This window comes from Chelon labrosus (assembly GCF_963514085.1).
Source record: "Chelon labrosus genome assembly, chromosome: 8".
NCBI classification, from domain to species: Eukaryota; Metazoa; Chordata; class Actinopteri; order Mugiliformes; family Mugilidae; genus Chelon; species Chelon labrosus.
Window position 1 is genome coordinate 26759619 of NC_140358.1, and position 72089 is coordinate 26831707.

The 72089-nt window shown below is 41.1% G+C and overlaps 3 protein-coding genes across 4 annotated transcripts; 2 read left to right on the forward strand and 1 right to left on the reverse strand.

The window, feature by feature from the left end:
• Nucleotides 1-260: 260 nt before the first annotated feature.
• On the forward strand, nt 261-29082 carry pcgf3 (polycomb group ring finger 3). Of its 2 annotated transcripts, XM_084549851.1 has the most exons (9): nt 261-421; nt 4939-5056; nt 9540-9636; nt 13078-13133; nt 14096-14203; nt 18379-18467; nt 24905-25042; nt 27998-28078; nt 28890-29082. In XM_084549851.1, exons 1-9 carry the CDS (start codon nt 407-409, stop codon nt 28935-28937), a joined length of 750 nt encoding a protein of 249 aa, XP_084405977.1. In that variant the 5' UTR covers nt 261-406; the 3' UTR covers nt 28938-29082. The 2 variants fall into 2 exon arrangements, with proteins under 2 accessions (XP_084405977.1, XP_084405978.1); XM_084549852.1 differs by lacking the exons at nt 27998-28078; nt 28890-29082 and adding an exon at nt 25673-25755.
• Nucleotides 29083-43989: 14907 nt separating this feature from the next.
• LOC311491714 (uncharacterized protein) lies at nt 43990-46859 on the forward strand. The gene is made up of 5 exons (XM_084549726.1): nt 43990-43999; nt 44245-44323; nt 44499-44657; nt 44904-44999; nt 46056-46859. Exons 2-5 carry the CDS (start codon nt 44249-44251, stop codon nt 46353-46355), a joined length of 630 nt encoding a protein of 209 aa, XP_084405852.1. The 5' UTR covers nt 43990-43999; nt 44245-44248; the 3' UTR covers nt 46356-46859.
• A 7437-nt stretch (nt 46860-54296) lies between these two features.
• Nucleotides 54297-62025, reverse strand: LOC311491402 (stonustoxin subunit beta-like). Its single transcript, XM_084549306.1, has 4 exons — nt 61982-62025; nt 61680-61776; nt 56548-58020; nt 54297-56373 (listed from the first exon to the last, which is right to left on the reverse strand). The coding sequence occupies exons 2-4, from the start codon at nt 61765-61767 to the stop codon at nt 55832-55834; spliced, it is 2103 nt and encodes a 700-aa protein (XP_084405432.1). The 5' UTR covers nt 61768-61776; nt 61982-62025; the 3' UTR covers nt 54297-55831.
• Nucleotides 62026-72089: the final 10064 nt, after the last annotated feature.

Here is a 72089-nt window from a genome sequence, read left to right on the forward strand (position 1 = left end):
AAACGTTGGAGGAGATTCTTTTCTTTTTGTTCGCTGCTTCTCATCGAGCAGACATTGCTGTGGTGTCCGCCTTGTCACTCAAGCAGCGTGGGTGGTGCTGTGGCCTCCAGTGAATTCATGCTCTCTGTCGGTGGCAATTTGTTTTCTTCAGTTGTTCTTACTTTATCAACAAAAGGAAGCAATTATTCACCTTTAGTTGCTGTTTAGATGCAATAAAAGTATTATCTCGCCCCAAGGCATACTAGTTTTGGATGCTTTAAACCAGTTATTATTATTATATACTTATTATTTGCTCTTTTCTTTGTTTACAGGCTTCGATGAGAGGCTCTCCATGATGAGCAGCTAACACTATCGGCCGCACAACCACAGGAAGAGACGTGGCTGCTGCACCATCCACAGTCGACGCATGGCGGTATTAGGGGTAAGAGCCACAATGACTGGTTTATCATTCACCCTTTTTGCATGCTATTGTCCCAGAGGTAAAAGCTTCAGTGATAAATAAATCACGGTCAATTGGGTGGTTTGGGATTTTTTACACGAAAAAATTACAAAAATAAACTTTTAGCTGGCGAGCTGAGAACAGATTTGTACAAAGTAATGTCAATTAATTAAAAATAAATATTTTAGAATAAGCGACTGCATAAATATTCATTTAAAGTGGCCGACCTAATTTAACAAAGTTCCCAGCAAGTTTTGTCACAATTATTGTAGTAAATGTGTCAAAAGTGTCTGTAGTATAAAGACAAGAGTGAAACAGAAAGACAGAAGACACGACAGTTTTAAATTTCTGACTTTATACTCAAACTTAATTCCATTAATTTTGAAACTACTGGCTCTCGTCTGTCTCTCCTCTGTGTGTCTAACGACTTCAAAACAAGCTGTAGCCTCTCAATAATGGATGCTGGCTGTCTCGGCGTCCCATTTTCTGGACTCAACCAGCTATTATCTCAGTGCTCACTGCTGGTTATTTCATATCTGATCGTTTGACTGCATCTGTCCGCTGGTAGTCATCCAGCTTTCACTCCAAAAGAAACCCGCTTTATGTGTTTGTCTGTGCTTGTGCATGAATTTCATTTTAATCTTTTTGATAAAAGTGGACAAACGGTTAGGATCGGTTGGATTAGAGTGGATTTGAGGGGTAGGAAACTCCCATAAAATTAAGTTACGGTCTGGGACAAAGACATCTTTAAAGTAAATCTGACTCAGGGAAGCCCAGCGGACTCTCCTCAGGGTGTTTCTATCAAAGGAAGACTTCTTTTAAAAACAGAGCTCAGACATTCTCTTTGACTTTGTTCTTGTTTTAAAAGTTATCTGTGCAAGTGATGAACAGAAAATCTCAGTGGGAAACTTTAAAGGGCCTATCAGCTAATCCCTCAGCAGAAGTTTGGTTTTGATATACAAGAGCCTTGATAAGCATTTTAGGGTTTCTATTCCCCGATCCCGTGAGTCCAGTGTTGTTGAGTTGTCCGGTCTGCAATCAACTTTTGGCTTAGATTCACACTCACCACTCTCATAGCAGATGGTTGTTAGCTAAAGAAATGATGCAGTTATGTGGTGAACATAGTGGAGCCTAAAGCAAGAAATTTGTTCTCGCTCCTAGGGCTGCAAGAACAAGAACTAAGTTTGTTTATACTTCACGAGAAGCTCAAGCATGTATGAATCCATTGGCTTCCTTCTCCCTCTCTCCTCCCTTCTTTCTGTCCCACCTCCTTCTATTTTCTGTCTCTACCCCGCCAGCCACAAGCACACAGGCCTTAGGCTTAGGAGCTTGGTGAGCTTAAGGTTCTGCTTGAGGTTTCTTCCTGTTAAAAGGGAGTTTTCTTCCTACTTAGGCCTTAGTGCTCGCTCCAGGGGGGTTTTGAGCTTCTGGGTTCGGTAAAGCATCCTGAGAGGAGCTATTTAAATAAATCTGAATTGAATTCCAACTTAAGAGGCTATAATACAATACGTTCTTGCAGCCTTAAGCAGGGATGTCCCGATCAAGTTTGTTTGCCGCTGATTTTTCTGTCTCTACCCTGCCGGCCTCAAGCACGCGGGCCTTAGGCTTAGGAGCTTGGTGAGCTTAAGGTTCTGCTTGAGGTTTCTTCCTGCTAAAATGGATTTTTTTTTCCTACTTAGGTTTTAGTGCTCGCTCCAGGGGTTGTTTTGAGGGCCTTAGGCTAATGATCTAGGTGAGCTTAAGGTTCTGCTTGAGGTTTCGTCCTGCTAAAAGGGAGTTTTTCTTCCTACTTAGGCTTTAGTGCTCGCAGGGGGGTTTTGAGCTTCTGGGTTCGGTAAAGCGTTTTGAGACGAGCTATTTAAATAATCTGAACTGAATTCCAACTTGAGAGGCTATAATACAATATGCTCTTGCAGCCTTAAGCAGGGATGTACCAATCAAGTTTGTTTGCCACTGATACGAGTCCCGATCCAAGTCCCTAGGGTAGGTTAACCCTAACCCTAGATGCGACTGTATTAAGTCCAATAAATAGGACATGGATTCTGTTTAGTGATTTTTTTTTTTGTGTTGAATCAAGTTAGAAGTATGGAATGATGATCTCCTATTACCATCTCTCACCAAACATCAACATTTCCCACTTCACAAATTTCTGTCTGACTGACTTAATTTTCCTCCACACAGCAGTCCACGGTTAGCCTCCATTAAAACTGATCCTCCTACCGTCACACTGTCAACTGTAAATCCAATTACGGATTTTTTTTTTCCCCCAAAAACCAACAAAGAATTGTTTCTGTTTCAACCCTGAGTACTGGGACGGAGGGAAAGGTTGGCCTGTACGTAACCTGAGAGGCAAACCTCAGGGCATAGCTTGCGATTCTGTATGATTACAAATGAATGTGGTGACTGTATGTGCTCATCTGAATTACAGTTGCTGATTTGCTGATCAGATTATGCCGTTTATAGAGATTTATACAAAATTAGCTCAAACTGCTACTAGGAATTATGTCATTTTGTCCAGTCTCATTTTAATTAGTTCCTTGTCTTTTGATGGATGTCCGGAGCCCAGTGACTTGAGTATACAATCACGCACAGTGGTAGAAGGTTAATTAAAGTATGAGCTTTGTTGTGTTTCATTGCTACCAGTCAAAGTAAAGATGAACAGAAACTGCCTTTGAAGACCATTGACAAAACATTCTGGGCCGAGTTTCTCCATGATCACTCCCACGACTTGTTAACAATCCTGCTTGTGGAGGGAAGCCTCATTTAGTCATCCACCTACACAAACTTCTGTATCATCATTCTTCTGGTGCGCGTCCTTTATAGATGAATCACCCGCAGGGCTCTCTGTTGCAGCATGTTTTCTGCTGCAGCCGGTACTTGTCGGACCGGAGACACGGTGTAGTCCAGCTGATCCTAATTCTGTGATTTAAAATTAGTCATGAGCTGCTACTGACGGCAGTAAATGACTCACCTGACTTATCAGTGATGGTGTTTGAAGTGGAAGTTGGATTATAGTGAAGAGTAGTGTTAAAATAGCAGCATCAAACTGCATCAGGTGCTGCAGTAGGGTCTTAAAAAAGTCTCAGTCCTCAGGTCATGGTAGATACGAAAAACAAGGACAATATTTTGGTTTTACTCTTGTACAGTGGGAGAAAGTGATGATCCACCCTCTGTGGTTACAGTCACTTGACAAAACATTAGGTACGCTTGAAAAAACGAATGCATTATACCTATGTAAAGGCTGTTACATACTCTGTGAGAAGCGAGAAACTTGTTCTTGCACCGAGAACAAAATTACGTCATGACACATCAACCGGGCAGAACTTTTGATCCGCGATCCAACGGACACGGCCGTCAAAACAACTGGACGACATCTAAAAGTAATAAGAAAATAGCCTCCTGTCGTCCATCTGCCACAAAGCTTAATGCGTGTGACGTACGCTGCAGTTGGAGGGTCCTATGAGGACTTCTTGTGAAATATAAATTGCTTGGCCAAAACAAACCTTTTTCTTGTTCTCACAGCCCTAGAAACGAAAACAAATTTATCGCTTCTTGTGGAGTATGGAACAAGCTTAGCTGTCCTGTATTTAATCTTAGCTTAATGGCTGCCCTTATGTTCAGTGGTAGTGATAAATTTACCATGCAGGGGGCAGTAATTCATCCTGTAGCGACAAAATGCAACAAAGGAAACGGAAAAAAGCGGAAGCTGAAACAAACGAGCAGAAATGGATAAAGAAACGCGTCTTTTGAACGACAAGTTCGACTTCAGAGTCCTGCCAAATGCTTCTCTACACAAGAACAAAGTTATCGGCATTTACTGTCAAGGTGAACTGGGTTATAAACTGAACAAGAAGCTTAAAACATAAGAAAAACAGCCCTTTCAGATACATTGAAAACAGATATTTTCTCTAAAAAAATTGAGTTTACCCTTTCCATTGACGCACATTAACTTTGGAAATTATGAGATTAATCGTGGTTGAATAGTTTAATCAGACATTTTGACGTATCACCATAGAAAAATAGTTAGTGCAAATGAAAAGTTTCACTTGCTTGAGGTATTTTATTTAAACTTTTTTGAAAAAGAATTAATGCATGTAAATGGAAATTTGTTTTCTGAATTAGTGCTGACGTAGTGAGCCTCTGCTTCTTCCTGTCTAGTGGCTCTTGCATTTCTTTATCTCTGGACGCCATGAAGACATGATAAGTGCTTCCTGACATGAAAGAATGCTCATTACTCAAATTAATAGAAAATGGTCCTGTCAACCATCAAAAGAAAAAGATCAGATCTGAGTTAAATTTGAGAATTAAAGTCTGTAATGTGAAGGGAGACGTATCACAGCCGTGTGTTGTCTCAACGTACACATTACGTCCTTGTGTGTTAACGTGTAACTTAAATAGTGGAAAAACTATGATTCTCATTAGAGGGTCTTTGGGTCTGCAGCAGCATCACGGTTTGTGATTAACTTTTCTCTCCTCCTTCTTTCCTCTTCTTCCCCCAGAACCCCGACATGCTGACGAGGAAGATAAAGCTGTGTCACATCAACGCCCACATCACATGTCGTCTGTGTGAGGGCTACCTGATCGACGCCACCACCGTCACCGAGTGCTTACACACCTGTAGGTCCCTCGCTTTTATTTGTCTCTGTTTCTCTTTGTTTGGACGTCGTCTGTCTCTGAGGAGTTTTCTCAGCTCTTGCCATCAGAGACGAATCCTGGAGGCAGAGCGATTCTTCCGACATCCGTGTAGCTCTGTTTGTCATTTCGTCTTTCATTTAACATCGCCTGAATTCAGGCTGCGGTGTCTTGTTTTATGCACCTCTGCTCTGATCACCCGTTTCCTAATTCCCATTCCTATTTCTGTATAAGATAAACCCAGCAATGTCGACTCTAATGGTTTATATCAGACTCACAGGATCAGGTAATCTCCACATTTATTAGTCCCGTAAGAAGGTGAGACGCTGACACAGAGGTACATCATTATCTGAGTATTTTCAATAAGGTAGGATAATACCGCCTGTCTCTCCCTGCAGTTAGACTCATTATATAGTCTGGTCAGAGCCCTGCTCGTCACACAAAAGACTGAAAACTGGGTCTACGAAGCGTTGTTAGAGAAAATAATTCGCCTTTTCTCTTTAGTATACTTGGACATATCGATATTGCTATTTAGGGTACGTCTTTGTCGGCTATTTATCGACTGTAATAACTTTACTTTCTTCATGTTAATTCGAGTCTATGTTCACGTTGCCGCTAATAAATGTTGAAAATGAGAACAAATATAAATAAACTAATTTTGTAATTTTCAACTTGATAAAAAAGGAAAAAATATAACAATAATAATAAATAAATAAACTCACAAGATGGCACCGCCTGTATCCCTGGGAAACTAGCATCAGTTTGGCCAGTGTAAGAAAATGGAGTCCATATTTATATACAGTCTATGCTCATAATGCACCAAGTCGACCGTCGAGCCGTTCTTCAGTGTCTGGGACTGTTTGCACTAGATAGACATGTTAAATTAGTGTTTGAGCAGATAGACGGCTCTTTACTCTTTACATCTTCATCTCATCTGACCATACAAATACACAAATATTTCCACACAACAACATCTAGAATGAATAAACTGTAGACAAACTGATCAGCATGATTCTGGATAGCCTCCCAGCTAATTAGCTCTTCCTGTTTCCCCTTTTTAAATGATGAATACAGACTAATGCCGCCTGCTGCTGCTGCTGCAAAGAGTTATTTCCTCTCAGGTGAAGAACATATGTACTAGAGAATTTGTGGTGCATTCAAGTGCAACTTTTTGGCCCAGACGCAGATGACGTCACGGTCAGCCTTCGGTGCGCTTCAATACCAGTTTGCCGCGTCCGCACATTTAGTATTTAATCATCCTCAAAAACAAAGAAGTTGTTCAGCTGAGACAAGAAAAAGAGGAAATAGAAGACACAGATGTGACGACAGAAGGAATTCAAACCACAAAACTATGTAATCCATCGTAGAGGCTTTAACATATCTTTAAATGTTTGTATCTTAGCTCTTTAAATTAAAGGAAAGGTCACATCTGAGGTGAAAAATACGCAGGACTGAATATGGGATTTTACAGTGACGACACTCATAGTTAAATTCTCTGTAAGGAGTAAACTATTTGCTCATTATTGCTCTTGTGAAATAACTCTTGAGGACGCGCTTCCTCTTAGATTCCTCAACCTCCTAGCCAGATACTTCCTCTGTATTCGTCTCTCTCTCAGTTTTTTAAAGAAATGAAACCGTTTCAGATGAAGCCCGCTGTGGAGGAAAGAAAAGAAAAGAAAGCAGCAGCGTCAGAGCCTTGAATTAGCACGTTTTGTAATCCCTCACCGAGTTGACGAGGCCTCGGCCTGTTTACCTCCTCTGCAACCTTAAGAGACCTTTAATGCTCACATGAGATCTGGCCGGGTCGTTGCTGGTACATCGAGGCAGTGGTTGTTAACAACAGCACGTTGGGAACTTGGGGTTCGGTGGGAAATAATCTAATCAACCTGGAGTGCAGACCAATCAGTCGCTCCCTGGCTCTTCTGAAGAAGATTTAACTGAAACCTAGAAAAAAAAATAGAAAATCCTAATTCTGGGCATCGAAACAGATTAAGATTAAGATTAAGATTAAGTGTCTATCGGCCAAGTATACTTGTGTATACAAGGAATTTGGTCTCTGCATTTATCCCATCCGTGAATTAGTGAACACAAAGCACACAGTGAGGTGAAGCACACACTAACCCGGAGCAGTGAGCTGCCATGCTACAGCGGCGCTCGGGGAGCAGTGAGGGGTTAGGTGCCTTGCTCAAGGGCACTTCAGACAATCTTAACAAAGAAGGAAATGTCAGGAAATACGAAAAATTAAAGAGACTATGGAAAATTAGTCTAATTCAGTAAACCCAAAAAATAACAAATAAAAATAATTAAATAAAAACAGATAAAATCGTATTTAAAAAAAAAAAAATCAATTAATATACTACAATAAAATAAAATAATAATTATATTAAGGAAATAAAACAAATAAAGAGACAAGGGGAAAATTGTATGATTCAGTAAACCCATAAAATAACTAAATAACTAAATAAATAAATAAAATGGATATAATCATATTTGATTTTTGTTAAATATGTTTAAAAAAAGAAAAACAGAGAAAAACTATTTATATAAAAATATTTATATAAATTGTATAATTCAGTAAACCCATAAACAAATAATTACAATTAAATAAAAAATAAAATAAAATGTTTTTATAGATTTTTTTTATTATTATTTTCAACAACAAAAAAAGAAGAAAAATAATAAAATAAAAAAGTCATCATGGAGGTGTTTCTAATACTCTTTAAATGGGAAAGACAAACCAATTAGAAGCACTTCATTATTACACAGCCTCCTTTTACTCAGCCACACTGTAAATTGTGCACAGAGCTGTTTTATTAAACTGAATTAGATAGCCCTGGTGTACCTAATGAAGTGGCCACTTAGTGTAAAGACTCTGCGCTAATGTGTGCAGCATAAAACGACCTGAACCTGGATCAGACGCCGTTCAGTACCTCGTCTGTCCACCAGAGGACGCTCTCCTACCACAGACCAGAGCCGTCTCCTCAGACGTCTCGGCCCAGGCTCTTTGTGAAGGGGTCTCCACTGTAGCAGAGCGGAGACAGAACACATTCACATCACGTCACCATTGCAGATGCTGCGATAGACGGAGATTTACTGCAACAGAATAATGTCAAGTAGAGACGGATTCAGGGGCAAACCTGGGCCAGTAAATTACACCTCTGGGTTATATTTTAATCACGAGATGAGAATAAGACATCATTAACAGGATCAGTATATTTTACAGAGGTACAGCAGAGGATACGTCTGTGCATCCTCTGATTTATTTATTTTTCTTCTGCAGTAAAGAGACAAATAGTTGATTAACTGATCAGGCAGTAAACATTTATTTTTTCTAATTTTTCAAACCGAATCCCAGTTTCCCCTGCTTCTCGCTGCGTCTTACTTCTTAAGCAATTTAAAGATATTTATTTACGCATTTCTTGCCATTTTAAAGCTAAAATGTTTGATTCATTTATGAAAAACAGATTTAACAGATCGGTTTTTCAGCAGCGACGCTTGTGTTTACAACAAACGAATCAAACCAGAAACAGGAAGTGATCAAAACAATAAAGTTAAAAGGACACACGGAAGCCTCTTCTCGTTTTTTATTTCCATCTCGTCCGATGATTCAAATCCACAAATATTTTCACAACTACGTGAATCATCATCATCATCCAGCGTGAATAAACTGTAGACTGACTGATCAACATGATTCAGGAGAGGTCATCTCTGTACGAAGGTCTTCCCAGCTCTCCTGAGCTTCCTAGCTTTCTGGTGCATATTAAAGACATATTCTTTTCAAAAGCACGTTTATTATTTCTGCCGGTTACTCATCGGCTGCAAGCGTACGCCGATGTATCACCTTGATAATGTAATATCTACTCTGAAATGCATCTAACTACAAGAAAGTGACTGTAGAATTTCACGTCTTTGCAGCTGAGGTGAGACTTGGTGAGGTGAAACACGCTACCGCCAAGCGGACCAATCACAGCTCTTGTGGTCTGCGTCGCCTTGTAAAATAGCAGTTACGTTTCTGGGGAGGTGCACGTCAGGCTACGGCGTTAGAGGCGGTTTCGGCTTCTGGGGGAGGAAGAGATACGAATGCTTGTACGACTCGACTTCTGCGAAATTTCATCTGACGTTTCAGTCGCCGTTGTTGAAAGTGAAGCAGGAAGTAGAAACAAAAATGAGAAACAAAAGCGTAATTATGCTGCAACCAAGCGGCCCAATCACAGCTCTTACGTTTCTGGGGAGGTGCACGTCAGGCTACGACGTTAGGGTCTGCGCTGTCGCCGTAGCTACGGGGTCAAAGCGACGCAGAAGCCTAAACCGCATATGAGTTAACATTTAAATCAACAAAAGAGTCGTGATTGCCGTCTAATAAACACGCTGCCAAAAGAGCAAACCCGAACAAAGAGGCTGAATGGTCTTTACACTCTCTGTGCGTTTGTCCACTGACCACGTTTGTCTCCTCTGTGTGTGTCTCCAGTCTGCAGAAGCTGCCTAGTGAAGTATCTGGAGGAGAACAACACGTGCCCCACGTGTAGGATTGTTATTCATCAGAGCCATCCACTGCAGTATATTGGGTGAGTGAGGGACTGCTGCAGAGCTACACACACACACACACACACACACACACACACACACACACACACACACACACACACACTGACTGCCATCAGTGATACACCACCAGCAGATAATAAACTACCAAAGGACCAGAGGGCCGCCGACCTTTACCCATTTTATTTCTACAAACAGTCTCTGAACCGCTGAGGGAGGTCTGAGTAGAACCCTTAAAAGTAAATACTTTAATATAAATATATCTAATTAATGTGTTTTAAGCTGTTAGTTTTGTCTGTACGTGGCACCGGGAATCACAATTAGCTCAGTGTTGAAGCTGCATGATAACTCCACCCTAACCTCCTGGTGAAATTCAGCTTGTTTTTGTTAGTAAATGATCGATAACAATCAGTCAGAGGCTTTCCTTCTTTCTTCAGACTGTTAAAGAGTTCTGCTTTGCTTTCCTTAAATTGTCGAGACTCTAGATGGAATTAAAAACACATCAGAAGCCAGACCGCCTTCAACGTTTAATTTTTTTTGTGGAGAAAGTTGGTCTGCAGTCTCTCCGTTGGGAACTGGTTAAATCATTTGGACTGGCTTTGTGCAGTGACAGCGTCGTGGTCGTACATGTCATCTGAGCTGTCGGATAAGCATGATTCTCCCTGGCCTTAGCCTACATTACCCAGAATACAGCGGAACTGCAGATGGTTGAGTCAGTCCAGGTGTGACTGGTCTGTGGGTGGTGCACACCTGAAACTTGCACAACTTAGGCTGGCTGTTGCTACATATGCTAAATATCTATCCATTTAGAGATATTTCAGTTTGAAACATTCGGTTATAAAAGAGATTTTTACAAAACTAATCATTTGTTCCAGAGATTTGTGGTATTTCCACAATATTTTCCCTCTAGTTTCACGTGTTTCATACGTCTTTGCTTTTGTGCAGCTCTTCTGTCGTACGTAAATATACCTGGCGGTGTTCTTAGGATTGTGGCTTCATGTTTTGGATCTCTTTAACACTAATCTCCGACTTTTTCTCATATAGAAGCCGTAGACACTTCACATCCTGACAGACTTTGACGTGTGTTTCTCTTTAACGTCTTAAAGCCAGTCATATACATGAGCTCGCTCACAGTTTACACCCCGTCAGAAGCACGATCCAGGAACGTCAGCCCTCATCCTCATGTTTAAATCAGAGGAAACAACCATGCACGAACTTAAGCTTAATATTTATGCGACAGCAGTGATCTGCATGTTGCCACAAATCCCGTTTGGTTTCATGCACTTGTGTAAAAGTCACAGTTAAAATACAGTTTGGGGTTTTCATTTACATGGATAGAAAAATAGAAGATCTATTACACAATAAAACCTGACACGATAAAACATTTTACTAATGCTTGTTTTCAAGGGAAACATTGATTGCATTCATTTCCCTCACAGAATGAGGGATTATACTGTTGGTGTCCCTCTGCACGCTCATGCATTAACGTCTGATTAATGCGTCACACACAACTACGAGCAATTTACTCATTACCGTCTGCACACTCATTGTTTTGCCCGGAAAGGCTCCATTTCAAACACATTAGCGCCTCGCGCAGCTGTTTTCTTTTTTTTTTTTGGCCTCATTGTTTGCAGGAAACTGGAGTTGATGGGAAACATCACCAGTGATGAGCAGACAAACTACTGTCTGCTCATCAGGAAGATTGATTAAAGCTTTGAGAATGAACTCTAAACGACTGACAAATGTGGCTGTCCTTGATCATTAAATATCACAAATTTAAATTGATTCTTTCTTCAAATGGTACTCCTGAGCTCGCGATTACAAAAAAAACTTGATGTTCAAATCAACTGTTGGCGTCTAGAAGCCACCAAGTTTAACAGTTCTAGCTTAATGTGAGAAGTCGTAATGAAAGGACGGGGCTCAGACATATTATTTATTATCTCCATGTCTGAAAACGTCAACAGATTTACAATTACGAAGTCGTGAACACCACTAGGGGGCGCCATTCTCAAAGAGGCAGCATTATTCTGGTTACCTGCATGTAGAGAGCAGATTTTGTCGCTCTAGGAAGAAGATGAGTTGTTGTCTGTTATTAATTTACTTTCTTCCAAAACATAGTTTGCAAAAAACGTTGAAATTATACACATTGGAACTAGAAATGCTGGCTGTAGAGTTTGTCATCTCTTACAGCTTTTCTCAGATTTAATTTTGAGTTCCGTTTATTTCATTTATCTTTCAATTTGTGAAGTCGTGGCTGCTTTACCATTAGTTTTTCATAGTTAAACAATCAAACGCATAAGTTAAAACATTTCTACCTTTCAAATCAATTATTTTTCCTTAGATTTATTCTTTTACTCAGAGTTGAAAATAGCTGAACATCAACAACTACTTTATTTAAAGTTTTATCTTGGTACTGTCTGAGGCTGCAGATTGAAATGATCTCCAGAGTCCATGCATTTTAATTGAAAAATAACAAGGAAGTAAATTGTAAATATTTGATTTCGTGCTGATTTGCGCAGCTCTGCTTGATAATTGTCTTACCAATGACTATATTTTATTGTGCAAATTTACATTCGACATCAATTTAACCAGAATCAAAACATAAAATCTTAAAAAAATACTGTGATGTCAGTATAAATAATATAGAAACTAAAAAGATTGTTAAGGTTATTCAGATTAAACACGTGAATATTCAGGACATTGAATATATTTTAGGCATGTCACTTGGGTGTGATACTTCCCGTTCTGTCCAGCAGGGGCCAGTGTTTCCCTGCTTTTAAGTCACCAGTCCTCGGCAGCTGATTTTGGCCCCCAGATACAGCAGCTCCTCAGCGGACGTCACCGGAGAAAAACATGCCCTCCATAACCATGCAACAAACTCAACATGTCATGTCCGTTAGATGACTGTCAGCGCTGGTTGTAAAAACGCACCGTCACGCTGGTGGCAGACCTGAACCCAAGCTGTGCTGCAGGTCGCCAGCACAGGAAAGTCTATTTAACACTCTGACGGACAGAGCATACGCTGCACGCCAGCATCTCTGAGTGTTAATTGGATTTTTTTGTTGTAGCCCATTTGCCCATTTTTCCAAATATATGTCATCTTGAGATCTTTTTTATTAAGCTTTTGCACAGAGTGGTGGAGTGCCCTGAATTGTTTTTGGTTTTTTGGCTGAGTGTATCTGCAGCTCGTCATCACAGGTTGCATAAGCTGTTACTTCCTCTTGTACAGTTGCATGTAGAGGGTGATTTGGTGCGTTTAAGTACTGGAATAAAAGGTAGTGATGCAAGTATTTCCCCCCTTTCCTGTCTTGTTAATCATCTCAAGATCCTCCCAATTAATCTTGTGGCCCTTTGTTGGGGTCTGGACTCCTAGGTTGGAAAACCACTTCTCTGATGATTACATCTTTGAGTTTAAAATTCAGATGTTAATCTAATTAATGTAATTATTTCCTTGTTCTTTGCAGCCATGACAGAACAATGCAAGACATTGTCTACAAATTGGTGCCGGGACTTCAAGAGGGTAAGTGTCACATGTTGCCTTTCATTAAAAGATCTATTCAAACCTTAAAACTTTAGTTTATACCCATACTGGTGTCCTTTATCACAATGTTTTTTCCTCTTGACTCAAAGCAGATGTGCAGTTATGCTTTGGTATTTGTTTATTCAGGAAAATGAGACAATATGACATATCTGTGAGCTGCAAAAGTACCTCTAGGATTACAAGTTAATTTCAAGGCCATCTGTTCAGGAGCGTTTCCATCAATGTAATGAGACTCAGGTGTCGTTTGGTGCTCTGTTGTGTTTCAAAGAAATCAGGGATTTGTCACAGTCTGATCTTCATAACACATGTTTGTGGAGGAGGAGTTGTTGCTCATTAGGCTGAAAAAGGTCACAAAACCATCTCTAAAGAGTTCGGAATCCACAAATAATCCACCGTCAGACAGGTTGAGAACAAATGGAGGAGATTTAAGACGACTGACCTTAATCCAATATAAATGTTGTAGAAGGACCTGAAGCAAACAGTTCATGTGAGGAAACCCACCAACATCTCAGATCTGAGGCGGTTCTGTACAAAGCAATTGGCTAAAATTCCTCCGAGTGGCTGTAGACGACAGATCAGCAGTTAACGAAAATGTTTAGTTGCCGTTATTGCTGAAAACAAGTGTTCACATACTTTTGCAACTCACAAATATGTGCAAATGATTGATTCTCTTGAGCAGGCAAATATACAAGTATAATGGTTCTGTTTCATTTTGGTCGATAGGGTTCCTCTTTGTCTCTTCTCAGGGCTTGTTTTGAGTCAAGTTAAGCTGCACTGTGTTTTAATACCACTTTCTAGCTGTCAAAGATTGGACTTAGAAAGCTTAATGCAGCATAATCACCCGCTTCACTGAATTTAAAATAATGTGTTGATGGCCTTGACCTTGAGAAGCAAAAAAGAAATTGTGTTATTTATTTATATTTTCTTTCCTCCTTGTGCAGCGGAGATAAAGAAGCAGAGGGAGTTCTATCAGAAGTTGGGGATGGAGGTTCCTGGTGACATTAAAGGAGAACTCTGCAACATGAAGACTCATCTAGATCAGCGCAACGGTACGAATGCACCTCTGTCCCTCACCGACTCTAGAGCAGCACTGAGGAACATGTTTATCAGACCTGCAGGTCGCAGCTCTGATAGAGGCCTTGAACTGAGATGTTTCTGGATGCGTAGCACTATTGTGAACAAACCAATATACAGAGAATGAAGCCCCCCAATCTGTACAATTAGGAGCTCAGCCACGAGTAACAGTGGAAGCCACCAAGCAGCACAGATGAAGACAATTTAGCCAGTCTGAATGTGTCTCTGCCCAACTTTTTTATTTTTTTTTTTTGCTTGTGCACGACAGCCTTTTCCAAACCAGCTTGCCTTCCATTGGGTTGGTGTAAATGTGTGCCCAGAGGGCTGTCGTGCTGGCAGGCCTAATCGCTCTCTTAATCCCCTCTTCACCTCTCTGATTTTGGTAATTAAGGCTCAAATGAAAGCGGAGTTGCTCTCTGGTTTCGTGCCTCCTTCGTTTGAAATCGGGTCCAGCTGAAGCATGCATGCAGGCCGATCAGCCACAACATTAAACACACAGACAGGAGACGTAAATAACATTGACCATCTTGTGACAATTCAATGTTTTGCTGGGAAACTTTTGGACCTGGCATTCATTGGTGTGGATGTTACTTAGACATGTAGCACCCACCTAGACCAGACCAGGCACCCCCACCCCATAGCAATGACACTCCTTGATGGCAGCAGCCATCCCCAGCAGGATGCAGCCTGACACAGACACACACACAAAAACACTTTAGGAACAACTAAAAAAAAACATGAAGAACAGCACAAGGTGTTGACCTGGCCTCCAAATTCACTAGATCCCAAACTGATCAAGTATCTGTGGGATGATCCACAGAGGCCCCTCCCCTCAAAGGCCCCCCCACTAACAACATTCTGTTCCCAGACACCACAGGACACCCTCAGAAGGCCCATGTCCATTCTCTAATGAGCCACCTACACAATATTAGGAAGGTAGTCATAATGTTATGCCTGATGGGTCTGTGATCTGAGTCTCAAAACGCTCTCAGATACTAGGATGGAAAATCGAAGGGTTCCTTGTGTTGTAATAATGTCCCTGAAGTGTCGCAGGGACGCCCTCGCCTTTGAGCCGTCACTCTTAAATGCGATCTCTGTTTATTTTGCTTTTTAAGTGCATTAGTTTTCTCCCGAGCGTTACTTGACACCGTCAAAGTAAAAACATAGCATCCACCAGCCACGCAACCGTCTCATTTCTCTGAATTACCTACTTTTCTGAGCACTTAACGCAAGAAAACGGAGGGACGCGGGGCCACAATGAGTCTGCTGAGTGCACTTTCATGACAATAAAAACTCCCACACCAGTAAACAGACGGTTTGCTCCGTCTCGTTCCTGGCGTACAGTCGCCTCGCTCGAAAATGTCATCACACATGCCTTCGGGATCCGACTGTCATTAATAAACCTGTCAGAAAGTAGAGGGTTTTCTACCCATGTGACATTATTAAACCGAGTCAGACTAAAAGAAACTTTGTAAGACACCGACTGCTCAGTCTTTAAAATCCCCAGACCCAAGCAATGATTGTATTACCTGATGCCGTCACCTCGAACACAAGCCTTGACATCGTGTCTGCCGAGAGTCGCTGATGTGCTCGGAGGGGTTGTTTGAAGGTGAGGCACAACAATAAGAGCAAGGCCCCTCTTGATAAGCAATCACCGAGGCCGACTCTGGAGACAATCACCGCTGAGACGCCAGAGCAAGCTCGGCAATGCTCCGTGGAACTGGTGACACTTAGCCCAGATGGAAAATGGTCACAGAGGGCAGAACACATCCACAGCCAGAGCCTGAGCCTGAGCCGGAGTTAACTGTCCACACACAAGTTATTACATCCACCGAATCCAGCAAGAGCAGACTGAATTTCTTCTGTTTTTTAAAGCTTACAGTAAACCAATACCCATCTGAGCTGCAATTTTGTCACGGCAACACAATTTTGACTTTGATAACTAAGTTCCATAACTAAAAATTCAATACTGCTACAATATCGCAGCCATCGAGAAAATCCATAAAGAAATATATGGTCTGGGACAACCTTAGAGACGCTGTTTCAAGGGTTTTATAAGTCGGTGAGGTGTCTTAGTCTGTGTTTGTTTGTTCCTGAGGGAGTATCTCTAGAATCTCTGCAGTGAAACGGCATAACTTTACAATTAGGTTGTTCCTAGAGCGACACATGTCATAAATGAAGGGTTGGATGGAGTCCAGAGTGATTGCATTTGCACGTTTGTCAGTGTGCATCAAAAAGAAATCAGTTTTCCGATTCAGATTGATCTACATTTGAAAGATCTGATAACAATTCATAAAATCCGCTAATAGAGTTTTTAAATTTCCTGCATCCTCTCGTTAGAAACGAGATTAGTTGACTTGTTAGATCCAAAACACCAAATACCATAAATCCCTGGAACCAATGACGAGATCAGTTTTAGTTTTAAGTAAAATTGAGATGTCTGAAATATCTCTTAACCCAGCCCTAGTTCATCAGAAACAACAATTTAATAATATGTTAAATATTTGTTCAGTTAGTCAAGTAGCTGATGAATCTTTTCGTTAACTTCCATCTAAATCATAATCATTTCTGCCGTTAAACTTCCAACTTTTCATTGAAACGTTTTCTCATGTTAACGTATTTTAGCTGTGAACGAAGAAACTTTTACCTCGTGAGACTGTTCATTACATAGATTTATTACTAAACAGGAACGTTGCTGTTTACTATATCCTGTCATTAATTAACATAGACAGTGTTGAATAGGATTTAACTTCAGTGACTTGTGTTGGTGTTAACTGGAAACTAATTATTTCTTATTTCTTAGTTGTACAGGTCTGTGTGTGCTAAAACAAACTACTTGCAACTTGTAAATTCACTGTGAATAAAAGCCTAGCTATAATTAAAGATGAATTTTTAATGAACACTGCGACACTTTCTACGCAAGGAGACATATTTAAATAGTAGTGTTGCACATACATAGCCTGGTGATGAAAAATTAAACAAATTATATAGGACTGTAACTGATTTGTGTCACTGAGAGAATTTAATGTTTGAATCGTAGACTGTATATAAATATGGACAAAAAAAATAAAAAATAAAAAATTGACACTTGGACATTGATCAACATTATATTAACTACCTAAAATGACAGAAACTATCCTTGAAAAAAAATTATTTGACATGTATTTTAGTGTTTTAGTTTGGTCCAAGTCCCGCCCACTAACATGGAGGAGGCGGGGCTTGTACTGCAGCCAGCCACCAGGGGGAGCTCTACTTGCTTTGGCTTCACTTTGGAGCAGCAGTTCTGTCATCCATCTTTATACTGTCTATATGGTTTGAATATTCTTGGCTTTATCGCATAAAACAAATAAATGTCATCGAGCGAATGCCTCTTCTAAGTCTGAGTACATTCCTCATCTCTCGCCCAACGCTCTGTGAATTGTGTCTTCATCATAAGAATAGGAATATGTGGGTGGTGTGTGCTTGTGTGATGGATAATTGAAGGTTTGATTGATTTTTTTATATTTTCACCTGCAAAACCATCGGAAATGAAGGCAAACTAGCAAATCTACCCTGAAGATTTTAACATAAACTCTTTTCATGTAGCTGGCTGAGGGTGTTCTGCAGCATTCAGGCTCCTACCAGAGTCTGACCAAAGGCACTTTGTGGTGTATTATTAAACAGCACCTTAGCTTCCTTGTAGCGCGCTGAACATATTATCCTCAGCAGCTCAGAGTGTGAGAAATCCCCCTTTTTCTCTTCCTGTTTCACCTTTATGTTCAGCAGAGAGTGCTGCACTCTCTGAAACCTGCCTCACACAAGGCGCAAACTCAATTAAGGTGGAAGCTGAGAGGTCCCCTCAGGTAGGCTAATCTGTATGGAGAATAACTGCGGCTGGAAGTTTCCCTGCATTAGAGACGTGCCTCGACGGTGGATAAGTCACATAAAGGATGCTTTGACACTCTCAGACATGTAATTGCCCTATAAGTGGACCTCTGCAGGAGGTGTTGCTACGCTCCAGCAGGCACAGGCTGTTTAAATAGTGCAGATATCGAGCATAATGGGGAAAAACTTGGACGGTTAAAAAAACACTGTTACGGTCTTTTATTATGTACGCATGTTTGCATAACCCGTTTTCTTTTTTTTTTTATCCCTTTGGTTTTCTGAACAGGCGATGCCAAATCGGAGGACACGGCCAATAAGGAGGCGGGAGAGGAGAAACCAGAGGAGGATAACGACTATCACCGTAGCGACGAGCAGGTAGGCCTCTGCTAAATTTGAGACATGTTGTCAGATATCTGCCTTCCTTGCTAAGCTAAGATAAGATAAGATAAGAATAGCAGTGCAAAATACAACAATTGGATAAGGTAAGACAAGAGAAACTGTATAAAAAAGTAAATATATTAAAGATACAAAAAAGAAGTTAATGGAAAGGTTAAAGTAATAGGAGGCTGACATTATAATGACATTCATGAATATCATGAATAAAGACAAACTCCAATAGGAGGAATTGCTCCTGAAAAACCAAGTATTGCACCAAAATGACACGAGTCTGGAGTGGATATTGCACTTGCAAGAAGAAAAAAGCAAGACAGAATTACACAGGGTGAAGTAATACAGTGATGGGTAGGTATAAACAGATGTATTATGTCCTTGTTGAAGCATAAAACTATGCAGCAGTGCTAGGAAATGCTCACGTTAAAGAGTTTGACTGCTGAAGGACCTCTGGAAGCTTTCCTTATGGCACTGTGGGTGCAGCAGTCGCCGGATAGAGGAGCTACCAAACGTCCCAGCTCAACTTTTTGTTTAGTTGCCAAAGAAAAATGTTGAGAGCAAGGTTTATTTAACAAAAGAGATGGTGTTCCTACATTTAATTGGTTTGGAGACAGATATATAAGTTATTAAATGTATAATACTGCTGCTGGTGGTGTAATAGTGTGCCTGATATTTTCTCGGCACACTTTGGACATGCCTACAGCCGAGTATCATTTAAATGCCGCAACCTACCAGAGTATTGTTGCTATCGCTGGCCATGTCTGTCCCTTTATGACTTCATGTCACGAAGCTTAAATCATCTTAAACTTGTTTCTTGAACAATAAGTTCCCCGGACTCAAATGGCCTCCACAGTCACCAGATCTCAGTCCTATAGAGAACCTTTGGGATGTGGTGAAATTAGCATCACGGATGTGCAACACTGGACTAAACTCTTAAATGTTGAATCTAAAGATCTGAAACCAAAAGTGAGGCATGCCTAATAAAGTGGCCAGCGATTGTATGCATTAAATACAATAGAGGAAACATAGGAACATAAAGAGGGATTGGAAATTTGATTGTCTTTAGGAGGTTAGACACAAATAACTGTTGGCTACACGGCATTCTGCCAGGAACAAAAGCACTAAGGAGTAAAAATACTGTTTGTGATAATTATTGGTACGATTGAACATCAATTATTGCCTTTATAAAAGCGCCCCCCTTGTGGTTTAGCGGGCCGCTCCACAATTACCGGGTTCTTTTGTCTTTCGTCTGGTTGATTTGTGCGGATCCAACGCGGCGCCACACCACCGCTCTCCGCCCGGCGCATTCATAACGGAAATGAGCTTTTCTTGATTCCATTTGTATTCTGGCGCGCTCTTAAGCCCTGCACGATGATATTAATAATGCAGAGGGAGAAAAGAGAGGGATTGTTGTGGCTGGACAGACCACCACGTTGAAATTGAAGCGTCTTTTTCCTGCATCTCGATGTCGCACCGGCTGAAGGAAAGCGAAGATTTTTCTACCACAGCCGGCGTCTTTATTCAAACAAGCCAATTCTTTACTGTCTCAGGGGAAAGCCGAGCTGACTCGACGAGGGCGAAGATCTCGCCCTTTGGATTTTTTCAGCGCCGGTGGAGAATGCACACGGAATAGCTAATACAGGAGCCTGTGTGAGCTGAATGCAATGATTTCCGAATGTCATGGAGAACTGTGGCTAGGGAGAGAACAAGGGAATAAAAAGATGGATGATAGAGGAATAGAGGGAAAAATTGCAGCGTGCAGAGTGATGAGGCATTGTGAAAAGGCTCTGCAGAAAAAAGTGGAAAGAAAGCAACTGCAATGGGCGTATGGGAGGAAATTCACGCTCTGAAGTAGGAAGCTTTTCGGTATCCAAAAGCGAGACAATATCCGCCGTGAGCCGTGTTGAAAAGACTAAAACCACCTCATTTCTTTTCAGTCAGACCACTGATTTGGTACAGAACGGCTACTGACACCCGTTAACCCCTGAAATCCCAGTGCACCCGTCTGACCAGTGCAATAAATGTGAGCACACACTCCAGTCAGATTACCTCTTAACCTCCCTGGGGTAATTCATCAGTCGCCTAGGCTGCAGCTGTGATAACCTGGGTCATTTAACCTCTAATTCTAGATAAAAATAGAGAGTTTGTGAAGGCTCTCTCACATTTTATTAGCATACACTACGACCACCCGACTAATATTGTGTGGATTCACCTTTTGCCACCAAAATACCCCTGACCCATTGCTGCATGGACTCCTCTAGACAATCTGCAGGTGTTCTTTGGTATCTGGCACTAAGACGTTTGCAGCAGATCCTTTAAGTCCTGCTTTAAGTTGCGAGTTGAAGTCTAGAACATCCCACAGATGCTGGGCTGGTCTGAGATCTGGGGAATTTGAGTCTGTGGTAGAAAATCTGCATGCTTTTATATACTCTAACAGGCGGTTTAGGCAAGAGGTGCTTGGTAGTAGCGTGTTTCCGCTTTAGTATTTTCCGGCTGCTTCTCCATCTCCGCAATTTTCAAACACATTGTTTTGGATCAATAAAGATGGAACACATGGAGGAAAGGTTAACTGAGGAGGTTCGGAGGTATAAACACTTGTTTGACTCGTCTTCGGCAAAATTACGGCGAACGTTTCAGTCGCCATTGTTGAAAGTGAAGCAGGAAGTAGAACCAAAATTTAACCCGACTGGCAAAAAAGACACAACGCCAACTATAGTTTGGATAGAGTTGTTACAGAGTGAGACAGACTGACGAACGCACAAGTATAAATGACTCACACCGGTGTAGGCTACGTACGTAGGTTGTAGCGTCTATGTCCCGCAGTACTTTAATGAGCCTTTACTATCGTCCAAAGGGTCACATCCAAATGTTTTCAGTAATATAATATAACTAAGCAAAGTCTCCGGCACATTGCTGTCTGTTGTTCAGTTCCAGGTATTGTGTTCTGTCCGATACCAACACACAAATTAGAAATAGCAGTCACTTTTACTGACACATTGCGGTTAATGTCTTTCATGTGATTTTTTGCACATTGCAAATTCATGCTACAGCAGATTAGACCCTATGGGGGCCGATTGTGGCCAGACAAAACCTTGGGTCTCATCATATTTTTTTGCATTTACATATAAATTCAGACCACATCCTTTGTTCACAGGAGCATCTACATACATATGAACTGTCTCCTTCCTCATCCTTTTGTTTACATGTATAAATCTGGTACCAATGTTCGGGGTCGGCTTACCTTCCCAGAGCCTGTGTCTCTAGGCTCACTGTATGCCCGTATACCAATAAACACTGCAGCAAACTTGGGAGTAATATTCCTTCAACAAGGTCAAGTAAACCCCTCAAACCATTCCTGAACCATTTCATGTAATACTATCTACAAAATCGAGTCTTTTGAACTACGAGAAATGACAAGAGTTGGGTTTAATTAATTTACAGTGAGGTATTTAAACTCTTAATACTTGAATGTCTACTGTGGGATTATGGAGTCTTAAATGTCTTGGGTTTTTCCAGAAACAGACTTTTTTATTACTCAAATACCAGCTTTTAATTCATTGAAACAATTAAGAAACACTTAATAAAAACACTCTAAAGGTCCCCGAAGACCCAGAATGAGCAGAGGATGCCAAAACCAAGGTGAACGATATTAGAAAAGAAAAGAGGCTCAGAGATGTGTCATCGTTTTCCAGAAAGAAAAAGAAAGGACGAATGAAGTGTAAAAGAATAATAGCAGCAGTTTTCAGCGATGGAACAAAACTGTCCTCCGCCATCACGCGGATATAAGAACCGGCAGGCAAACCGGCACGCTTGGCCGACTTCCAGAGCACTCCCCCGCCGTCTTCTGGATGACCTTTCACAGCGTAACCTTGGGGTGTGAGCGGTGCCAGAGAAGGCCAATAAAACTAGTGACGCACTAAGAAAAAAGAAAATATAATAAAAAGAAAAGGAACAGAATCGCGCCAAAAGTCACGATTAATCACAGAAGGGTGAGGCTAATGTGTCCAGATGACTGGGGTCACCTGTAGCCTCTCATTGATAAGATCTCAGAGGGATGAGAACACATGTAAATTTAACGAGTATTTTGGGCTGGAAGAAATTGGAGAACCCAGATTTGCCCTAAAATTTTCTCTCACAGAGGGCAGAGGGGAGAATACAGAAAGAAATGTTGCATCAGACCTCTTCGAACTCCATAATAAAACCTGTAACGTGGATTAAAGCTCTGTCTGCGTGATACCAAAAGACCCGTCTGATATTTTCTTGAGACGCCTGGCCGTTGCGTCATCACGTCTGTGTTTTCAGCTGCGGCAGGACTCCTTGGCTCCTTAAGCGCATCGCTAATGCACTGTAATGTAATAAAATTGCCTCGCGGGCCGCCGTCCAGCTTCTGCGGAGTCCAGGATTTTTTTATTTATTCTGCATCATGAGTTCTCCCTCATTGCCAGCGCCACTGGAAAAACAGATACATTATGATGTTTGGTCTTTGCTTATTGAAGGGCACGCTGTGCACTGAAGCGCTGCCAGTGTTTATTTGAGAGCAGAGATGATTTCCAAGTTTAAACAGAAACCCCCGGTAATGATGTTGGTGTTCCCGTCTCATAAGAGAGGGATAAAGAGGACACAAGGACACCCACAAATGAATAAATACAAAGCCCCTGCTCTGATCTTTTCGTCTTTTGATATGCGAGGACAGAAGCTGCTGCCGCCGCTGCCAAGAACCACCTAGCGTGTCACCTCAGGGGGAAAGAAGAGCACCGGCTAGTGGCAGTAATACCCTGACACTAGATTGAAGCCAATAAGCAAAAAAAGGAAAAGTAACACTAGTTCAGGGAGATGTGCTGTGGAAGCAGAGGGGGAAACCTGCACCACTGTCAAATTGAATTAACCATTTTTACATGTTACTTTAGATGAAATTAGTTTGGGTTTTAAGAATAGAATATCTGTGTTTTAGTTTCTCGTCTTTCATTCTGAGCTCAGAAACTGCTGATGAATCTTTCAGTTTTTCTACCTCGAGTTTCAAATAGGTCTACAGGCTCAGTAACGGTTCTTATTTTCAGTCACAGATTTTTACAAATCTTAACCGTATTCTACAGACACATCAAACTGACATCAAATCTGGACCAATAAGTTGTACTTAAACGCACCACAGCACGTGGCAATAGTTGGCATTTGTCAAACAAAAGGAAAAACTGGAAAAGGCTACTATAAACTGTGAGGTTAGGAAGAGCTACTGTGTACAGAGCTGGTCTCCGACCAGTTGGACTACAGTTTATTCATTCTAGATGATCGTGTTGGGATTTCCAGAGTAGTTAGGAATTATTTTAGGTCAACGAAGATACAATCAGACTGGTTTTCCTCAATCAGTGCGCTTCATAAAATTGAATGAGTCAGCTATTTTATGTAATCCCAGATTAGGCTCACTTATAGTACTGTGGGACATAGACGCCGTAACCTACGTAGTCATTTAAACTTGTGAACTCGTCAGTCTGGCTCGCTCTACAAAAACACCATCCAAACACTAGACGGCGCTGTGTCTTTTTTTTTTTCAGTCGGGTTCATTTTTGTTTCTACCTCCTGCTCACATTTAACAATGGCCAAAGACGAGTCATACAAATGTCTGTAAGCTCCTCAGTTAACCTTTCCTCCATGTGTTCCATCCATATTGATCCAAAACCAAATGGAAACTTGTGGAGATGGAGAAGCAGCCAGAAATACTAAAGCGGAAACGCGCTGCTACCAAGCGGACCAATCACAGCTCTTGCGGTCTGCGCCGCCGTGGCACGTAGTTTACATTTCTGGAGAGGTGCACATCAAGCTACGGCGTTAGGGTGTGCACTGTCACTGTAGCTTCTAAACCGCCTGTAACTCTGCACTGTTTAAATCTGTTGACCCCAGATGGTCACTGTAGGTAGTTCTTTATGGCCCAGTTCAGACCTCGCCGTCTGGGCAATCCATTTAAAAGTGTCCAGGTGTGAACACAACCAGGACACACTGAGGTTGTGTTTCAGTGATCTGATCTCAGATTTGTAGGCGGTCTGGAATGCATTTGACAGCATTCATTTGTAGTTTGAACACAATAAGTCCTGGGTCGCATTAAAGACCAACTACTCAACAGGGGTGCCTTTGTGTCAGAAGAATTCACCTGAAAAGGATAAAGCACCTTAAGTGATGTCAATTCATAGTGATGAGAGCCTTTTAAAATATTCTGTCCTTTTTGTTGTTAACTTCTTAATAAATCTAAACAAATCAGTAAGTGAGTGAGACTTTACCGCTTGTTCCAAAATGTGTATCATCTCAGCAAGTCGTGATCGATTGGTAGAGATCCATCAGCGATAGAAAAAGCTGTATGTTTACATTACCTCTTGCAGATTGCAATGGATGCACTGTCTACTCTAGATCGTCATCTTTTCTCTCTCTCGCAGGTCAGCATCTGCTTGGAGTGCAACAGCAGCAAGCTTCGGGGTCTGAAGCGCAAGTGGATCCGCTGTTCGGCACAAGCCACGGTCCTGCACCTCAAGAAGTTCATCGCCAAAAAGCTTAACCTGACATCATTTAATGAGGTACGGATAATAACGCGCTCCATCAGCCTGGAAAGCAGCGGTGATGAGAGGAAATAAACCCACAGCCAGATCTGTCGCACGATAAATGTAACTTTGGTAGAAAATTAACAGAGGGAATTTAGTTTATGTCTTTTAGAATAATATTTGTTTTGTTTTCCAATAAGTTTTATCTCACAACTCAAGAGAGGGATTGTAGTTTGTTGCTTTCATTTATCTTAATTCCTTTGCTTTTTTTAATTTATTCCCGAAGTAGATTTGAAGCAATTTGGAACAGATCTCTTTAATTCTTGGCGTTTAGTTGTAACGTGTCGGAGCACCAGCTGGGAGCGGTGTGCATCAAAGTTTAGTTAACTGCAAGAAATTACATAAAGATAAAGGTCAGTTTATTATACTTTTTGTGTGGGGCCTTTTGTGTTTGTTATATTTAGCAGGAAACCAGCACTTATCATATCTCATTTTTTTCTGCTCACTGTCTTAAACGCCTCGTTCAGATCATCAGCAAGGGGGGGTGGGGGAAGAGTGGGCGATAAATTTGACAGATGGATTTTTAGATCGCTGCGAATAATCATCACAATCGCCTGCTTGTCCTCTATTTGTGTGTTTTCTTTCTTTTTAAACTGGCTGTCACAGAGATGAGTGGGTTGACTCCATCATATCGTCGGCCTCCGTAACACAGCTTCGGCGAGGCGGACGCGCTCCCCGCCACCCAGCCATTGTTGTTCCCTCTATTGACTCTCTAAAAGGAGCCGTTTGAAACGATTCGGCTTTCAGCGCCGGGGCTCTACAGCGCGCCGCTTTCTCAGAGAACAGTAGCTCGTCGCATCGCGTTTGTAAACCCGCCGATGTGGTCGTGTCACCCATCTAAACGCCGCTGCAGGGAGGATGTACCACAGATAATTAAAGACGGAAGGAACTCTCTTAAAGAGCGTGTAATCATTGTGTCTGTAATAACTGGGCTGCAGCTTATGATCCTTCACCGGTCTGCCCATCTAGCTCACCCTTGACATCCTGTCTCTTCCTACTGAAAAACTACCCAAGAAAGGTGCAAAATAACTTTAAAAAGAAAGAAAGATAGCACAAATGTTCTTTGTGCAGTTTCTATACAGTTTGTTTTAAGCAGCCGATCATAAAAATTATTCTTTTATTTCATGTAATCCTCAATTAACTCCTGATTGCTGAGATCTAGTCTTTTGTTAGGGGATCTGTTGCAGGACTCTTTGTCTTTATTGTGGCCCCGTTCAGGCCTTACATTAACATCCATCCTGGGAAGTCAGATCGCAAGTGACGAGCTTAAAGGACACGTGTGAACACACCTATATAAACTGTATATAGACTGTATATAAATATGGACTACACGTCTCCACTTCCTTGCATTGGCCAAACTGACACTATTTTTCCGGGGATATGGGCGCCACCATCTTGCAACTTTGGGGGCAGAGTCTGATCGGTATGGTCCAAGAGTGGAGCCACGCGGAGTGTATTTTAGTGTTTTAGTTTGGGCCAAGTCCCGCCCACTAACATGGAAGGGGTGGAGCTTATGACCTACACTGCAGCCAGCCACCAGGGGGAGCTCTACTTGATTTGGCTTCACTTTAGCAGTTCCTCCGTCCATCTTTATACAGTCTATGGTGCAAACACACACCTGGGTCACATTAAAGACTACCACCTATTCAACAGGGTTGATCTTGTTTAAGCAAAGTTTCGCACACAGCCGCTATTATAAATGATCACCTGAAAGAGAAATGTACTAATGAGAGCCTTTTAAAATATTCTGACCTTGTTGCAACAAATAAATCTAGACAAGAATTAAGTTAAATTATTTAACACGAGTACACTGTGTTTGATTCTATCATTTAAAGATGTATCTGTGAAAGTTTTCAGGGTTATAGTCTGAGCTTTTTGCTAAAATAATTAATGTCAGGGCAGAGACAAAGGCCAAAATAGAAATAACTTTCTTGTCTGTCATAGTCAAGTTAAAGAAAACTCACCCCAGTGATGAGTGGTAGCTCTAAACATGGAAAGACTAAAATATAAGATCATTTGTGGTCGTATAGTGTCTTTTGTTGTATTAAAAAGGCAGGATTGTTTTCGTATTGCAGACTAAAGTGATAAGGGATGTGTTTTCATTAGAAATAGCACTATGCAACAACCTCAAGGGACTCAAAGTAAAGTGCATATACACTGATCAGGCATAACATTATGACCGCTGACAGGAGAAGTGAGTAACATTGTCATTTAGAGCTGAACTATCAGCTTTGTTTTTTGGATATACTTATAGAGGCTTCACAGACGCAAATTAAAAGTGTAGTTTTTGCTTGAAGAATGACTAAAATTATTATTTATTTATAACAATCGTTTGTACTTGCCTTTACTGGAAGCTCAAGGGTAAATACACTCATTTTTATATGTTTTATTGTCAATCAAAACTGCTCCCTCTGTGGCTCAGAGCGCCCTTCCAGTGGGGGGCAGCAGGGGGCGCTGTGGCAGTGTGTCCTACCTTTCCTTCCCTCTCTGAAATTCCCTCTCTCCCTACCTCCCCCTCCTTCTCCCAGTATTGATTGGCAGATGCAGATGCGAGGCGCTGCTCAGCAGAATATCAATGTTGACTTCACAGGAGGGGAGCGGTAGATTTGGCGAGCCGGCCTCGTGTTCAGTATTGAACTTTTTTTATTTTATTTTTTCTCTGCTCCGGAGCCCGGCAGCCTCTCTCCCTGTCAGAATATGTTCCCCCCCCCTCCATCCCCGAGCTTCCTCTCCCAGAAACAAGTCATGTCAGAACAGAGAGCGACAGAGGTGTAGCCGCTGAAAGGTTTACTTCCTCGTCACGCTGCTCAGATGAGAAACCTCCACCCTGACATTTAAATCCTGCATCTCTCAGCTCAGACGTAGCCCAGTAATCTCATCTTCTCTTCTCTTCTCTTCTCTCCTCTCCTCTCCTCTCGTCTTTCCCCCCAGCTGGACATTTTATGCAACGAGGAAATCCTGGGGAAGGACCACACTTTGAAATTTGTTGTTGTGACAAGATGGAGATTTAAGGTAACGGACTGATCCAGGATGTCCTAACAGTTTGTTTTGTGTTAAATGTTAATAAAATCTTTGCTCGGCAGATTTTCACCACGGATTTAATTATTCCACACAGACGTGGCAAATTAAGACGCCGCTATCAGACTCCACAGTCAGACCCTAATTGAAAAGTACTAATAAATAAAATGTTCTCGTAAGAACTTAATAACCCAAGAGATTAGAATATCTACAGTATAATCATGTTGAGGACTTTTTTATTAATATCACAGCCAACTGAGTTGAACTGATTCAACTGAGCTGCTGTTATTGGTTATAAGTATCTTCCCCAACTGAGACATGAGAAAGACTGCTCTCATCTTTCTTTTAGCTATTGCTAAGCTAACTAGCTAATTTGCCTCTTATTATGTCCAGCTTTCTGACACTGTTTCAGCATAAACTGAACATTATAACAGTCATGAAGGAGGATTTTGTTCAGGATTGTTATATTAGGATGAATTCACTAGTGTGCCCAATGAACTGGCAAGAATTGAAGGCCCAGAAGAGCTGATATGCTAATCGTGGCTTTGGGAGGCATGCTAGGTCTCTACTGTATGTAGTAGAGTAATGTTACTGTTAAATCAATGCCTTACTATATTGCCTCCATGTTTCTATCAGTCCTACCAGAGCTCCGACTGCAAAGAGCTCCACTTGACCATTAAGAGAAATCCATAGTTTAACAGGCGCGCTGGGCCCAGATACAGTCGATGAGCTAATTTGCGAGCGGTTCACAAAGAGGTTCCTTGTGCTGAGCTTGTGTTTTGCTTGCTTTATTTTTTTTCCGCAGAAATCCCCCCTCCTGCTCCATTACAGACCCAAGATGGATCTGCTGTAGCTGCGACGGACACCACGGTTGTTTTCATTTCTGTTTGATGGCCCAGCGGCGGCCGCGCGGACTGTGCCGAGAAGACCTTTTTTTATTTATGCAAAGACGATCAACCAACACCAAGCAAACACCCGGTATGACGGTAAAAAGTCAACACAAGCCAGCAAATCAGGATCAAAAGATGAAGGGGGGGCGGGGGGTAGTAATGGTGGTGATGGAGGTGGTGATGATGATGATGATAGGGAGGGGGGGGAGGATTGAGAAGAAAAACAAAAAATAAATAAACCTGGCAGCCTCCTGCACAGACACTGCAGCACTGGTGCGTTTTTAAGGAACTACAACAACCATGTTTTTTTTTTGTTTTTTTGTCCGCTACATCCTACATATGTGAACAAAAAAAAGAAAAACAAAAAAAACAAATGGAGAGAAAGCATATATTTATACTTTTGTACAGAAGAGACACATGGAACCAAGACACTACTGGTGCTCTGTTTACACGCAAACAAGATGTCGGGAATCACGTCTTTTTTGAGCATTCGTGCAAACTTGCTTCACCCTCCTGAGACACTGACCGAGACGACGATGAGGAGGAGGAGGAGGAGGAGGTGGTGAAGGAGGAAGAAGTTTTTTATAGAAAAAAAATTGTTTTTTTTCTTTTCACAACACACTCGACACATCTTGGGAGCACAGAGAGTATACGGAAGAAGAAGAGGTTATATAACAGGCATCAATTTTTACGCTGTTTATCAAGTAAACTGTCTCAGAATCTTTTTTTTTTTATATATAAAAATTTCATTTTGTCGGCTTTGTCTAATTTTGCTATTGGGTTCTTGATGATTGTCAATTGTGAATAGGCTAATTTTTTTTTTTTTTTGTGTAGTAATTTATGTTCTATATACCGATATTGTACATAAAATGTCGTTACAGAGAGAGAAAGAGAGAAACTGAAGAGAGACTTTAGACTGTTAAAAAAAAAAAAAAAATAATAGAAAAAAGAAAGAAGAGTGGATCCCAGAAGTGCTATCTATATGTCGGGGCGTTTAAGATGATAAATTAGGATTATTAAAGACAGACTCATTATCAGTATCAAAATATATAAATGCATCTTTATGTTGTCTGAGAAAGACACAAAACAGCTATATCAAATCCTCTTCCATTTACGTAGGGTCTAAATACGTGACACTGCTCTGATCTGATAGAATCACACTCCTCATTTCACCTGCATTTTTCTTTTCCTTTTTCTTTTTCTTTTTTTGACAATATAATGAACAAATTTCCCACGAAACACATTTGGGCAGAGTAGTGGTTCATTTTTTGTTATTATTATTTTAATACCGAGGTGTTTGCACCACGCAGTCCTTAATATCCGTCCCCCCCTTGAGTTTCTGCAGCCTTTCAGCAGCACCAAGCAGGAAAATGCTGATACACCCACACGTTTACAGCTTTAGGTTTTGCAAGCAGCAGATGTTTCCGGCGCCGTGCACCCCTCAGATTTTCAACTGCAACACAACAAGAACAGGATTCTCGCTCGTCTCAGCAGCCTCAATGACGGTCTTATCCCATTTTTATTGACATTCATCTTTTAAGAACAAAATCTTAACCGTGAGCTCACAGTTTTTGGGCCCAGGTAGACAAACATGAGTGCAGGTTACTGATTTTTTTAAGGGGTGTATTATAGTTTCACTGCCACTTGCTGGAGATGCAAACACGCAACGTAGCACAGTGTTTTAAACGAAACAAAAATTGGTTTTAAGAACATTTCTGGAAGTGGATTTGTCAATAAAATATTCAGTATAATGACGCACAAAACAGATCTTTTTGAAAAAAAATAACAAATTCCAGGTTTCGCACAGGGACTGAGATTCTTTTTGAACACTTTGATAATGAAATTCTGAATAAAATGACTCGCGTTTGGTCATTTGGTGCTTCTAAATGTCTGTTTTTAAACTCGTGGTCTTAACCGTGTGACACAGACAAAAGCCAGTGTTCTGCTAAATGACAACACAAGTCTTAACTCTTTCACATCCCGACCTGAACCGTCTTTAACGTTACTACAACTGGATCCATGGCAGACCTCGAGTAGTATTACCTCACTGACTTGTCAATTTACCCTTTTTGCATTGTGTCAGCCCTCGACAAAGCTTCTTTTTTTTTTTAATGTGTATGTTCGTGTGCAGGGTTCCTATGCATCTCAAAAGTCTGGAAACTAGCAGTTGGAAATTTGATAACAGGTGTGTAGGAACGCTTGCCTCGTAAGGACCTATGACGTGTGTGTTCGATGCATTATTATAAAAGCCTACAGGTGTGTACAAAACCAGCTCAACCAAAACTCCTCCTGCCGTTTAGTTTTTATGGTAACCTTTGCGTTTTAAGAACCTTGATACAGCTCTGTTCTGTAAAGCGCTCATTGTTTTTGGTCTTTTGGTGACATTTTACCTGCATAAAATAAAGAACAGAAATGCAAACGTTCTCCTGTTCAGCACCGAGTGTCCACCTACTTATGCTCTCGGCTGAAAATCTGATTAGAAGCAATTTGCATCTGTTTCCCAAACAGATTTTTCTTGTAACTTCTACTCTTGCTTGATTGGACTCTTGCAGCTAAAAGCATAATGTTAGAACTGTGTTTCTTAACCAAATGAAGCTGATATACGGTTAAAGTTTTCTCTTAAAAATGACTAAAAACCAAAAACAATGAGCCTCACCATGTTCATGGAAGAGCCTTGTGTTTGTACTTGATGAAAAACGAAACCCCCTGCAAATGTAGTGTAATAATTGTGCGATATTACGTCTTTGTTAGTGCAGACGTGGTGTTTTTCTTTGTTTTTTGTTCTGTTTAAAGGCTTATTGTCATTATTTCATAGTCGTCGAAGGCACTGAGGTCTACGCTTGCAATTGTGACTTGTGAAACAGCTGTTGGACTTTTTTTTTTTTTTTCTTTACTGTACACCAGCTTTCTCTTCAGGTGATAAAGCTGTTTAAAGACACACCCGACAAGGTGCTACTCTGATAATGACTGCAAGCGGAAACAAAAATGCTGAGGCGGACATCTCTGTAACGATGCAGAACACTTTTGCAAAACTCTCCTCGCTCTGTACTGTTGAGAAAGGACTGGCATTGAAACAAAGGTCACATCTGTGCAGGGTTTTTTTTTTTATTATTATTATTCCCAGTTTTGTTCTTATGTGGTTGTGTTCACTCTGCACCTTCACGGGGTTTCTTCTTTCCTCGTCGGCCGTGGGAAAAAGAAAACCTAGATTGTCGGATTGTATTTTGGCACGATGTTGGACGCTGATCAAATGTACGTAAAGGTGTCGCCTCGAACCATTTGTAAAAACACAGCATTGGAAAGAAGTCTGGATAATCTGTTGGGTTTTTTTTAGTCCAGAAAGTGTTTGAGGCCAAATATAATGACGGAAAGGATGTTTTGTTTGTTTTTTTAAGTGAAAGGTGACAAACCCATGCGTATGTTTCGAGTATTGTTCCAGGACATAGACTGTATATAAACATGGACAATGTGTCGCCACTTCCTCTCATTGGCCAAACTGACGCTATTATCCCGCGGATACGGGCGGCACCATCTTGCCATTTTAATTTTTAATTAATATAAAGTTGAACTAATACTCTACCTCCACCAGTTACAAGGAAATGTTGGATTATACACTGTAATTATTTACTGTACGGGACCGCCTTACGGAGCGGTTGTTTCTGTAGCATCAAATAACTGACTAAAACTAAACCTATCCAAACAAATTGACACTTGAAAATGCATCAACGTGTGTTTTAGTGTTCTAGTTTGGCCCAAGTCCCATCCGCTAACATGGAGGGGGTGGAGCTTATAACCTATACCGCAGCCAGCCACCAGGGGGAGCTCTACTTGCTTTGGCTTCATCCGTCCGTGTTTATACAGTCTATGTCCCAAGAACCGTGTGATGAACCCGATGGAAGGGTGACGGTCAGACGTGGTCTCTGCCGCCGGTGCTCTCTATGGTGCTAACAACAACAAACTTCAGTCAGAGACGGAAAAGGCACTGTGTTGTGATTCTGCTTTTCCTCCGACCACACGTCCACCGCCGGTGTTACCTGTATCTGCTTGAGTCCTCTGGTGTCTCCTCTTGTCGGAGCTTTCTCACTGTACAGATAAAAAAAGAAAAAGGTGCTACTTTGATTTTATTTTTTATTCCTCGTCCCCCTTTTTGTCATTGATCCGTCGGGTTTGGGTTGATACCCGCTTGCCTGGGCTTGCTCCGGAAAAGCAAACAGAGGGGATTTTAAATAAGTCATCGACTGTGACGGGCGTCTGATTCTGTGAAAAACAAAATAGAAGTGGTGAGAAATTGGGTGTAGTAGCTGCAATTTCGTGCCTCAAAGAGAAACTCACACTTATTACAGGCTTCTCTGGTGAGATGTTTGCGCCTCTGGAGTCAGATTGAGACTTGCTTCAATCTCTGACGGATAATTGGCTCTGCAAGACGAGACCCCGCTCAAACGTACCTACATTTCTCTCCGAGCTCTGGGGAGAGTTCACCTTCTGGCCGCACCTTCTACCTCCCGTGCACCAGAACGGATCGATGCTCACCTTTTATTTTGTTTTTTTTTTCTCGTCAGGGCCGACGTATTGAGACATCAGTAGTGCCGTTCTGCTTGACAGCTAAGCTAAGAGGCTTACAGGAGGCCCGGCTCTGCCTCGCCTCAGATAGCGGTCGGTGTTGGCCCTCCTGCACGGAGCGAGGCCAGGATCGGTCGGAGCTTCGTCTCCTCTGCTCCGACCTTGATCTCCTGTCAGTCCGTTCTGTTGTCGCCCGCCAGGATCCGAGTCGAGCTCAGAGGAGGGAGTCGTGTGAAATTTGGATTTGAGGTGCTTCGTGTTGACTGTCAGTACGAGCAGATCTCGGGATTTACTCCGAGTAAACAATTTATCTGAGCTGCTATGTACAGTTTCTGGACTCCGGAAGTGTCTCGGAAGGCTGCGGCTTTCATTTTGGTTTTCATTTCAGGCTTGTTGGCAGCGGAATCCTTCCTGGCAACTCAAAATGGTCTCTTCTGTGTTTACTCCGCTGTAATAAGCGTCCACTCGGGGAGTGTGGCGGCTTTCTTTGTTGCCCAGTTCGCTCTTTTTCTCCCTCGTTTCTGAGTTCTCCGTAAAGCTCAGTAATCTCACAGACAGAGAGAGAGTGAGAGGGGGGAGCCCTCGAGGGTCACTCTGATGGCAATGTGGACTAAAACACTCCAAAAAATAAATAAAAAACGTATAGATTGTTCACTGTGCTGCAGCGCTCGAGTGCTCTGAATCATGTCGCCGTGAGTGGCGCGGTTTAAAGAGCAAATGGCCGGTTAAATTATGGATTGTTTCGCCACTTCAGCGTTGTGACTGTTGCTTTTAGAGATTGTTCCCCATAGGCCTGCGCGTTCAACAAAAGACGCAGTCGTCGCAAACGTTTCCCCACCCACCTTGACGTATACGTGTGCAAGCGCTAGACTGAAATTGAAACCGCTGGTCTCTGTAACGCCCCAAATTGAACTGGGGAACTGGTCGACGGCTACCAGATCTCACCGTGACACGCTCCCATGAGCCATAGCAGACGTCATCGATAAATCTGTCCAGTTTTTGTATTATTATTTATTTATGCTGAAAGTGACTTCTGCAGTAGTTTTCTTTGTTATTAATGACTTTTTGAGAGGTTTGCTCTCCCTTTTCTTTTGTTTTCTGGTTTATTTGTGAAACGTACCGGACTCAATGGCTTAAATTATGACAAATGAATTCCCATTTCTTTTTTTTTTTTTTTGTATCGATTCAGTTGTGTTCATGTCTACGCAATGCTCTGTCTATGTATAACAAAGACATAATTGTGTTCTGTTTAGGTCAAAATAATGAAATCGTGTGAATCCGGCGATGTGGTTATTGTATTTGCAAGGAAAATGTGCAATACACAGTTCTCAGACGGCTCCAGGTTTCAGCGTAGAACTCAATTATTATTATTATTTTTTAAATGTCTTTATTTTTTCCAGTCAGTTCCTCAGGTCACTAAATGCCTTCTGGTCCTGAGGGTGACCAGGAAATCTCAGACCATACACTAATGCACCCAAAATACAAACGACTGGATTTTTATTTTTTCGTCTTGTCTCTCTCTCTTTTTTTTTTTTTCTTCCTTTCCTCATAAAAAAACAAACAAAAATAAAATGAAAAAATTCTCAGACTTTTGTTTTTATTTTTCAGGTTAACACGGGCACTTATTCAGGTGTCCCCTTTTTCCTTGCCTCCTTTTGTATTATTGTTATTTATTGCACATGTAATGAACTGGTTTCCATTGCCACATTTGATTCAAGGAGTTTTGGGGCTCGAACGGGGGATGGAATTTCTTACGTACAAAACTACAGAAGCTTTTTTTGTCAAAACCTAAGTGTGTATTTCATCAATAAATGCCTTTAAAAGTGCTGCTGGTGCTGCGTTGATGTTTTTTCATTTAAAGCTAAAGCATGCAGTGTTTGTCTCCCTCTTCTGGCAGTAAGAGTAATTACATAAATAACCAAAATAAATAAATAAGTCTTTCTCCGAACGCAGTTTAGTTTGTTTTTTAATCTGGAGCATCAGAAACTGTTCTTCGACACTTTATAGATATAATTTCATATAACCCAGACATAAATTCATAGAACCTAGGTTATATTGTTAACTCATTTCTCATTCTGAGGCTATAATCAGTCTTTTTCGTTGTGGTTGCTCATCTCTTCAGCTCTGGCTAACAGAGAACAAATAGTAAGCTCTGGTATATATTGAGATATATTATAGTTTTAAACATAGTAACAATAGTAACAAACTAGTTAGTGCAGTCTCTTACATTTTCTCTGATAGCATCATTTAAAGCTAATTAAACCAATAAACATAGAGAAACTCTCCTCTGCATCATTTCCAACAGCAGCTGTTTACAGCGGATGATCAGGTGAACAACTTTGCCCAGAATCAAACAGCAGGTTGAGCTCTAACAGATTTAAAAAACCCAAGTTTTGGAGACAAAATTAAGAAATAAAAGAGGGTGAATATTGGCCTTAACATGAAAACAAATTAATTCTAATGTTCCTCTGTGTTTTGAGGATGTTTTAACAGGTTATTGTTTCAAAAAGGATGATAATATACACTATATTGCAAAAGTTTTCACTCACCCATCCAAATAATTGAATTCAGGTGTTCCAATCACTTCCACTACCACAGGTGTATAAAATCAAGCACCTAGGCATGCAGACTGCTTCTACAAACATTTGTGAAAGAATGGGTCGCTCTCAGGAGCTCAGTGAATTCCAGCGTGGTACTGTGATAGGATGACACCTGAGCAACAAGTCCAGTCGTGAAATTTCCTCACTGCTAAATATTGCACAGTCAACTGTCAGTGGTATTACAACAAAGTGGAACTCACCCACAAAGTGTCAGGCCACTTAAAATGACAGAGCGGGGTCAGCGGCTGCTGCAATCTCTACAGACCTCCAAACTTCATGTGGCCTTCAGATTAGCTCAAGAACAGTGCGTAGAGAGCTTCATGGAATGGGTTTCCATGGCCGAGCAGCTGCATCCAAGCCATACATCACAAAGTGCAACGCAAAGCGTTGGATGCAGTGGTGTAAAGCACGCCTTCACTGGACTCTAGAGCAGTGAAGACGTGTTCTCTGGAGTGACAAATCACGTTTCTTCATCTGACAATCTGATGGACGAACGGTACTTGTCTGACTGCATTGTGGCAAATGTGAAGTTTGGTGGAGGGGGGATTATGGTGTGGGGTTGTTTTTCAGGAGCTGGGCTTGGCCCCTTAGTTCCAGTGAAAGGAACTGAATGCTTCAGCATACCAAGAGATTTTGGTACAGTTTGGGGATGGCCCCTTCCTGTTCCAAAATGACTGAGCACCAGTGCACAAAGCAAGGTCCATAAAGACATGGACGAGTGAGTTTGGTGTGGAAGAACTTGACTGGCCTGCACAGAGTCCTGACCTCAACCTGACAGAACACCTTTGGGATGAATAAGAGCGAAGACTGTGAGCTAGACCTTCTAGTCCAACATCAGTGTCTGACCTCACAAATGCGCTTCTGGAAGAATGGTCAAAAATTCCCATAAACATACTCCTAAACCTTGTGGAAAGCCTTCCCAGAAGAGTTGAAGTCGTTATAGCTGCAAAGGGTGGGCTGTCATTATATTAAACCCTATGGGTTAAGAATGGGATGTCATTTTTAAGACTGGGGACAAGAACTGTGAACTTTGTAACAGTTGTTTTACTTTATTTCTGTCAAGATATCTGTGTTCATGCTTGGGGAATCATTTTTCCCCTCTTAATAAGCCTATAGATCCTTAAGTTTTATGTTTATTCTCCACAAACATCTCAAAGTGCTGCTTTTAGAACGGCTGATTCATCACTGTAAAGATATTTTGTTGAGCTTGTGAAAGCTTTTATTTTTGAGAAACTGTCAAATCTGTTTGAAGCTTCAGGCGTTAAGAGCTGCTTCCTTTTCTAACAATACGATGATGAACGATTCTTTGTCGTATGTTATTTGGGGTTTTCCAGCCATGCAGGACAATGAAAGTAAAAATAAAAAAATAAAAAAATAAAAAGCAGTGTGTGTATCAACCAAAAGACTATTTGTCACCAACAGCTGCCTTGCAGCCTGGCGGCAGATGTTAAATGTCGGGCAAGTCGGTGGCAGGGCCTCAGGTTTCCATCTGCTCACACTGCAGCTGCAGATCCATCGAGCTGGTGGGTTAGGGCGGTAGGAATAAAACGCAGACCGACGGGGCTGTAGCACAAAAATTCAAACAAAAAGTGTCTCTTTGCAGGAAGAATAAAAGCCCACATTAACATCCAATCGACGTGACAGAGTAAACGCTTTGCCTCCAGGAACATGTTGTGCTCTTCAACCTAATTAGCCACTGAAGAGGCATTTTAGCGGCTCTGTGAGCTTGCGATAAGGCACAGAGGTGTTCCGAGCTAAAGGCTAACATTAGTGTGCTGAAATATAATGACTGTGTTCACCGGAGGTTTAATGTGCGTGTTAATGAGGACTAAACAGTACAGTGTCACTAAGAGAATTCATCCTACTCGGCCGCTGCCCTCACGAGACTTTTCTAGCCTTCCAGATAAACCCGGAGGTCCTGTGGAAGTCCACGAGTCCGATTGGTGCTTTTGGAAAGTTTGTTGAGGGCTGATCAATCAGATCTAAGCATCTAAGCAACCCCACTGATCTGTTTTAACAGCTTTATTTTCATACCTCTGTGACTTGACAAAAAGATGCTTCCTTTCCTTTATGAGCGCAGGAGAACCAGCTCATCGGGAAACGATTCAGCGGTCCACCTGCACCTGAAGGACAAAGGACACTCCTTTGAAGACAGCAACGTCCAAATCTTAGCCAGAGAAGACAGATGGTTTGAAAGATGAGTAAAGGAAGCCATCTATGTCAGATTCTCTGAACAGAGGAGGTGGACTGAGATATAATCTGCCATCAATACAGTCCTAATGTCTGTCCCCAAGATGTTTCAACCCCATTCACACCTTTAGACTGGAGCCTCTGGCTGATAATGGGTCATTAGACCATTCATAGGTAAAGAGTAGCTGCTCAGGTCTAGGTTCAGCAACATTATGTGTCCAAAGAATGAGGTCAGCTGACTACCTGAATAAACTGAATGACCAGGTTATTCCATCAATGGAGGATTTTTTCTTCCCTGATGTTCACGGGCATATTCCAAGATGACTCTTTTGAGGAGCTTCCATGGCGTCCACTTTTGAACTTCCAGCGCTGCTTCTCCACCTAGAAGATGGTATAAATGTACCTTTGGCTGTCAAAATAAATCAATAAAAGCAATCTTATGTTGACTTGGAATACGTCTTGTGTAAAAGATTTGTTTTGTCTACTAAACTGTTAAATGAACACAGTGGAAATCTGTGAAATTATTAATAAACTGTATCATTTTCAGGTTTTAAAGAAAATGTGTTGAAGGTTGAACAGAGTTAAAGCAGACTTATGTTACATTTTATATGTCTGCCCCCTAAACAAATTGACATCTTTAATCATCTTGCCCCTGACACGTAATTTAAAAATGATAAATATGACTTCATTTCGTACCAACGGCTGCTGCTTTGGCGCTAATAGAGAGTAAAGATTTTATTCGTTTATTTAGTTTGAGGAGACATTACTCTCAGAAGACAACAGGATGCGATGTGTTGTTTGTTTTCTCAGGACCATTAGATGGCAGCTATTTCGGTCGGTTTCTGTGGGCGGGAGTGCTCGGAGTGTGAAATGAGAAGAGGGAAACCACATTATTGACTCATTAACCAAGTCTGTGGTGTGGAGGCTGTGGATCAGTCTTTTATTTTCCATCACTGGTGTCCTACCACATGGTGCTGTTATTAAACCAGCAGGGGCATCCAGTGTCAAATTCACAGCGATCCGGATGAAACGCTGAAAGGATGATGTAGTGCAGTGGACATGACCACAACATTGTCCACCTGTGACCCTTCACAATAAGTTACAAATATACGTATTTTACGTTTACATTTCTGCATAAGAATGACTCAAAGCTTCAACGGATTTTCACACAAGTTCTAACAGTAGACAAAGAGAACCCAATCAAACAAAAGAAACGGAAATATGCTTTTGTGTTTGTTTATTCAAGATGTTGGACCTCCTTCAGCTTTGATTACAGCACACATTTACTGTGGCATTGTTTTGTAAGCTTCTGCAATGTCACCAGATTTATTTCCATCCAGTGTTTCATTCATTTTTCACCAAGATCTTGTATTGATGATGGGAGAGTCTGACCACTGCACAAAGCCTTCTCCAGCACATCCCAAAGATTCTCAATGGGGTTAAGGTCTGGACTCTGTGGTGGCCAATCCATGTGTGAAAATGATGTCTCATGCTCCCTGAACCACTCTTTCACAATCTGAGCCCCATGAATCCTGGCATTGTCATCTTGGAATATGATCCATTGATGGAATAACCTGGTCATTCAGTATATTCAGGTAGTCAGCTGACCTCATTCTTTGGGCACATAATGTTGCTGAACCTAGACCTGAGCAACTGCAGCAACCCCAGATCATAGCACTGCCCCCACAGGCTTGTACAGTAGACACTAGGCATGATTGGTGCATCACTTCATCTGCCTCTCTTCTTACCCTGATGGTTCCCCACTATCCTTCCAGTTTTTAATAATGCCTTGGACAGTTCTTAACCCAGTTTTAGTAGTTTCTACAATCTCCTTAGATGTTTTCTCTGCTTGATGCATGCCAATGATTTGACCCTTCTCAAACAGACTAACATCTTCTCCACGACCACAGGATGTGTCTTTAGACATGGTTGTTTAAGAAATGAGAAGCTACTCATTACATCAGTTGGGGTTAAATGACTTGTTGCCAGCTGAAAGATAATCACCCATGCAGTAATTATCCAATAGGAGGTTCCTACCTATTTGCTTAGTGAAATCCAGGTGGCGACTTTTTCTTTGGCCAGGCAGTGTTTCTGTTTCATTTGTTTAACTTATTGTCTACTGTCAGGACTTGTGTGAAAATCCACTAAAGTTTTGAGTAATTTTTATGTAGAAATGTCAAATTCTGAGAGATGCAACAATTTTTAAGTGGCTCTGTCCTGTACCCAGATATTCCAGATCAGCTTCTTTCAGCTCTTTATTCAAGCTACTTAATACTGAGTGAAAATATTAGTTGCATCATTCTATTTTGGGATGTAAATAAATCAGGTGCACAGTACAAGTCAAGTATCCTCCTGCAAAGAGTAAGACACACACTGAAACTTAAACTTGAACAAACAGAACCCAAGGATTGTTTGTTTCTTTGTCGTCGGTATCAGCTGCAAAATTGTGAGGCCAAAATGAACAGACCAGAGTTTTACGCATCAGGGACACTTGGCAGATATGTGAAATAAATAAAGTATCTGTGTGTCCATGAGAAGGCCCGAGTTACAGTTCAGAAACATCCAGCAGGAACTGACATTTTCTCTTACACCAAGAGAAAAAAAATCTAAATAAGTTAGCTCTTATTTAATGCAATACAAATGAAGCGTACTGCTACCTGTTAAAGCAACGTTAGGGATACCTCCACCACTGCTTAAGTTATATTTTCTTCTGGCGTCCAATTTCGGGTGATCCTAATTGGCGCCACTGTCCTCAAACGGCCCCTTTCCAAATCATCCGAGCATGCTGACAGCTGTGGGGTTGCAGCAGATCAGAAAGTCTGAGCCGGCACCACGGAACAACGAGAGTTTCCCTTGTACCGAGTGACCTGGCGGATGTGGTTCGATGGTGTGGGAGGTGAGCGAAGGGATCAGTGAGTAGCATTGCTGTTTTCAGAGCTTCAGCGCCGAATCTTCTTGATGTGTCTAGACAGCCATGGGTGGAGTGACAGTGAGAGCAGCCCTGTGCTGCTTGATGTCCTCAGTGCTCCTGATTTTGACAGCAGCCTCCCCGTCCACCACCACCACCACCACCCCTCCCCCGCGCTCGTCTCAGATGAAAAATCAAAGCCTGCTATCTGCAGTTAGCGCGGCTAACGTGAATCAGTTTAATGTTTAACACTGTCAGCTCTGTGAAGGACTAGATCTCAAACTTTAATCACTGCCATTAAATTACAATTAGTTTGACTTAAACCACAAAACTGAAGCTTTTTCTGATTTTTCTGAGGATTTCTTCTCGGCAATGAAAAAAACCTTGCAGGCTTTTATAAATTCCATTTTCCTTTATTTCTTTTAATTTATTTCCTGTTCCAGTTTCCCAGTGTCTCTTCATGGTGCACTACAATATTGTTGCTTCAGGTTATTACTGCTCTGTGATGCGGGCCAGAGACACTGGTTGGAGAAAGGAGAGGTCAATAATTCATCAAGTGAGACACAAAGGTGGCAACACAAAAATACATATTATTTGGTACGGCAAAGGAGGTTTCAAGAAGAAAATGTCACTGATGGGACGTTTAATTGCATTTTTTTTCTGTGGCTCCTGTTGGTCTTCAAAGCAGAGTTTAGTTCAGCGTGGTACCCGTCCACTTCTCGCTACAACTCCCTGAATTTCCGTAGGTGTGAGTGTGAATGGTTGTCTGTCTCTCTGTGTTAACCCTGTGATAGACTGGAGACCTGTCCAGTGTGTACCCCACCTCTCGCCCCAATGACAGCTGGGATAGGCTCCAAGCCCCACTCACGACCCTCCAGAGGACAAGCGGCTACAGAAAATGAATGACTGACTGAATCAAGATGGAAAACAACTATGTAGCTCAGGCCGTCTTTAAAAAGCCTCTCATATTCCCACAGTTAGTTAGCGACACATATGGCTATTGCTTTTTCAGAAAGCCAAAAAAGAAACAGCTGCGAGTGTGTGATGGCGCTTAAAGAACCACAGAGCTAAAAATCTGCTGACTGTGATCCATGTCAGCTGGATGTAAGACTGCAGATGGTGTCAACACAACGAACTGGGAGTTGTGACACTCAGAGGAGCATCTCCCAGAGCCCTGGTATTAAGTGTCCCCATGGCAACGCTTGGCAACCACCGCCCCACACACACACACACGGATTCAAAGTTTTACGTGCAGACAAAACTATACACGTGCGCACACATACTGTAAAGCAGGAAGTTCATGTTCTTCGTGTAAACACTACGACCTCCGCTGAGACTAATGCACGTGGTGCTTACACATGGGCCCTACGACTGCTGAGCTGCTTATCGCTCTTCACACCTACGTGCAGCCACAAATCACTGCAGGTGACAATCGACCAACCGCGGTTCCTGCCTCACACACTTGGCTTTGACCTGCAGCTACTTTTATTACAATTTTATTACAACAAGGAACACACAAATCACATCAAAGCCGCACAGAGCTCAAAACTCAAGCTCCATCTTCTTTCTGCAGAGCTTTCTAACATCGAAGAAAGATGTTCCCCTCATGTGAAACCCCTCATGACAGGGGAGCAAAATCCCCTGATGGAGGCCATAAGACATTCAGTTGATAGCACTGGACAAAACAAGTCAGGATCCAGCTGAGGTGGCTAGATTAGCTGAACCTCCATAATGGTGACAGTCCTGTTCTTTTGTTTGCTGTAGTGAGGCGTTTATTGGTCCTCTGGTCCAGAATGGATCTGTGACACCTGTGACACCAGTGTGAATTGGAATGAAATATTTTAGAAATGTTCTAAACGTTACCTGTATCCTAAGATACTTTTTTCTTTTCTTTTTGTTGGTGGCACAGAGAACAACTTGGAAAGTAACGTATTCCAACCATAGACTGTATATAAATATGGACAATGTGTCTCCACTTCCTTGCATTGGGCAAACTGACGCTATTTTCCCGGGGATACAGTCAGCGCCAACTTGCGACTTTGGAGTTAGAGTCTGATCACTACGGTCCATGGAGTCTCTTCCAAAAAACTGACACTTGAACATTCATAAACATTATATTACCTACCTAAAATGACAGAAACCATCCTTGAAAACAATATTTGACGTGTACTTTAGTGTTTTAGTTTCGACCCAAGTCCCGACCACTAACATGCAGGGGGCGGAGCTTATGACATATACTGCAACCAGCCACCAGGGGGAGCTCTACTTGCCTTGGCTTCACTTTTGAGGAGCTGTTCTTCATCCATATTTCTACAGTTTATGATTCCAACTGAGACTAACTTTTGTGCCTGAAGTAAATATTTAAAAAGGCTGTATTTTAACAAAAACTGTGATATTTGACGCTTAAACCTAAACAACAGCACTGTAAAAACGACAACTCAAAATTGTTCACCTTACTAAGATTTTTGCATTCACTGACAATAAAATTGCTAATTGGAACTTGAACTGTCTTTTGTAAGCCACTTGAACTCACTTTCAGAAGTTTCTGATAAAAAGTTCATTTGACAAATTGAGTTGACTTCATTCTGAAGTTGTAGTTGACACCCAATTAGAGTGAGGTCAACTTATCTGCGCATGCTCATTTGAAATTTGTCATGGCAACTGGCTGCAACGGGGTTTTCAATGATTCTCCCAGGAGCTCTCTTCAAAGTTTGAAAGTGTGCGTCCGCCATTTCGATACGCTGCCAGCCGCAACTTTCCCGGACGGGTAAGAAATAAAAACTTTCCTTCTTACGGGTAAGCTAGTCATATGAATATCTAAATGCATTTTGTATTTGTATTAGATTTCATTGCGGGAAACAAAATCGATAAATCATTACCAGGCGAGGCGTTTATGGCAATACAAATGCCCCCACAAGCTAGCTTTTGGTTTTAGCTAATCGGTTAGAAGCTAGCTTATTTTGAGGAGCTAAGCTCAATATAATTATTGTCACAACCTACATTCTCCCTTAGGAGAATGGAGATTGTGGAGATGGAGCCCATGGTCTCAGAGGTTCTGGAGAGGTGGCCCAGTTTATTTCTTGAAGAACAGGTAAGGCATCTTTTTTTTACTTGAACCTGGTGTATTTGTTTACATTTGTGATATGGCTTTTCATAATAGTGTATGAAGGTTAATTTGTATCATGGCTGAGAGTTTGCAGTCTTAATTCTAATAATGAAATCACACGATCAGCTTGTTGTATTTGTATTGCATTTGTTTAAATCAGATTTGTCAAGAGTTCACTCGTGTGACCACCAAGGACCTGATGGGAACATTTAAAGCTGCCCTTGAGATGTTCACCCCTCGTCTGCTGAAATTGTATCGTGCCAGGAAGGGCGCCTTTAGTCAAGAGATGGAAACCCTTTTGGAAAAGCTTGACAATCAGGTTGTTATATTGTCTTTTCTTCAGTCTGGCCACTAATATTTATACCATTAATCAAGAAGGAACTACCAAGCTAGCACTCTGCACTTTTACTAACAGAGTACAAACTAACAGAGCCTGCAATTATTTTATCTGCCTACATGCACAGTTGTAGAGATGATAATACAAATTGAACAAGTGCACATGTGCAAGTATGTTTCACAGAGCTAAACAAAAATATTTCTTTGTCTTTATATTCTTCCAAAACAGACATCTGACATCACAAGTCATCGCAGACAGGCAGCTGTGGAAGGCCTTCCCATATTTCTGCGGGACAATACTGAGAAGCTTTTCTCTAGATGCCTGGTGAGTGCAGCTTGGAAGACGTTCAGCTTTTATTAATGTGTTGTATAGCAAAGAGGCCATACACAAATACACTATATTGCCAAAAGTATTGGTTCACTTGCCTTGATCCCCATATGAACTTCAATTACATCCTATTCTTAATCCATAGGGTTTAATATAACGTTGGTCCACCCTTTGCAGCTATAACGGCTTCAATTCTTATGGGAAGGCTCACCACAAGGTTTAGATGTGTGTTTATGGGCATTTTTGACCATTCTTCCAGAAGCGTATTTGTGAGGTCACACACTGATGTTGGACGAGGAGACTGGCTCTCAGTCTGCGCTCTAATTCATCTCAAAGGTGTTCTGTTGGTTTGAGGTCAGGACTCTGTGCAGGCCAGTCAAGTTCATCCACATCAAACTCTGTCATCCATGTCTTTATGGACCTTGCTTTTTGCACTGGTGCACAGTCATGTTGGAACAGGAAGGGGCCATCACCGAGCTGGGCTTGGCCTCTTAGTTCCAGTGAAAGGAACTCTGAATGCTTCAGCATTAACCAAGAGATTTTGGACAATTCCATGCTCCCAACTTTGTTGAATAGTTTGGGGATGGCCACTTCCTGTTCCAACATGACTGTGTACCAGTGCACCAATCAATGTCCACACAGACGTGGATGACAGAGTTTGGTGTGGATGAACTTCACTGGCCTGCACAGAGTCCTGACCTCAACCCATAGAACACCTTTGGGATAAATTCAAGTGAAGACAGAGAGCCAGTCTCCTCGTCCAACATCGGTGTGTGACTTCACAAATGCGCTTCTGAAAGAATGGTCAAAAATGCCCATAAACACACTCCTAAACCTTGTGGAAAACCTTCCCAGATGAGTTGAAGCTGTTATAGCTGCAAAGGGTGGACCAATGTCATATTAAGCCCTATGGATTAAAAATAGGATGTGACTGAAGTTCATGTGGGGGCCAAGGCAGATGACCCAATACTTTTGGCAGCATAGTGTAGACATCACTCTTTATCGACTAGTTTTCTACAGGACATTATTTCAGTGGTGTTTTTGTTTTGTCAGGCAACTGATGCAGATGACGAACAGATGAAGGGCATCAAGATGGGGGTCCTCACAGTGCTTGATGATGATGACATGGTCATTAATATTGCCCTCGTGTTGGAGGAAACCATCGTCCTGAAAGACATCCCAGACACCCCAACTGCACTTGCGTATCTTTTTGGTCTGCTTTATGCCCTCAACATGGAGTTCCCAAAAGACCTCAGGTACACCTTTGAAACTGTCCAGCACATCTTCATGGAAATGTCCACCAATTGCTCACAGCGTGTCCGAAGCTTCAAGACCAAACTGTTAAACCAGTGATTAATTTTCCTGTTTCCTGTTCTTTTGTCATGTCTGTTCATTTATTATGTTTGGATATTTTTACATGGACCACCTTATAGTTTTTATGTTATTACTTTATTTTGACCAAAAACAAATCTTTTATTTGTAGCTGTGACATAATTGTCACAAAACTATTGATTGTTTCTTAGTAGAGGCAAGCTGTGTTTCAGCATTGCTGTTATAGTCTGCATCTTTGCTGGTGTGTGGCAAGTGTCCATGGGGAAGAATTATTTTATCATGTCTGTTTATTTATTATGTTTGGATAATTTGTAAGTCTTAACATAGGCCACCTTATATTTTGTTTAAGTTGTTTTGATTTCCCCAACTTATTGACATGTACCTTATTTGGTCTGGACACAAGTGCTTTATTTGATTTAAAAAAATATGGTATGTGTAGCTGTTAAATTACTGTCAAGAGAGACAGTATTGATTGTTCGGTAGAAGTTTCACCACTACTGTTATAGCCTGCTTTTTGCTGCATTTTTGCCTCATTTCAAATAAACATGTAAAATGATCTGGTTCACTGTCAGTGGATGATTTAATGTGGGGGGTAATTTAAACTCAAAATAATAAGTTATTACAGGGGATGGTAATCTGAACTCAAAATAGTAAGTTATTACAGACTTGAAAGTTCCAGTAACTTGAATTTAAAAAACTTAGTTGGCAGAACTTGAAAAACGTAGCTGACACAACTTAATAATTGTAGTTCTTCAAAACGTAAAAAAATAAGTTAATGCCTTCAACTCAAAAATTCTGTGCAGTCAGTTGCCTTGAAAATTTGAGTTGAACTAACTTTTTCATTTTTACAGTGAGTGACTCAATGAACAGGAAAGAGGAAGGAGGAATATAGATGTGGAGTACCCAGGCTCATAGATGAAAGTCGGACTGAAAGACATGGTCTGATACTGTGAGATAAATTAAAGCGTTATTTCATAGGATTATCTTATAATAAAAAAAAAAAAAACACATTTACACTTTAAGTTAAATTTCAGTTAAAAATCATAGTGAAGCTATAAACTTGTTTTTTTACCTGTCACAAACTCTCACACATGAAACTGGGCTAAGCAAACGTTTTTAGCCAAAAAAAAATATATATAATAGGGCTACATCCAGCCTTTAAGGCAACACACTCTGTGGAAAACTGCAATTACAATCTCCGTTTAAAAAGAATATCTGAACGAGCAATTTTCTAGTCATCAAATATAAAACAACCCTCGCCTACAGCACATTCAGGCCAGTGCAGCATCGTTTCTCTCCAGAGCAGCAGAAAACAATCAGCGGTGTTTTCTTCCATTATCTTATTAAAGACATATGGAAACATTTAGATAGGAAAATACACCGTCTCACATACACATACTTATTATTCCTTAAGCAGGATGTTAAGACTTTAGTGCTATTTGCATTTCTAATTCAGTTTTGTTTAACTGATAACATGCCATTGCTCTTTATATACTGTAAAGTCTTGATCTTAATATGTTTTTTTTAACTATTATGAGTTGTAGCTCTCTATTTAACGCGCCCAGGAAGACCACGCTTTGATTTATTACGAGCCACAAATAGATGAAATCACTTCCCTCCCTGTCCTCATTTTGATTTGTCACGGACATGTGACATGTGCCCGGCGGAATAAAATCCAACTAGTCAGATTATTTCTGGCTCGGCCGTAATGAAACCTCCTCGGTGAACGATGGTTTCTGAACGGGGGCCATTTCTCATTCCTGTAGTTCTGGGATTTCGCTCTTTAACCTCCGTCACTGTTCTGTGTTAGGAAGTAACCTCTAGTCCGTGATTGCCTCCGGAGGCCGATAACAGAGGAAACACAATCACACACATACACGTAGCGTGGTGGCCTCCTTGCATCCTGAGATTTAAAGAATGTGTGGCGTGCAGTACTATGACAACAGTTCTCATGTAGTTTTGATTTAATCAAAATGAATATGCATGGTCGTGCACAGCATGCGTTTTAATTCCAACTCCCGGCCTGGTTTCATTATGTTAAATTAACAGCTTTTGATACGTCCTCATCTTTTCACTTTACCGTTCTGGTTTTTGTGATAAGGAGTGATCCAGTAATTCTGATTCTCACTCTTTTAATTCCTTCGAACATAAGCAAATTTTGGCTTTTTAGGTGTCGGAAACTGTTTTTTTCCACTTTTTATAGAGCTATCCTAAGTCTTCATGCAAAGCCAGTCAAATGCATTGATAGAAGCACGGAAAGAAAGTTAATTTAATGTCCTTTGAATGTGTTTATTTGACTCTGCGCTCAAGAGCTCGTGCGTTTATCCTTAATTGTTCCCTCTCTGTTCCATTTACCTGCACAGTCTGATATCTGTTTGAAAGAGGAGCCCATTTTCTTCATTTTATCTCTGTAAAAGTAAATAATTCTTCAGATTTGGGTGCCTATTATGCTATGCCTTCTGTTACTGACCTGATAAGAAGTGGACTTCAAAAATATGCTGCTTTCTTCAGAGGCTTTTAAATGGATCAAACCCTGATCCTAATATCTGAAAGTGTTCAGTCGGACCCCAAAATCCAGCTATCATAAACAAATCAATGGACTTGTCACCAGACAGCAATTTGAGTTAAGTTTTCTGCTCTTAATTTTCATCCATTTATCAAAAGTTTTGTTGCTGTGACAACAGGCTAAGCACAATTTGCCAGACATCGCTCTCCCCCAAAAAACATTTCTATTTCCTCCTGAGAGATTCAGAGCTGTTTCCAGCCAAGATGAGATAAACCCTGAGCTTTAAGCCTGTACCCACTACACCTCCAAGGGAAGGTGCCTAGGTAATTCATTAATGCAAAATAAAATATGGCTGCAATTATTGGTTGATACACACTGCCTGGCTGAAAAAAAAAAAAAATAGAGTCACCACCTGCATTTAACTAATCAAATAGGTAGGAGCCCCCTATTGGATAATTACTGCATGGGTGATTATCTTTCAGCTGGCAACAAGTTATTTAAGCCCAACTGATGCAATGAGTAGCTTCTCATTTCTTAAACAACCATGTCTAAAGACACATCCTGTGGTCGTGGAAAAGACGTTAGTCTGAATGACCAGGTTATTCCATCAATGGATCATATTCCAAGATGACAATGTCAGGATTCATGGGGCTCAGATTGTGAAAGAGTGGTTCAGGGAGCATGAGACATCATTTTCACACATGGATTGGCCACCACAGAGTCCAGACCTTAACCCCATTGAGAATCTTTGGGATGTGCTGGAGAAGGCTTTATGCAGTGGTCAGACTCTCCCATCATCAATACAAGATCTTGGTGAAAAATGAATGAAACACTGGATGGAAATAAATCTGGTGACATTGGAGAAGCTTATTGAAACAATGACACAGTGAACGTGTGCTGTAATCAAAGCTATATAGAAGTGTATAAATTACCTTGAATGTTGGCACATACACCATAGATAACCCCCCGTATTTGTATTTTCTTGGGAGGATTCAGTCTGTCTGTTTCCCACCAACGAACACATCCACTTCCTCTTAACTCCACAAATCCCCCTTCAGGCCACTTCCTCTTCAGGTTCTTCATATGAACTTGGAGAAATCAATGCATAGAATCAGTTCCTCTTCCTCCACTATTGACCGCGCGATCTTAACAACTCCTCATCGATCGGCCTCTCGCCGACCTCGTCTGATCTGCTTTCAACCAATTAAACTCACAGCCTGGCTCCGCCTCCTCAAAGTGTTCTGCCATTGTGTTCCGGAAACATTACGGAAAGTTGTTGGAGAATCTTGTTTCTCCAGAATTTAGAAGAGCAGTGATTCAGAAATGAAATTAAGAATATTAGAAAATGTTCCTGTAGAAATTCAAGTCTCTCTGAGAGGAAAATTGTGACTGAGACATGATATTTACCCTTATAAATACCTTTAATTTTAAAGGCTACACTTATGAGGAGATTGCACTGGCACATATTTATTTTGATTTAAGTCTGTATTTTCAACCTTAGGACTTAACCTATGCACGTAGCACCTGAAAGTGAGAGAAAGCCACGAACAACATCCTGTTGCTAAATGCTAAAATAAGGAATTTAAATGTAGAAAAAGCAGTCATCCAGTATTTTTGGATTGATGCATCAAGTTACAACCCTCATGTCTATTATTATCCGTCGTTTCCTTTGTGGCGCATCGAGTCGAGACTTTGATGAAACGGTTTCCTTGGAAAGCCGTTGAAGCAATTTTCTCCACACTACAATTCGAGGGCGCGAGATGCACAAACAATCTGAGCTGAAGTGCAGAGAAAAAAAACACAAAGAAATCTCACTCTCGCTGTGATTTTGAGCACGCACGAAGATTGGAGTCGTGAAGGCGTCGGAGTCACCTGAGGCTCCATTAAGCTGCTGTTTAATCACACAGGTGCAGAGCGAAGTGAAGCGGCCGCCTGTTGGGATTTTCAGAAAAACACAAAAATAAGTCGTAGCACCTCGGAGAGCTGAACGTGTGGTCCTGTGGCGTTTAATATGCAGAGCGAGAAGCTCCAAACTCTCATTAGACATGTGAGAGAGTGTGTGTCGCTTTCATCGTGTCGTGTTTGTTCTACCTATGAGGTCAGTGGCTGGGTAATTAGATCAAGACAAACACGGTTAAGATGTTAAAATGTTGGTTCAGTCAGACGACGAAGGTTCAAGCATGAATTTAGATAATGTAGTGACAAGGTAGAGGACCCAGTTGTGTTGGATTTATTTGAAGACCTTGCACTTGTTGGCCGCCAGGGGGCAGCACAGTAAGCAGTTAACACCAAACTGACATATTTTCACGACATGCTCAAGAATTGGAATAACTGAGGGTAAGTTAGCCATAATACTTGTGTGTTTAGCAAGCTAAGAAATGACTCATCAGGAATAATTAACACGTTTCATTATTATTTTATTAAAACAAGTATAATTAGCACATCTTCTGCTTGATTAAAAGGTTAAAAGGTATAGACTGTATATAAATATGGACAATGCGTCCCCAATTCCTTGCATTGGCCAAACTGACACTATTTTCGTGGGGTTATGGCGCCCACACTTCCTCCAGACTCTGCTCTACCTCCACCAGTTACATAGAAATGTTGGATTATACACTGCACTCGTTTTTAAATTCACAGTCTCACAGGACTGCTTTACAGAGCGGTTAGCATTGTTGAAAAAAAAAATTTGACGTGTATTTTAGTGTTTTAGTTTGGCCCAAGTCCCGCCCACTAACATGGAGGGGGTGGCGCTTCTGACCTATACTGCAGCCAGCCACCGGGGGGAGCTCTACTTGCTTTGGCTTCACATCCATCTTTATACTGTCTATGGTTTTATTAAACGAGCTCATTTCACGTCAAAGCAGGTTTTTTTCCTCATAATTTAAGGTGGAATGAGGACCCAGGTGTAAAATAAAAACCACACCCTGCTCTGTGTAGCATATGAGCCTCTTGTGGAAGGTTTTTATTAGAGAAACCAGATGCAGACATGCACTAAAGAGCAGCTGGTGTTCCACAGATATATCCTCACACGGAGGTATTGTTACTCTGAAATAAACTCATGCTGCTCTGAACACACGGTGCGATCCAGAGTCTGAAAGCATTGGCATAAAAAACAAAAAGTATACAATAAATAGAGAGAATGGCATTAAAGAGTCAAGAGCTGAAAGTGCTCGTTTCAGATAGGGGATGAACTGAGATAAATGCGTTTGTTTTTCCTCTTCAAACTGTGAATCATGCGAAGCTGCTCGACAGGAGTCTCTGAACAAAACCACAGCGACGGAGCTGAAAACGTCCCCTTTGTAACCTCACTTCAGCGTGACAGACTGACAGGATGAGGAATAAGAGAAGAGGGAACCAAACCCCTGTTGTCCTCTTGAACGTACAAATGAACAAAGAGCGAAAGAGTCAGGCTGAGGAGCTTTAGAAAGCAGAGCAGGTGAAGCCTGTGAGAACCAGTCAACACGAGGGAAAGCACTTCCACTGAGTGTTTGTTGGACGAATCTCTCAAATCTGACACTTTCTGCGAGCAGCCAGTTGACGACGTCCCTCACTGACAGCACACAGTATATGTGGAATATGACTGTGTTTGACGCCTCAGACTAATCTCAGTGGCTTCTTCTATTCTCCCTTATGGTTTATATATAATAAGAAGTCACAAAAGACAACTCACACAAAGCTGGAATATAAACCGATCCGCCACAACATTATGGCCACTGACAGGAGAAGTAAATAGCATTGACCATCTTGTGACAATTCAGTGTTCTGCTGGGAAACTTTTGGACCTGGCATTCATTGGTGTGGATGTTACTTAGACATGTAGCACCCACCTAGACCAGACCAGGCTGGTGTTGACCTGGCCTCCTAAAGTTTGGTAAGTGGAGTGAAAAAAAAAGAAAAGAAACAGTTCTTCTGCCACGAAAATGTCCCAAATTATCCACCTCAGAGAGACGAGGTGGCCGAGTGGTTAAGGCGATGGACTGCTAATCCATTGTGCTCTGCACGCGTGGGTTCGAATCCCATCCTCGTCGGTTGTTTTCCAGTTTCTGCTTTGGTCACCCACGGTGATGCATCAATCAGCCATAACATTAAAACCACTGACAGGAGAAGTGAATAACATTGACCATCTTGTGACAGTTCAGTGTTCTGCTGGGAAACTTTTGGACCTGGCATTCATTGGTGTGGATGTTATTTACAGTGATCAAAAGGAATTCTTATGTAACTAGAGCTAAAAATGTGCTCTGATTTGTATTTATTTTTTTGTGTATTGGGCTATTGTTCAATGAATAAATCATATTTTAGCCTTTATCTGACTGACAGTTGTGTTGATCACTAAAATTGCATTGACTTGGCATGCAGTTTGATTAACTGAAAGTAGCTACTAATGTAGCCTATCAAGCTACTTTTGACAGATTGTAACTTAGCTTGCTACATTTTTATGGGTGGTAGCTTCTGTGCAGTGAAGCTGAATTTATTGTAGAGTAGCTGGTAGCTTAGCTCACTACACACTACACTAGCTTGCCCATCACTGTACAGGGCCAGTATTACTTATACCGATATTAATACTTTTTAATAATTACGGTGGATGCATCATCAATCTGAATCTAAATCTGAATGAATTTTCATGGCATGTAAGTGTTTTTGTGATTTTTTTTATTTTATTTTATTTATTTTTTTTGAGAGTTAAAATCCAGTACAGTATTTGGGAAAAATGTATAAGTAAATAGAAAAATACTTTATTATCACAATAAAAGTTTTTTTTTTTTTTTTTTTTTTTTTTTTCAGAAACAACACGAAATGATCAGTTGAGAACAAATAAAAAGATTTTTTTTTTTTCAGGCAGAGTGTTCAGAAACTGCAATATAATTATAAAACTAAATCTCTCCCTTCATTGAACTTCTTTCTGGATTTTTTTTCTTAAATAAACAAAGCGTACTAAATGATCACTCGACAACAAATACTATAAATAATGTAAGGAAGTGTTTAGGAAAGTACAATACAATAAAAAAATAAGACGACATTTCTTTAGTGCTCTTTTTTTCTTCCTTTCAGGGGTCTGTCGGGGCCAGGTGGGATTTTAAAAATGTTCATCTACTTATACAAGTTTGTTGTGTTACCACTGTATCTTACAGCCTTTTTACAAATAGTACAACTTGCTATCGTTTCATTTTTGTCCTGAAACTATAACCAAACAGCCCTACTCTTTGTCTCTGTCTTTCTCCTGCTCTGTCTCTGTCTTTGTGTGTAATGCTCTGCTGTTGCCGGCCGGACCTGGCCGATCTCGTTACATTGGTATCGATATTATCGATATTTGGATCGATCCGCCCACCACTAGCCTACACCAAACCGGACGAATACAAATACCGTTACACCCCTACTCCTGACAGGACTTTATAATAAACAGGAAACAGTACCCAATGTTCAACTCAGGATTCATCTTTATTGATTTTATCCAACAGTGTTACAGAAGTTTTTCAGCTTTACAGACATCAGCAATATTCTGAACAGGTTAACGTCCATGTGTTGAAACTCAGACTAATGCACTGGATTCTGGGTCAGTGTAGGATATTCAGTTGTTGACTCAAAATGTCCTAAGACGCTACCTGGAGAGCTTTCCTGAGTGGCACATTTATTTATTTAAATGAAGAATAATTATTGTCCCAATGAATTATCACAATGAGTACAATTAGATACAATCAGGCTTCAACCCTTCTACATGACCGCTCTAACTTATTTCAGCTATAGACAGCATCAATGCCCCAAACTCTCCAAAAATACTAAATGAAAATAACCTGCAGATTCAAACCTTTACATTTCTAAAAGAACAAAGTAATAACACTTATTATTTTACCTCATCAACTAGTTAGTTTAGTTAATATTTAAGGTTTGTCACCTTAAGAGCTGTCATTGTGAATCCCAAATAAAAACAACTACATTTACTTAATTAAAGAAGAGATACTTGAGTTACTTGTGTTCTAAAATAATAACAAGATCATTCAAAACCATCACCACATTTCCCACACCTAATTTAAAAAAATAACTGATTACATGTTACCTAACTACCTTTTTAGTTACCTAATATTCACCTCAACTGATAGTAATGTTGACTGAGGATGAGTGATTATATATGAAGCATTAGAGTCATTTTGGGAATTCCCTTTAGACTCCTTAACAACTAAACTATGTAAAATACAACAACATGCTCTGAAACATAATGTGATTATACGGTATATTCTCTCAAAGTCTGTAATAGTGAGTTAATATTCTGTTGCTTTGAAAAAGACAAACAAAAACCACAATCAAAAAACAATGAATATTTACACCAGTGAGTCTAAACTTCATGACCATTCACTGATGGAGCAAACTGATATTCTGTCAGGGTCTGGATGTATCAGACAACAAGTCAACAGATGGTTGGTGCAGTCACTGTGGTGGATGTGGGATCAATGTTCAGGTATGAAGAACTGAACCATGGACCAGGACCAGGTAGTTCTGTCTGGATGACTTGATTGGAACCTCTTGAGACTTGAGGGATGGTCCCAGTCAGCAGTGGTGCGTGACGACTGATAGTACTGATCAGGAACCAGACACAAGGTGTTGGGACCCAAAGCTCATCGAGGGTAACAAAGACTACAACGTGAGATCTAGACCAACTGAGACTCTACTACACCACAGGTCAGAAAGATAAGCCAGGATAAGCCATGACACCTAGATGCAGTTTGGGAAGAAGGTGGTGGCTTAAAGGATCTGCTGCTGAAGTATTTCTTCCAGATACGAGACCTTTGGTGGTCTGGTAGAGTCCAGGTCCAGTATCAGTAGAGACATGAGGCATAAGGTTTAGACTCACTGGTATTAATAGTTAGGGTTAAGGTTGGCACCATAAAACCTTTAAACATGGATTAGGTCGATATGCAAATATAAACTTAAAGTGAAATGAATGAATTTGTTTTTAGTTAACTTTGTTTGTGGTTACAGGTGTTTTCTACTGTTCTTACTCAGCTGGACACAGAGCAGCATAGTTGGTAGTGTAGTAAATGTAGAACCCTGGGTAAAGAGGCTCAGTGAATGTGGCCTCGAAGGAGTGGATGACACTCAGTGTGTTAGAGGTGACTTTGTAAAAGCACAAACGACCAGCAGGCCAGTCTTGAAACACTCCAATCCGTTTGCTTGTAGGAGATGGCTTATCGTCTTTCCACACTTCACCATTATGCCATGCACTGTACCCTTTATATTTATTCACACCAACATACCAAGATAGGGTATTGTTTCCAAACTTATTTTCTGAACCATTTCCTTTCCTGCTGATTTCTTTGTATGTGACAGCTACACCAATATAAGTACCCTCACTCAACTCTACCTCCCAGTAATGGCGATCACTGAGCCCTTCTCTACACAAAACCTGAGGCACCTTATCAAACCTTTCTGGGTGATCAGGATATGACTGCCAGTATCCACATGTTGCCTTCTTGTTGTTCTCAGACAAAGTGAGGTAGTTGTTTGCTGTGTTTGGGTCGAGGGTGAGATCACAGTAGTCTGATGGAGAGAACAAGACAACAATCTGTTACCAGTTATCACCATTCACTCTGGTTGACCACAACAGTCTCATGAAATCATTTTAATTCTTAAAATAAGTTCCTCAATATGTTGATGAGTACAAAATAAAAAATATATTTATAAATATAAAGAAAATGACAAAAAGATACTTACACCATATCAGATCCCGTCTGTCTGTTACAGCTGTGGGATCACGAATATCTGGCTTTGAAAAATCCTCCGTGATCAGGATGCCATCCTTGTAATGGTACATGGTCGCTCCTTGGAAATTCTCATTGGGTACAGCTGCAACAAGGAAACGAAATCTGCTGCTGCTACTCAGGCCTTTGACAATTTTAGAGAATTCTGTGGCTTTCTGTCTCATCTTGGTGAACACTTCATGTGAGAAGAACCACTTGTCTCGTGTAGGCGGAGTGACTGTTTTGGATTTGTGACTACGCACATAGTCGGCCATCTGGTCCATGAAGGGGTCATCAGTTTCCAGAGAGGTGAAAACAAAGCAGAGAGCATGCTCTCCTGGAGCCAGAATCTCTCGGTCAAAATCTGACTCGTTTGGGGCGATCTTTGTTCCCTTCATAATTTCTACACAGGAATTGACAACATTGATTTCTCTCTCTGCATTGTCCAGCCACTTGTCCAGGTTCTCCTGGCTGAACGGTGACTTCTCCTGGTTGTCAAAGAGTTCTTCCAGAGAGCTACCATCTTCTGTACCTGCACAGATGGAAGGAAACTTCTTCTCCATGGCCTGTTTGAGTGTTTTTGTATAATCTTCACAGAGATCTTTGAATTTGCTCAATTTTTTGTGGATGGGTGGAAAATGCTTGACCACTTCATCATCCAGAGCATCATTGCATCTCATTTCTATTTCCCCGATGCTTTCTAGAGCATTCTCAGCTTTCCTCAGTAACGCAACGGTAATCTCTCCTTTACACTCAGGAGCTTCTGGCTCCAGATTCTTCAGCGGCGTCAGACAGACTTTGACAGGAACCGAATTTTCTTCCTTCCTTCGGACAAGTAGCTGTGGAAGTTGCTTGTAGGTTTTCACTGCCTCTTCAAATGTCGCAGGGTTGCTTTCCAGAATAAAGTCACCGTAGAATTTGCAGGAGAATTTCTCTGTCAATTTTTTTTCTTCATCAGTCAGCTGGACTTTAGCTTTTGCCTCAAAATCAACTGATGGGATCTTCTTTATCACAACTTCCATGCTGCCCTGGATGTCCCGAACGCTGCTGTTGTCCAACTTCTCACTGTCAAACACAAAGAAAGCATTTGCCCCATAAAGGATGCCGGTGACAACGTGAGTTGCAGTGCAATTCTTGATCACATCTTTTATTTGCATGTTTTTGGCTTCAAGATGAGATATCGCCAGTCGTTCAAATGAAGTTGTAGCCTTATACTGAAGTGTCACTCTGCTCTGATTCTTGAATTTCTTGTTGTCATTCAGATAACGGGCAGATCCTCCAACTTCTATCAGGCCAGACAGGAAACTGGCCTCCAGAGAGGCTTGAACATCCAACAGAGTCGACTTGGTGTCAATGGAGTCTGATGTCGTAACATCATATGTACTGCTGTTGTGAGGCTGTGTAGTCCTGTTCTTCTCAATAGTTACTTTATCCCACAGTGTGAAATCTGTAGAACATTAAGCAGGAGATTAAAGTTTCTATGAAATCATTAGATTTACAGTAACATTTCATATTTGTTCCCTCTGGGTGCAGAGTTAGTCAACAGATAGCTGAAAACAGAACACTTTACATCACATATTATGCAGTGAGCCTTATAGTTAGAGCTTTCCGCCTCTTTGCTCTGCTTTATTATTGCCTAAACATGCACGAAAAGTCCAGAAAATTTGCAGATGTCTACGGACCAGCCCCTGAAGCTTGTTGCACCTAAAAATCTGAAAATTTGCACACATATGTAACATCCCAGGGCGCACAAAAAAGTAAATTGGAACCATATTGTAAACCCAACAGGAAGCCTGTTATTTGATTGAAACTGTGAAAATTGGACACATTTTTTGTTTGGGTTTTTATACCTCCAGGCTTGATGCCTTATCAGATTGACTTCAAAAGTTGGAAATCAGTTGTTGAAAGATAGGTGAAGGAACCTGACATAAGTTTTTGAGTTTTCGTTGAAGGGGCGTGGGTGTTCTGGCCCCTCAAATTCCATGACGTGCCATGAAACAGGAAGTTGCATTAAACGTGCTGTAATTCAGTCCAAACTGCATCACACTTTACAGTATTGTTAATGGTCCCTAACTGCACACATCCATATGTCAATATTCATACAATTATTGTAGCGCCACCTATTATGAACAGGAAATGTCTGATTTTGGAGCGTGTTTGTAGTGTGACCTGCTGTTACTGTCAGGGTGATTGGATTCACTTCAAATGTTGACAGGACAGACTTATGCTCATCGTGATGACTTACTGCGAAACTTGTGAGTTTTCGTTAAACTTTGGGCCTGTTCTGGTTGTGAAAGTGAAATCGTTCACTGTCTTACTGATTCCATCATCATTTCAAGTAGTGTGCTACTTTGTCCAGCAGATGGAGCCATAGCATTTCTCTCTGGTGGCTGTTTGTCAGTGTGTGTGTGTTGGTTAACCTGTAATAGTTGGTGAAGCTGTTTTAATATACTTTGATGCCACAGAGAGAATACATTCAAAACAGCCAAGACTTACTCACAGATGATTTGCTCTGAAAAATATTCAATTGCAGAGACTGTGCATCGTGCCACGATGCATTGTTACTCCAGTGTTCAGACAGTCTTTATTCATCTGTGTATTAAATAAGTATATGTGGGAGCTATGGCAGAGTCTTTGAAACATTCCCTGTACAAGGGGCTGAAATGGTCAGCCACAGCAAACAGTACATTGTGTTGAAAATAAATAAATAAATTTGTTTTTGTCTGTAACAGAAACAAATGAAAATAGATTTAGCTATGCTGACTACACATGCTGATTTAACCCACGTCTACATGTCCATTAAGTGTTAGTAACAACAAAAATACATTACAGAGCAGTATTCTGTCCATTGATGGATGAATGTCTCATATATGCCACAAACATAGAATTGATTGTATTATTTCAGAATAATGGTATTCATGAACATTGTAATCAACCTTTTGGATTTAATGTGCTCTGTACCTTGACCTCTTGGACACTCATTTCTGCAGTCTGGTTGCCTGGTTGACTTCAGTGCCTGCTGTTTGGCCTGATGCCCCTTACTTTCTATGTGCCTTGTCACATCCAGCACACCTTGATGGGCACAGGAGTTCTCTTGGTGGCAGATACAGCATCAGTAATAGGAGCTGGTGCTTCCTACAGTACGAAATGGCCATTTAGAGGTCCATTAATTTTTAAACAAGGTCTTGTATGCGGCTACTCCTGATACTTTTTTTCTTTTGTCTCTTCTACCTGCACTGTCTCCTCCTCTTCTACCTGCTCTGTCTCCTCCTCTGTCTCCTCCTCCAACTTGGGCTTTTTAGGGGCTTTCCTCTCACGGCAAATGAGAGGATGCTTAATTGCTTTGCCTTTTTACCTGACATCTTTGAAAGACATATGCAATGATTGATGCATCCATGGCCAGGATTATAATTACAAAATACGACATGATTATAAAAGATGATGATTTCTATAAAAATGTACTATGCATTACCCTTTAATTTGGTGAATAGGCTACTGTTGGCTTGGTTTAGGCTACAGACGACTAGGGTTGTCTGGTCTGTGGTTGATACGATATGTATCTTGATACAAAGATCTGATACATTAAAGACACTTAAGCAGCAGCTATTGATACGATTCACCCCCTGATCATGTTGCAGTTCAATTCAACATGATTTGCGATACCATGCAATATGAATAACTACTGCCAGACAGTAGATGTGGTTAACACTCTTTCATCAGAAGGTAAACTAACTCAGCACTAAGCAACAAAACACACTTTCTATATTATAAACAATAAAAACTGAATTCATCTTTCACAGACGGGTCTTTCATAACAGCTGACAAATGAATGTTCACTCTGACTGGTATTCCCATGCTGCTTTAAACACACGTTAGTTTCACTGTTATTATTACTGACCAGCGTCTGTTGCCTATTAACAAGTGGAGCTGTGAGCCAGGGGATCATTTAAAAGTTACAATACTTGGCTCACCTCTTGTAAAACCTGTACCAGCAGTCAAGTTGTCATACTCTGTTCATCCAGTCATGGTTTCCACTGAGCAACACTTTCAGAAGATGGTTGTAGCAGAATCACGTGAACAATTCAGGGATAACAATGTTTTTTTTTCCATCGGTTGTTGTGTTATCTTACCCAGATACATTAGTGCTTCTGATTGACTATTGTGGAGCCCACCCCTTTCCTTTTGTTTTTCTTCATTCAGTTTCTTCAGTTCATTTTTTTTTTTTTTACAATGGTAGCATGACAAATCCATTTCCCTTCATATACATTTTTATCTTAACACTTAATTAAGAGTTGTGTAATAAAGCAGTACAATAAAATAATAATAAATAGAACATGGGATCAATTACACAGATTTAAAGTGAGAAAAAGACAAGAAAAATAAAGAAAGATAAATAATTGAATATATGATAATAATAATACTACTAATAATTTGGAGGAAAAACGGAACAGGCTCAATTTAGGACAGCCAGAATATTTGGGTATGATTGGCGTTTTCAGTACCACAATTCCTCCAACATGAGTTACCATGTGCTGATCCCATCTTCCTTCCATGTGTTAGAGTTTGTGGCAAGGTGCGCTATGGTACATATCTCCTTCCAAGTGTCCAATGACATGTTTTTGTTCGTCTCTGCCTCTGTCTTATATGTTCAGTTATGTACATTCCTTTCCTTTATTTTGATTGACAGGTAAGTGGCAGGCTTGACTGTTCATGGGAGACATGCTTGATTCCTGCCGGTTCCAAAGCGATAGCAGCGGGCCAGAGAAATTTAAGTTTTTTTTCAGTGTGAGAAATACAATGTGTGGTGGGAGTTCATGACAAAAGATGTGCGTGACTGTCACACTCAATGCCTGAGACTTGAGAGCCTTACATACTCAAAATAAAGGTACAGGGTTTTTTTGTAAATTACTACTACTATGAAAGGTTTGCTGTCTGTCTGTAACATGAACTAAATGTGTCAGTTATATCTTCAAGATGCAAAAACTGCAGAAATCTCTCCAAGTAAACACAAACAGGAAATTTCTAAACTGCAGCCACTTTAAATTTTAAAGGAAATCAGTAACTATTTGTGCAAATGTGGATGTACCACAATAAGTCACATCTCACCTGTGAACAGTTTATCATTTCGGGCGTCGTACAGCATCCCTAGTGCGAAAGGTCGACCCAGAGCTGCCACATTCTCATCTGAATCCATGTCTCCAACCTGAGTTAAGTAGAAAGCATCATGTATATCAAGTAAAGCTGTCAGAGGTAGAGCAGGTGTTTTTAACACATTCAGCCTCTTGAACAAAGACAAGACACAAACTGACTGACTTTTAGTGTAAGAAATATATTACAATTTAATATGTAAGGAAACTAAAGAGCTAAAAACTAAATTAAAAGTATCTGTTTGTCCAATTTTTCATTACCTGCTGAAGGTTTGTAGTTCAGTTGAGTTGTCTGAAAGTCTTCTTGACTCGTAGTGAAGCTGCCAGTCTACAGATTTACTTATATCCTGTTAAAAACTCCTCCCCCCGTCTGAAGGCACACCTTCAGTTGTTTCCAACCTTTAGATCCAGTTTATAGAACACTCCTTCAACTGTACTGACACAGACAAACAGAATAATTAATACATGTTAGCACATGAACATTCTTGGCAGTCAGCTAGAAGCTGATTGATCAGTGACTTGTGACCTGCACTACTACACAGTATGACCATTACCATTGTGTTCCAGTAAAAGTACAGCTGAATGAAAGAGTGTTTCAGTTGATGTACATCAGGTTTTCTGTTATGATCTACAACAAGTGTTTTGCCTGGAGTTGTTGTTTCAACATTTTTTAATAATCTATCAAGGCATGAAAATACCTGCTGTGGTATTTCCAATTAGCCTCACCCCATGTCATCTGTAGCTTCCTTGTCTGAGGCTTGAACGTATTGTTGACACTTTGTTCCGTAACTTAGAGACTCACACATCTTTTACATTCATGTTTCTTTTCTCTGTAATAATCAGACCCAGAGAAGTGCCTGAGGCAGAGCAGCCGCTTATAGAGTGGCAGTTTTATCAGTCCATGTTCAGATGCAGAAACAATGTTAATCCCAATAAATGTGACATTAATGTGAAACAACTCTAGTCAGACTGTAATTTGAAAGTGAAAGTGAAGTGCTATGTGCTAACTGTTGCTAGCTTAACACTTGTTAGTCGCCACAGATTCACTTTAATTTTGCAGACTGCAGCTTCTGAGCACACGGAGACAAAGTGTGTCAACATGGACATGTCACTCATTTTACTGGCTTTGGTTCACGTTGTCTCCTCAGGCCATGCAGGTAAAGTTTCACTGGACTATTTCTGTTCCTCTTAATCATGCTGTTTGTCTTAAACTCTGTCTAAATTACCTTCCTATGAGAAACCGGAAGTGAATACAGTGGTATTTAAAAGAATGTTCTGATCATAATTAAAGGCAAGACTGACAAACTCCGCTACCAAAAAGTCAATCATTTAAAAACCTTAAAAGAAATATTTTAAACTCCGCCGTCACAACTTAATGAGCAAAACAAACAGGTCCTTCCTGTTTCAGCTGTGACTTATAATAAACAGCAGATCAGGTTTCATGAGTTATAATGTGCTAGTTCTGTTGCGTAGTTAGGAAAGCTTCATCTTTAAAAAAAATAAATAATAATAATTTCTGTACAACATTCTTAATTCCACAGTATTACAGTATAAAAAGGTTCAGCAACATCATATAAACACACTAACATTTACATTTATGTGAACACCCTAGATATGAAAAGATAAATGTCCCATATATTTACAGTTCATCTGAATGTACAACAAGAGTGTAGAAAAAGATAAAATAAAAAAGAGACAAAACAAGACTATAATATTTGTCTTTGTCCTGAGATCTGCTAAAATGTTCTTGAAGACAGCGTCGTTGTTCATCTTCTGTTGAATGATGGTTGTCACTCTGGTTTTTCCAGATGTGACAGTTGATCATGAACATGTTCTATAAAAAGGCCGTTCATACATGACTGATTTATGATTTATGTTAAAACTCACATTGGTCATTTCATCCCTGACTTCCTTTGTTCTGTAGCAGTAAAGCAGAAGGAGTTGGTTTCATCCTCGTTACAGCAGATCATTGGTCATTTTTGGGTTGTGACATAGCAGCTCCACTGGACAGCTGCTCTAACAGGTGATCTGTTTACATAGATCAACCAGACGGTGTCTCTGAAGTTATTGGATATGATTTTCTTATCGTTAATGTTTATAATTATGTGTTGCCTACTCTTCCCTCGCCAGGGGCCTCATGTACGAAGACTTGCGTGGATTTCCTTCTATAAGGAAGAAGCATTTTTCCTTTGTACATTCCAATGGATGGTACCTGACCCCTCACTGTCCACGCCCCCTTTTAAATTATATTTAAATTGACCCTGCACCCTCTCTGCACGATCAGAAAATGAAAACATTAGAATGAGTAAGACGGAAAAAAGAAGAACTTCACAGAAAGAGAATTGGAGACGCTACTCATTGGAGTGGAGGTAAACATGCCTTCTTTGGCAGCTGTCATGTGCAGCGCGCACATACCTTAAGTCACTGATGTTGATGTTAAAGCCACGGTGTAAGACTAATACTGCCTATAAGTCTATGTGTATCAGCTAATTAATGTAACACAGTGATGGCAGACAAAAGACATTTGTAAAAAAAAAAAAAAGAACCAGGTTGAGGTGAGAGAGTAGCAGCACAGAGTGGAGAGAGGATGGAGAGGAAGAACCAGGTGAGAAAGTAAAGGTTAGTCAGACCACATACTCATAATGCCATAGGACAGAATGGTGTTGTCTCATGTCCTCCTGACTACTAGTTCATATTTGTCCTCTGTGGAGGACATTTGTAAACCTGAATGTCTCCCACCCACAGCATGAACTCCTCTTGCTATCTACAGAGGACGTTTAGAGCTCAGTGATACCAACTGTGACGGGGTGGGGCTTTGGTGAAATATTGTCCATCAGTTATATGATATCTTAAAAATAAATAAATAAAAAGAAAAACATTTTCCGTATTCTAATTACCATACAAAGATTGGGGAATTTTAAAAAATGTGATTGGACGATATTTTTTTTCCTGGTAGTCAGGAGGTTAGGCGGGGTTGTATATCTTTATTAGCATTCATATTTTCTCATTTAAATACAGTTTCTTTTCTTCATTTTTTAAATCAAATAATAGTTTTGTGACACAGTAGTTTGACATTAAAGGACGATGTCCGTCCAGTCTTTGGTGGGGGGTGTCTCAGCACCCCTAAAGCTCTGACCCTAGAATCACCCCTGCATCTCAGCATTCTTTACTCACACATAGGTTCAGATTTAAATCCACTGCAGTTCAGAGACAGACGGAGTATTTACCGTCAGATGAGAAACAAACAACTAAATAAATCACATTTAAGTTTTGACAAAAAAAGGAATGAGATGAATGTTTGAATTCAAAACCAAACCTTGACCTTAATGTAAATATTGAGTTGTTAAATCTTTATATTCTGATGATTTGATCCACTTTTATTCAAATAAACACTCTATTCATCCTCAAGGGAAATTGAGAACCACAAGTAAAAATAAAAAATAAAATAAAAATAAAATATAAGTAAAATCCAGTCAAATGAAATAAAAATGAAATAATAAATATAAGTAAAAATCTATTAAAAAACAAAAATATAAATAAAAATCCAGTAAAATGAAATAAAAATGAAATAATAAATATAAGTAAAAATCTATTAAAAAATAAAAATAAAATATAAGTAAAACTCCAGTAAAATAAAATAAAATAAAATAATAAATATAAGTAAAAATCTAGTTAAATAAATAAAGTTCTATGATGACAGTTTCCCGGCATCACCTCTAAGTGTCGCCAAAGGATCAACATCTGTAGAATCCAACGTACGCCAGCCACGTCGTTGGCGTAGGCACGCACAAAGTTCCCAACATTTCACTCTTGATACATCTGAACTTTTACGTGAGCGAGTACGTACGTAACATTTTTGTATGCACGCAACGTTCGTACATGAGGCCCCAGATCTGCTGGACCAGCTAAGAACTTCTGCAAGAACTGCAGCCTAAAAGCTGCAGTCCTGCTGGCCAGGTACCTCTCTTGGTAAAAACAGCACCCCCTGTGGCACCCAGTGTCATCCATCCCAAAAAAAACTGACTATTTTTTCTTGAATTCTCATCAACAAGTCTGTGGGAGGATCCAGACAGGATAGTTTGTGCCACAGGAGCGATGCTATTAAATTATTTAAAACCAGGACTCCCTCCCCTATATGACATTTGAGGCAGTAGCCACTTCCACCTCTTGATTCTACCCACCACCTTATCCTCAATCCCATCCCAGTTTTTATTTTCCATGGCCTTGCTTCCCAGGAAGACTCCAAGGTATTTTAGTCCCTGTGTCTTCCAGGCCAGGTTCTGGGGGAGGGTTGGGAGGCCACTGGGCCAATTCCCAAAAGCAAAGGCTTCACTTTTGTTCCAGTTTATTTTTGCTGAGGACAAGGTTTTATATTTTTCTGTTAAAATGTCACAAATCAGGTAGACGTTGTCTACCATGGACCTACCAGGCACGCAGTAGGTCTGGTCCTGGTGGATGACCTGCTCCATGGCCCCTCTCAGCCTGGAGGCCAATGTCTTGGACAGGATCTTGTAGTCCACGCACAGCAGAGACACAGGCCGCCAGTTCTTCACCTCCTGCAGGTTTCCTTTCTTCGGTAGCAGAGCCAGGACGGCTTTGCGGCAAGAGAGAGGGAGGGAACCAACGGCCAAGCTCTCATTTAGGGCCAGGAGCAGGTCCGGACCCAGAATGTCCCAGTACTCCTTGAAAAACTCAACAGTGAGGCCATCAATGCCAGGAGACTTTCTTCCCTTCATGCTTTGCAGGGCGGCCGTGAGCTCCTCCAGCTGGAGCGGTCGGCTCAGCTGGGTGTTGGTGTCAGCCGACACCTGAGGAAGTTCTCTGCAGAATTCCTCCTCCCGTTCTTTGTTCTCCTCATACTCCAAAGAGTAGAGGGCAGAGAAGAAGGCCACCGCTCTCCTCCTAATTTGGGCTGGGTCCGTAAGCTCCTGGCCCGTCTCTGACATTAGTGCGTGGATTTGTCTACTTTGGCCATGTTTCTTCTCCAGGCCGAAGAAGAAACCAGAGGGAGCATCCATCTCATTAATATTCTGAACCGGACCAATGCCCCCTATACCCTGGTATCTAGCAGGGTGGCAAGGGCCATCTTTTTGGAGTTGAGGACTTCAATATGTCCTCGATTTCCTGTGGAGTAGCCAAGTGCTTCTAACTCCACTATTTCACTCTCCAGGTCTTTGATTGATCCCTGCGTGTACTGAGTGACATTGAGAGTGTACTGCTGACAAAGAAGTTTTATTTGCACTTTTCCATGGTCCCACCACTGTCCAAGGCTAGTAAACTCATTTTTTCTTTCTCTAAAAATCCGCCGACAAGCGACACACACACACACTGGAGAGAAAAGAGAATGGCAGAGAGCCCAAGATCCGTGGAAGAGCATGAGCATACACCGTGGCCATACCTTCAAAAGTATGTGACTTTAGTGGAGACCAGTGAAAAGAAATATATTTTCAGATGCCTTCTGTGCAACCCAAAGAAAAAGTTCCTGTCGACGTCAACGACGTCGAACACAAACATAAGAACACACATTCGAACACACGGCTCATTGCTATCATGTTTTTTTTATTTACTTACTGTATTTTATTTACAATTTCAGAGGGCATTCTTGCTGAAATATAGCAATTCAGTTACATTACAGTTAAATAACAGTTCTTTGGAAAATACAATTACAATGTTAATTTGTAATGAAAATACAATGTTAATTTGTAAACTAAACTCTTTATTTTTGTCCTATTCAGGCTCATTGCTATAATTTTTTCTTACTTTATTTACTTACTTTATTTTATTTACAATTTTAAAAGGCATTCTTATGTAACTAGAGCTAAAAATGTGCTCTGATTTGTATTTATTTTTTTGTGTATTGGGCTATTGTTCAATGAATACATCATATTTTAGCCTTTATCTTACTGACAGTTGTGTTGATCACTAAAATTGCATTGACTTGGCATGCAGTTTGATTAACTGAATGTAGCTACTAATGTAGCCTATCAAGCTACTTTTGACAGATTGTAACTTAGCTTGCTACATTTTTATGGGTGGTAGCTTCTGTGTAGTGAAGCTGAATTTATTGTAGAGTAGCTGGTAGCTTAGCTCACTACACATATCAAGTAGCTTGCCCATCACTGGTTATTTAGACATGTAGCACCCACCTAGACCAGACCAGGCACCCCCACCCCATAGCAATGACACTCCTTGATGGCAGCAGCCATCCCCAGCAGGATGCAGCCACAAAAACACTTTAGGAACAACTCAAAAAAACATGAAGAACAGCACAAGGTGTTGACCTGGCCTCCAAATTCACTAGATCCCAAACTGATCAAGTATCTGTGGGATGATCCACAGAGGCCCCTCTCCTCAAGGGCCCCCCACTACCAGCATCTTGTTGCCAGACACCACAGGACACCCTCAGAAGGCCCATGTCCATTCTCTGATGAGTCACCGCAAGGGAGACCTGCACAATATTAGGAAGGTGGTCATAATGTTATGCCTGATCTGTGTATTACTTAAGATACAACCTTTTACAAATCACAATACCCAAGACGTTCTGGATTATTATCTGGACAGGCAGTGTATTTCTAGAAGCAAACTAAAAAAATGGCCTCAACTCTTTTAGCTCTCAAGAGTTCTCACGTCTCCGGTTTCCATTCAGGACCCGTTATCCTATAATCTGTGTGCAGCTTTTTGCAGGTTCCTGCTATCCAAACATCTGCAAACAACACTGCGTTCAAAGAGCTTAAGGCGTTCAATACCTTGTCAACTTTTAGTGCACGGATTAAGTGACAGCTGTACTTTAAAGAACATTGACCTTTAAGCAATTAGCAGAAATGCCACTGGAGCTTCTTGGGAAATACGTGAGACAGATTGTTTCTTCGGGCCCTGATCGATGTCAGCTGAGTGAACTCTCTGGCGGTTTACGTCCACACGTCTCTGCAGAGTTTGTCTCGGAGTGCTTAGCTACTGCTCCACAGTGAGGGCTGTCTTTGCCTCTTCACCCGGTTGGTGCTTCAGCCTCTGGGGATGTTTTTTTTTCTTACATTACTCTCCATGCAAAACTGCAGCTTCTCCTTTCATAAACAGACTCGAGATAAATGCAGGAAGCTGTAACGTGGAGTGCCGACACAAGAGGAGGAAATGAACTGTAATTGGCAGATGCTCTCATTGTGAGGCAGTCCTGCTGTCGGGAGGACCGAGGCTCGTTCAGTTGCACCTGTCGGCATTTACAGCTCCTAAAATGGGAAATTAAAATCGTCTCATTTCAGGGAGTGTGCAGAGTTTACACACACAACTGATCATTAGACACTAGTGGATTGATTGATGATGTACTGGTCAGGACAATCTAGCCATCAGCCTCCCTCTCCTTTATTTCTAGCAAGCAGAAATCCGGCTCGTCTATATAATTTGTTCCCTGAAGATTTTGAGGACAGGACAGGGAGTGTAAAGCATTTTTTAAAAAATATCTCCAGGCATCGTCACTCGAAATTCTTGATAAGTAAGGTGCATTTCTGGTTTCGGCAAACGTAAAGAGACCTTTCACAGCCTCAGAGCACTCGTTATGACTCACTCCACCTCTCTGCCTGTGCATCATGACAACACGGACAGGAAATAGGCTGTAAATGGAGATGTTCTGGCTCTGGATGCTTCAAAGGAATTAGCAGCCGCCGTTGTTGCCAGCTGCGTGCTATTCATTGGCGCCTGCAGCTATATATCACAACTCAATTTCATTTGTCACACCCACACACACACACATGCTGCAGGTAGACTTTTGTAGATTTTTGTTTTTTGTTTTTTTAGCGTGGAAGCCGGAAGTCGGGCAGGTGGCGGCCGATGCATCAGCTTGTCGCTCGGATTAAAGGAAAAGTTGAAAGATGGATGAGAGCGGAGGGAAATTCCATTAAGATGTCCAGTTTGATTTATGTGAATGATAGAAGGACGCCTCCTCCGCGAGTCTTACTGTAATTACATGCGTAGAAGTTTCCAGGTTTTGAGGAGTGCTGATGTGGACGTCATCTTTCATTGTATAAATAGCCCTCAAATGTTGAGCTACTTGAAATCCTGCCTCGACACATGTGATTAGAAATTCACAAGGTTTGAATATGTTCTGTGAAAATTTCAACCCCAAAAGCATCATGAGCTTGCGACAGACCTGGAGCTTTTAGCTGAGGACGAAATTCGTTGTTGACGTCTTCAGATCAGGGGCGTCAAACTCATTGTAGTTCATCTATATAATTTCCACACTTTGCAAATTTATGCTGTGGGCCAGATTAGACCCTGTGGTGGGCCGCTTTCGTTCCGCGGGCCGTATGTTTGACACCCGTGCTTTATATGTTCAACGTGGTCCCATTGGCGAATAAACCGGAGATGACACAGCATTTTAAGTTGCACCGGATCCGACTTTCAGCTGCCGTTCGCTCTTGCATGCCGATTCAGATTCATCATTGCAAAGGCAGAATAGAGCCTGTTTACTCTGGTTCGTGTAGTTGCGTAGCAACCGCTTGGAATCAAATGGGGAATGAGTTGACCTGTGCAGCATGAGCCTCCAAGCAGCCAGCACCAGCTCCCACAGTCCTACTGGTTTCAGACGTCGAGTTAAGAAAACACTGAAATGCGTTTCTTGGGATGCTGTATGTTGTGTAAAGACTTTGGAGGAGTCCCGTCGATCTGAATTAAGATGAAAACATTTTGGATCTTTATGTGTGAGACCAAACACAGGCTATACACCAATCAGGCATAACATTATGACCACCCTTCCTATTATCGTGTAGGTCTCCCTTGTGGCGACTCCTCAGAGAATGGACATGGGCCTTCTGAGGGTGTCCTGTGGTGTATGGCAACATGAATGTTGTTAGTGGGGGGCTTTTAAGGGGAGGGGCCTCTGTGGATCATCCCACAGATACTTGATCAGTTTGGGATCTAGTGAATTTGGAGGCCAGGTCAACACCTTGTGCTGTTCTTCATGTTTTTTTTTAGTTGTTCCAAAAGTGTTTTTGTGTGTGTGTGTCTGTGTCAGGCTGCATCCTGCTGGGGATGGCTGCTGCCATCAAGGAGTGTCATTGCTATGGGGTGGGGGTGCCTGATCTGGTCTAGGTGGGTGCTACATGTCCTGTCAGTGGTTTGTGTCTGATCGATGCATCACTATGGGTAACCAAAGCAGAAATTGGAAAACAACCGACGAGGATGGGATTCGAACCCACGCGTGCAGAGCACAATGGATTAGCAGTCCATCGCCTTAACCACTCGGCACCTCGTCTCTTTGAGGTGGACAGTTTGGGACATGTTACGCGCCCCCCCCCCCCCCCAAACTTTAGGAGGCCAGGTCAACACCAGCCTGGTCTGGTCTAGGTGGGTGCTACATGTCTAAGTAACATCCACACCAATGAATGTCAGATCCAAAAGTTTCCCAGCAGAACACTGAATTGTCAAAAAGATGGTCGATGTTATTTGCGTCTCCTGTCGGTGGTCATAATGTTGCGGCTGATCGGTATATACATGGTTTCAAGACAGAAATAAACCCCCTGCTGCAACAGAAGGTGCTGACAATGCTTTCAATCCAATCTCCCCTTTTTATATCAACAGGAACATCTTACTGTCAGGCTGCTGGCAAATGCACTTTTCCTTAGCTCACGGCTCTGAACCAAAAACTAACCACCTGCAAACACGAGGGGGAGTCACAGCCGTGAGAGCAACAACTGAAATCTGCTAATAAATTAGATACACCAATGAGAGTACAGCCATGAAAATGCAATTAAAAATCCTCTTGAATTCTGCCCTCAATAACTGTAGGATGACAAGAGCGGCATTACACTAATATGCACTGTAGACATGTTAATGTGAACTTGTCCCCCTCTCCAAAAGAAGTTTGTCTCTGCATATCATCATCAAACCTCTTTTATTACAACTGAATGAGATTGACCTGCAGAGGCAGCGAGGTAGGTTAAAAAAAACAAACAAAAAAATCCAGCATTTTCTATTCGACTGATTTCCTGTAACATACACTGCCTGACCAAAACAAAAAGTCTCCACCTGGATTTAACTAATCAAATAGGTAGGAGCCTCCTATTGGATAATTACTCCATGGGTGATTATCTTTCAGCTGACAACAAGTTATTTAACCCCAACTGATGCAATGAGTAGCTTCTCATTTCTTAAACAACCATGTCTAAAGACACATCCTGTGGTCGTGGAAAAGATGTTAGTCTGTTTGAGAAGGGTCAAATCATTGGCATGCATCAAGCAGAGAAAACATCTAAGGAGATTGAAGAAACTACTAAAACTGGGTTAAGAACTGTCCAAGGCATTATTAAAAACTGGAAGGATAGTGGAGAACCATCAGGGTAAGAAGAGAGGCAGATGAAGTGATGCACCCATCATGCCT

Excerpts from the sequence above, each read along its gene's own strand:
- pcgf3 (XM_084549851.1), top strand. Across the intron at positions 18,468-24,904 it reads ATCACCGTAGCGACGAGCAG|GTCAGCATCTGCTTGGAGTG; the intron begins GTAGGCCTCTGC and ends TCTCTCTCGCAG. Across the intron at positions 28,079-28,889 it reads TGACAAGATGGAGATTTAAG|AAATCCCCCCTCCTGCTCCA; the intron begins GTAACGGACTGA and ends TTTTTTCCGCAG.
- LOC311491714 (XM_084549726.1), top strand. The coding sequence starts at position 44,249 with ATGGAGATTGTGGAGATGGAGCCCATGGTCTCAGAGGTTCTGGAGAGG. Across the intron at positions 44,658-44,903 it reads TGGAAAAGCTTGACAATCAG|ACATCTGACATCACAAGTCA; the intron begins GTTGTTATATTG and ends CTTCCAAAACAG. Across the intron at positions 45,000-46,055 it reads AGCTTTTCTCTAGATGCCTG|GCAACTGATGCAGATGACGA; the intron begins GTGAGTGCAGCT and ends TTGTTTTGTCAG.
- LOC311491402 (XM_084549306.1), bottom strand. The coding sequence starts at position 61,767 with ATGGATTCAGATGAGAATGTGGCAGCTCTGGGTCGACCTTTCGCACTA. Across the intron at positions 58,021-61,679 it reads AAATGATAAACTGTTCACAG|ATTTCACACTGTGGGATAAA; the intron begins GTGAGATGTGAC and ends AATGTTCTACAG. Across the intron at positions 56,374-56,547 it reads CAGACGGGATCTGATATGGT|ACTACTGTGATCTCACCCTC; the intron begins GTAAGTATCTTT and ends TCTCTCCATCAG.